The 72,089-nt window shown below is 44.0% G+C and overlaps 1 protein-coding gene across 1 annotated transcript; it reads right to left on the bottom strand.

Annotated features, from left to right (window-relative positions):
* Positions 1–35,845: 35,845 nt before the first annotated feature.
* SEM1 (SEM1 26S proteasome subunit) lies at positions 35,846–46,505 on the bottom strand. The gene is made up of 3 exons (XM_075922332.2): positions 46,336–46,505; positions 39,042–39,135; positions 35,846–36,054 (listed from the first exon to the last, which is right to left on the bottom strand). Exons 1-3 carry the CDS (start codon positions 46,409–46,411, stop codon positions 36,012–36,014), a joined length of 213 nt encoding a protein of 70 aa, XP_075778447.1. The 5' UTR covers positions 46,412–46,505; the 3' UTR covers positions 35,846–36,011.
* Between the last annotated feature and the right edge of the window lie 25,584 nt (positions 46,506–72,089).

The following is a 72,089-nucleotide window of genomic DNA, read 5'->3' as shown; positions in this document are numbered from 1 at the left end:
AAGCTATTTCAAAAACCAGCTGGAGAGAGAAGCTGCAGAACTTGGTTTCATTTACAAGTTTGACACCTGGAAACCAAGGTCTGAACAAAGACCTGACCTGGATGGGTTGCGACATTCCACACTCTAATGACATAAAAAGCTAAGCACCAGGTACTTACAGCCCACTCTATTTGCCTCATTTAGCACAATATTATCAGAGTGACAATATTTTTCCATTTTTTCCCTTCTTTTTCCCTTCCATCCCCTCTCTTTCTCTATTTATTTGTACCCTGGACCCCTTAACTCCATTCATCTGAGGAAGTGGGTTATGCCCATGAAAGCTCATGATACCATCTACACATTTTGTTAGTCTCTAAAGTGCTGCAAGACTATTTGTTAAGTTTTTTTTCAATAACAGACTAACACAGCTACCCCGCTAAAACAAAATGCTGAACAGAGATACTAAGGCAGTGGTTTCTATGACAACAGTATCCAGGTGACACCTCTCAGAAGAGCTCCACCCCTCCTCATGTTTCTTTTTCTTTTTAGTGTTTTCCATGGCAGGGGGTAAGCAGAGGAGATGCTTACTGGTCAATTCACACACTAACCTTAGGTTACCCACTCATGTCAGGTGCTTTCTCTGCAAAAGACATAGCCTGATTGCTGTATGCCCCGTGCCTCTAATGCAGGGTTGTGTATTTGGCTGTAAGTCAGGTAACAGGCAAGTGAGTGATCAACAAATATGGCCTCAAGAAATGTCACTCTTTTGTAATTGTTATATCCAACTGACTTTTTAAATTAATACAGAAAATGCTTACCTCAGTCTCTTTCTTTCTTTTGTATAAGATAGGCTCAAATGGACTTGACTCAAATAGCCCTCCAGTAGAAATTCCTGGTTTCTCCCACAAAGTATGGCAAAATAATAATAGGGTGATAGAAAGATAGGCAGGGGGTCTTAAGAACTCCAGCAAGGAAACTCCTAAGAACAAATTCAGTGCAAGGGCTGAGAATGAAGAATGACCGAGAGAACTAAATGAGAGGATTCTATGCCCGTTCCCCTTCAGTTTAACACTCACCTGTATTAAGGTGGTCAATGCAAGGAGATATACTGCATGCACTGATGATTTCACCAAATCTCTTCTAAGCTAAAACCTCCCAGGATATAAAAACTTCTAAAAGCTCACACACTCATTTAGTGAGAAGTCCATGAGCCACACAGCTCCTGAAAATCTTTGAGGTATAATTAGGGACAGGGAATCCCTGTCAAACCCCAATGCAGTGGGAGAATCTTCCTGAAGCAAAGCGCTAAGGGTTGATAACAAGATAGAGCTCTGTGAGCCCTTGGGAGGCCACCCAGGAGAGCTTCAAATACCACCCAGCTGATTAGCAGAGCACCCATACCCTCCCACAGTCAGCGTACATGTTTCTTCTGGTAGTGTACACCTGATCATTCCTCTGTGAACATAACAGAATTTATTCCACACATAGATGGAAAAATTAGAGGGAACATTGACTGTGAGTCGTATTGGAGTCCAGTTCAATTCTTGTTGAAGTCAATAGAAAGATTCTCACTGATTTCAATCCCATAATCATCATTCATTCAGTGACTGAAGGCCAATTTACACTGTGGCTGTGTCTACACTGGCACCCTTTTCTGGAAATGCTTAAAACGGAACAGTTTTCTGTTATAAGTATTTCTGGAAAAAGCGCGTCTACATAGGCAGGATGCTTTTCCGGAAAAGCACTTTTTCCGGAAAAGCGTCCGTGCCAATGTAGACGCGCTTTTCTGCAAAAAAAAGCCCCGATCGTCATTTTCGCGATCGGGGCTTTTTTGCGGAAAAGAAATCTGTGCTGTCTACACTGGCCCTCTTCCGGAACAGTTTTCTGGAAAAGGACTCTTGCCCAAATGGGACCAGCATAGTTTTTCTAGAAAAGCACTGATGATTTTACAGTAGATTGTCAGTGCTTTTCCGGAAAAGCAAGTGGCCAGTGTAGACAGCTGGCAAGTTATTCCAGAAAAGCAGCTGCTTTTCCAGAATAAGTGGCCAGTGTAGACACAGCCTGTGAATCCTACAGCAGCACAGCTGCAGTACTTCATTGTAGACACTCATTACAGTACAGGCAGTCCCCGGGATACGTACAAGATAGGGACTATAGATTTGTTCTTAAGTTGAATTTGTATGTCAGTCGGAACTGGCTCCAGATTCAGCTGCTGCCACTGAAACTGACCAGGGGCTGACTACAGGAAGCCAGAGGCAGAGTTGCTCTGCCCCCAGCTTCCTGGAATCAGCCTGATCAGTTTCAACAGCTGCTGAATCTGGAGCCTGGGACAGAACAGCTGGGGCGGTGCCCGGTAGGTTCCCACAGGACCAACCCGGCAGCACCCCAGCTGCTCTACCCAAGGCGTCACACAACAAAAGCCTGGTCTGCTGGGGGGGGCGCACTAGCTGCGCCCCCTCCCCCCCAGCAGACCAGGGAGACCCGAGCAAAGCTGCACAGGCGGAGGGACCCCGCCACCCGTGTGGCTTTGCTCCTGTCCCCCTGGTCTGCTGGGGGGGTCCAGCAAAGCCGCTGGACCCCCCCCAGCAGACCAGGGACACCTGAGCAAAGCCGCTGCCTGGGCGGCTTTGCTCATAAAGCCGCCCAGGCGGCGGCTTTGCTCGGGTGTCCCTGGTCTGCTGGGGGGGGGGGGGTCCAGCGGCTTTGCTGGACCCCCCCCAGCAGACCAGGGAGACCGGGAGAAGCTTTTATCGCCCCGGAGGACACGGGTGGCGACCCGCCGCCCGTGAGCTCCGGGGCGAGAAAAGCCCCTTCGTAAGTGCGGATCCGACACAAGTCGGATCCGCGTAAGTCAGGGACTGCCTGTATTGGGAATGGTTCTTCTGTCACTTCCCCAAGAGGCATGAGCTAGTTGAACAGGTGGAATTCTTCCATCATCTGTTTACAATGGATGTTAGGTTCAGAAGGGGGCAACAAAAATGATGAGGGGTGGGCAATAGCTGCCGTATGAGAAGAGATTAATAAGACTGGGACTTTTCCACTTGGAAAAGAGATGACACAGTGGAAGCGATGTTAGAGATCTATAAAACAATGACAGGTATGGAAAAAGTGATAAGGAAAAGTCATTTACTCCTTCCCCTAACACAAGAATCCCTAGGGGTCACCAAATGATATTAATAGACATCAGGTTTAAAACAAACAAAATGAAGTATTTCTTTACACAATGCACAGTCAACTTGTGGAGCTCTCTGCCAGACGATGTTGAAAAGGCCAAGACTTTAACAGCATTAAAAAAAAACAAATAAATTAATGGCATTTAGAACCATCAATGGTTATTAGTCAGGATGGATAGGGATGGGGTTCCTAGCCTTTGTTTGTCAGGGCTGGGAATGGGCAACAGGGGATGGATCACTTGATGATTACCTGCTCTGTTCATTCTTCTGAGGCACTTGGTATTGACTGCTTGTTGCAAGACTGGACTAACTGCATCTTTGGTGTGACCCAGTATTGCTGTTCTCATTATTTGCTTCCAGACCTTTCAGGAACAAGGAGACATGCTGGGACCTATTAAAGAGTTTCTTTAAATGTAGAGAAGCTGGGATTGGGAAAGGAAGAGACTGATGGCGCCAAATAGCCTCAGCAATCCATTTCCTACCAAGTTTGTATAGTACAGTATTAATTATAGTTAGTATTTCGTATATGGTTTCATGCACAAACCTGGCTGAAGACCTGTTTGCTTTTGAGATTTGGTTATGTGCACAAACTGATTTTCATAGCACGCTGCAACACTTCCTTTGGTAATGTCCCCCAAAAGATTTTTCTATTTACAGCTCTTTTGGCTAAACAAACAATGATTGTGTCAAAAGCTTCTCATTGTTTCAGCATTATTCGGCTTTCCAAGGCCTTCCCAAATTCCCTCTCTTATTGCCTTCTGGCTTTCCTTTTGCCATCACACTTTTAATTCCAGATTTATTCTCCAGACCACCCATTTTATCTTTAAAATGATCAGAACCAAAATCAACAAGTTCTTCATTCTAACTTCATCATTAACTCTGAGAAACAGTCTTTTCTTTCTTGTGGCCCATGTTGTATCTCTTGTGCATTACATTCATGCAGTTTGCATGGAACAGTTAAAGATGAGAAGTCCTGCCTGCTAGTCTGAAATGTTAGAGAAGACATGGAGTGATTCTTTTACTCCCCCCTGAGATTATTACAGGGGAAAAAGAACCCTTTAATTAGAGTATTAAACAAGGAAATTTGCTAATAAGTATTAAAAAATATCTGAAGATAGTTCTCAGTCTCTATTGATATGAACTGAGCACTTGTGTAAGTAAGGGAAGTTGCAGTCTTAGGCTATGTCTACACAGCAGTGTTATTTCGGAATAATATTAGTGCACATCTACACAGGCAAGCCTGTTGTTTCAAAATAAACTCAAAATAACGGGCTTCTTACTCTGACTTCTGTAAACTTTGTTATATGAGGAGTAAGGGAAGTTGGGGGAAGAGTGATCTATTTTGAAAAAAAGAGCTATGTAGACACTGCCAAAAGTCAAAATAAGCTATTTGGACTTAAGCTACTCAATTATTGTGTCTCTCAAGTTGCGTATCTTATTTTGTGTTTAGCCCTGCTGTGTAGATGTGCCCTCGATCATTACTATATGTGACACATTTCATGATATGCATCAGGACAGGATGGTCAGAGCCAGAGACACAAGAAGTAGCAGGCAAAGAGGAAAAACAAGGAGATTTCCACAACTCAGTGTATGTCTACACTGCAGAGTTTTTCTGAAAACTTCAATTACGTCCACACTGCAATTGTGTTCTTTTGAAAGAAAATCGAAAGAACAGGGAGGTTTTTCTGACAGCGGAAAGAGCTCTTTCGGAAAAAGGTGTGCGTGGACGGGGAAGAGGGTTTTCTTTCGAAAGGAGAGGCCTCCAGGAAATAACACAGGTGCTCTGATCCAAAATAATCACAACTCTATAGTTCCTGTCTCCTGGCCCCTCTTAAAGCTGCAGGCACCCTGGACAAGTCTTTTGGTAGGAAGCTGGTCTTGGAGCAGCACCCTGATTGCACGGCTCTCCCTGCAACAGGCCTGACTGACTGCATCTCTCTCTTTGTGTTGTCCACAGCCGGACCAGTCAGGACTGAGAGGCGAGCCACACTATCTGAGCCAGCTGCCAGAGCCCAGGGTTCCCAAAAGCATGCCAGGGTCCACGAAGACCTGATGTGGCAGCATGTCAGCATCCTGCATGATATGCAGCCAGGGGTTGCCCATGACTATAGGCCGACTTGGCCGTTGCCTAGGGCGCCGCCTTCAATGGGGCATGCGGGGCACCTGATGATGACATCACTCCATTCACGGTCATGCAGGCGGGGACGCCAATCGTGCATTCCGCCTGGGGCGCCAGCTGCTGTAGCTCGCCTCAAGCTGCTCCTGCATGCAGCAGACCCTGGCGCAGAAGATCTGGGAGAATGCAGGGTGGCAGAACTACACGTGGGACCAGCTCATTTCAAGAAAGATGTGGAGAAATTGGAGAGGGTCCAGAGAAGAGCAAGAAGAATGATTAAAGGTCTAGAGAACATGAGCTATGAAGGAAGGCTGAAAGCATTGGGTTTATTTAGTTTGGAAAAGAGAAGATTGAAAGGGGACATGATGGCAGTTTTCAGGTATCTAAAGGGTGCCATAAGGAGGAGGGAGAAAACTTGTTCATCTTGGCCTCTGAGGATAGAACAAGAAGCAATGGGCTTAAACTACAGCAAGGGAGGTTTAGGTTGGACATTAGGAAAAAGTGGTTAAACACTGGAATAAATTGCCCATGGAGGTTGTGGAATCTCCATCTGTGGAGATATTTAAGAGCACGTTAGATAAATGTCTATCAGGGATGGTCTAGACCATGGGTTCCCAAACTGGGGGGCATGCCCCAATTCCAGGGGGAGGGACATGAGGTGACCCAGCCCCTCCCCTCCCTGCCCCCATATCAAGTTTTGCTGCCCCACTCAGGTTTGGTTTTTTTTTTTTTTTTTGCTCACGTTTTTTTTTTTTTGGGGGGGTGGGTGAGGTTTTTCAAAAATCAGAAGGGGGGGTGATGCTGAAAAGTTTGGGAGCCGTTGGTCTAGACAGTACTGGGTCTTGCCATGAGGGCAGGGGACTGGACTCGATGATCTCTTGAGGTCCCTTCCAGTCCTAGTATTCTATGCAGCGGCGCAATAGCACGAGATGATGGCTCACCCAGCTGCTGTTGCTGCTCCTGCCTACCACCCTCCTGCTCTCCTTGCTATGCCAATTCCCACTCCTCTTGCCCCCCAAAATGATGCCTATGCCCCCTCCCCATGCCCCCCACCATCACTGACCCTGCTCCAGCCCCCCCCTTCCCATCTCCCTGTGGTCCCAGGACCCACCCAACCCCAAGTCCAACAAGGTCCCTGCACTCAAGGTGGCACATCCAGCTGCCCCCCATGCCCCACTCTCCCTCCAGGTGTCCGCGGCTGCTTAAAGGGTCCCTACTTGTGGCCTCCCCCTTCCTCTCCACAATGTTGTAGAAGACACAACATGCTGACACCACCTCAGGGATGTTGTGCTCCCCCACATCCAGACGGGTCAAGAGGCATCTGAACTGTATCTTGAGGAGGCCGAAGGCGTAGTCCACTTGAATCCAGGCCCAGTTTAGGCAGACATTAAATCGGTCCCTGCTGGGATCCAGGTGGCCATTATAAGGCTTCATTAGCCATGGCATGAGGGGGTAGGCTGCACAATGGCATCTGCATGTCCCCAACCAAAAAGCCCCAGCAGGGGAAGAATGTGCCTGCCTCCAGCTTCCTGTAGAGGCTGGAGTTCTGAGAAATCCAGGCATCGTGTGCCCTGCCTGACTACCTGACAAAAATATCCGTGAAGTGTCCACGGGTGGTAGACCAGGGCTTGCAGCACCATAGAACAGTAGCCCTCGCAGCTGATATACTGGGCCACTCCATGTTAAGGTGCGTGGATCAAGATGTGGGTCCCATCAATCACTCCCCCGCAGTTTGAGAACCCCAGAGCAGCGGATCCAGGTCTCCCAGGCAGATGACCCTGCGCAACAGGATGGAGTTGATGGCCCTCACCACCTGCAGGAGACAAGCAAACACACAAAACAGAGAATGAGAGAGGGAGTGCCTGAGCCCTTGGGAGGTTCCTGCCCCCTTCTCATCCCGTACCCCCTCAAATACCTCAGGAGCCACCCCCTATGAGGGCTGTGTGAGGGTGGGATGGCACAACCCCCTGGAGACAGGGCTTCCCCCAACCCCCCTTTTCCCAAGGGTTGCCCTTTTCCAGGACTCCCCCCACACACACACCCCTCCCACCCCCACCCCCCCCAGGGACTGCAGCTCGAGAGTGCCTTACCTCCATGAGGAGGGCCCTGACGGTGGACTTCCCCAGACAGAACTGGTTGCCCCCAACCGGTAACTGTCAGGGGTGGAGAGCTTCTAGACGGTGATTGTGACCCACTTCTCTAGGAGGATGGCAGGCCGCAGGTGGGTGTTGTGTCATTGGAGGGAAGTGGCAAGTCAGGCACACAGCTCCAAAAAGGTGGCCTTCCACATGCAGAAGTTTTGGAGCCACTACTGGTTGTCCCACCACTCCACGACCAGCCACTCCCCCCAGCCAGAACTGGTGTCCCGCCTCCAGAAATACGTGTCCACTGAGGGTTGCAGTGGCAAGGGTGTTGCTCCTGCACCCAGAGAGAGGGTACTCAGAATGAGCTTGGGGGTCCAACTTGGTCAGGATCAGGAAGGCAGCTGGCACGAAGTGCTGCAGAAACTGCAGTATGGTCGTGTGGGGCCATCGCATGCCCAGAGGCAGCTCCAGCTCCATGGCACAAAGGAAAAAGAGCTGGAGAACCACAGCACGCACTGCAAGAGCTTAGCAGTCGCTCGAAGAGGAATGCAAGCAGGCAGCAGAAGCAGAGAAACAGCTGTCCGGGGGAGGGAGGGCTCCTGCACCAGCACTCGAAAGCAACTGGTGACCTAAAGCCCTGCCAGAAATGGTTCTGGGAGGCCTTTTATGCAAGAGAGCAACCAATCAATCTGGACGATCTCTTTTGAAAAAACAGATCACTTTTTCGATGCACTCGTGTGTGAACGCTCTCTTTTGGAAGAAGGTTTTTTTGGAGGATCTCTCCTGGAAAAGCTTCTTCTGAAAGAAGCCTGCAGTCTAGACGTAGCCTCATTTTAGGTCAATTCTACATGATTTTTCCAGATCATTTTTGTCATTAAAAAACCCCCAGAATAAATGAAGCAGAACTTCTCTTCCATAGCTATTTCCTGATGTTTATGTGTGTCAGCCTGAAGTGGTGATCTCTCTGTGCTGAGTCATTATAACTGTTTCTGGCTACATTGTTTCATATTTAAATATTTTTACAGAGGGCATTTTGAGAAAACAGTTAGTGATTTCATCCCAGTTTAAGGCCAGGTCTTCACTGCCGCAGAGATCAATGCTGCGGCATTCAATCTTCCCGGGTTCGATTTAGCGGGTCTTATAAGACTCGCTAAATCAAACACTGATGGCACCCTCATCAACCATGGTACTCCTCACAGTTGCAAAGAGTAAGGGACATTGATGGGGGTGTTTCTCCTATCGAACATCTGCTGTGGGGATAACGCAGAAACTTGGCTTAAGGTACGTCGACTCAAGCTACATTATTTACATAGCTGTTGTTGCATATCTTAAGCTGACCTTCTGGCTTTAATATAGACAAGACCTCAGATTGGATCAGGGGACTGAAAATTATTTGATACTCCCTTCTAATTTTCATTTGATCATTTACATCTAGCAATGGAGACATTTTTGCTGTAGCTATGTACCTGTCGGCATGACAAAGTACATGAGATCTTTCTGTGTTGGTATTTCTAGAAGTCAGTAAACACCAAGAACTCCTAATATCAGTTCCAGGAACATATAACTAAGAGAGAGAAGCAACATCCTGGAATAGCATGAAAATGACATGGTGGCAGGGAGGTGGAGTGAGAACCCAAATTTGTCTGTTATAACCATTGTATATCCCTAAAGCCTGATGGCTTTCATGTCAGCTAAATGTACTGCTGCCACAGGAGAAATCCATGCAATTTTGTCCTCCTGTGTGAATCACATAGTGCGAGGTTTCTGTGTAATAGAGATCAGAAACTCTCCACTTTCTGTTGTCAGAATAAGTGACTTGAGACGATAGAGCAAGAAGGGCAGTTTTTTCTACCAGGGAGTTCCTAGCTGCATTACATACTGGCTAATAATGGAAATATAGTTCTTTGGTAAGAAATGCAGTATTTACATTCTGATGTTTGCCCAGCCTTACTGGAGATTTGAGAGTATCCTATTGAAACCCCTAGTTAGGGGTAACATAGATGATTGGTTGCGGTTCCAGGCTGTTTTCCCCTTTGCCCTTTTTGGGTTGGGGCCTGCACACCAGTGAGAAGCAAAAAAAAAAAAAAAAAAAATGCCACACCTCACTGGCTCCTGAATGAGGAGAAAGACACTTCCCACATTTCCCTCGCACACTAGAGCCTAGGGGAACCCAGCCTAGTGTTGGCAGTGGGGGGCTGGAGTGCCAGCTGGGCTCCCCAATGCTGGGACGGGGACCCTGAGCTTCAAGGGATGGATCAAGTAAAGCCAGGGGCCACATCCAGCTCCCGAGCCCGAGGCTCCCTACCCCTGCCCCACCCCATTAAACACACACATGCCATGTCTAAGATAACCCTAATGTAAGGCTTTCAAGAGATCACCTCTCCAGTGACTTTTTCTCTCCAGAAAAAAAGTCAATAAAGCATTGCACCATTTTCTTTTCCATTTATTTGATGGTGATCAAGGAAAAGTATGGGATAAAGGACAAAGGACTGCATTTGAGAAATGGGATGAAAGGAGGTGTACTTTCTTGTCTGAACTAAGCAAGTAAAGTAAGTAAATATGATTTAGAGATGCCCTATTTTGCCAAAAAAGCTCCCAATTTTGTCTAAAACAAGTTCACAGAGCACTAGTTAGAATGACAATGGATATCTTAGTGTTGATAAGTTCTCAGCTCCTGAACAAACAGCAAGTGTAAAGTGGTCCCAAAAGAGTGTGGGTTGAATTCTGATCACTTGCAACTTCATGAATTATCTTCTTTGGGTCTCAGGAGACCTTCTATGTAACTAAAAAAGGGAAGCTCTTCCCATTTACATGTATTCCTTTTGCACGATAAATGTGAATCAAGTATTCTGTGTTCTTATTTATTTATGTTAAGGCCCCTTTATTCCACCTTGGCAGTGTAAAGGGGCAGTAATGTGGAAGAAGCTTACTTAGTGCAAATGACAGTATTATCCATTTACTTTGAAGACGGACATTTATAACTTCCCACCTCCTCACCAACAAGCAATTGTTTGACAATTAAATAATTCATAGAAGCATGTAAATTTTTTTTCAGAATTTCCAAAATTTCACAGTTTTGCATTTCATTACAAATGTTCATAAAATACGCCCCCAAGACAAAAAGCAAAAATAAAACAAAAGAAAAACACTAGAAGTGCTATTATCATAGAACTGGAAAGAACCTTGAAAGGTCATCAAGTCCTCATGGCAGGACCCTAACCCTCATCACTCATGGCAGGACCAAGCACCAACTGGACCATCCCATCCCTTTTTATTATGCCTATAAATAAATTCCACACAGCATTACAGTGGCTGTCAAATAACCTTACATCACTAAGAAGGAATAATCTGAACATTTAATAAAACACAGAATACTTGATTCACATTTATTGTGCAGAAGGAGTACATGTAAATGGGAAGAGCTTCCCTTTTTTAGTTACATAGAAGGTCTGCTGAGACCCAAAGAAGATAATTCATGAAGTTACAAGTGATCAGAATTCAACCCACACTCTTTTGGGGCCACTTTACACTTGCTGTTTGTTCAGGAGCTGAGAACTTATCAACACTAAGATATCCATTGTCATTCTAACTAGTGCTCTGTGAACTTGTTTTAGACAAAATTGGGAGCTTTTTTGGGCAAAATATTTTTTGTTCAAAAAATGCAGATTTAGGTGGGTCAGCTGAAATATTTCATGAATGTGTGTCAAATTTCTTGAATTTATTCAGTAAAAAACTGTAATTAGTGAAGTTTTGGGGGCAGGGGACCCTGAAACATTTATATTTTTCAATTGGAAATGACTTCTTGTTTAAAAGCTTACTTCAATTTAATTTTTTTAAAAAGGTTAAAAAAATCTCCCCCCACAAAACCAAGAATACATTTTTCATTTTTTTCAGAGTTAAATAAAATATTTTTTTCCACCCAAAATGATTTCTTTTCTAATGTTTCAGTTTGCTGAAAATTCAAAAAGTTCTCATGTTGGGGGTTGATCTGAAGTAATTTTTCCCCCTTGCTAAATTTGAACTGAAAAATTAGTTATCCACATAGCTGTAAGCCTAACATTTGCTCATTCTGAATGACTTATTGGTTGGACGCAAACTCCTCCTTTACTTTTAGAGGCTGAACTTCCAAAATCCGGGACTCTCTGGTCTGGCAACTTCTGTGGTATGGCAGGATCGTGGATGTTGCTGGATCAGGGAGCCCCGGCACCTGGAAGTGCAAGCCAGTTGGGAGTCCTGTGGCAAGGAGCCCCACCATTGGGACTGGTGATCCCCATCCTCGGAGAACCCTAGCCAGGTGGGGCAGCAGCAGGATCAGTGAGTCCTGTGCCCGGTGATCCCCATCTCAGTGCACCAGCAGTGGGGCAGTCATGGAGCTTTATCCCCGGAAACCCCTAGTGGGGCTTGGCAGCACCAGGGCCACCAACAGTCGATGAATCCCATCCCTGGGAAACCCCAGCTAGGCGAGACAGAAGCGGGGTTCAGAGACCCCTAGATAGCTGGTGGCAGCAGGCCGGAGCCAAGCCTAAGCCCAAGGCCTGTAGTAGCAGGGCTGGAGCCCAGTGGTAGTGGGGCCGGATCAGAGCCAGCCAGGAGCAGGAGGCAGTATCCTGGGAGGCTGGTGGCAAAGGAACTTCCCTGATCTGGCAAATCCCCTCATTCGGGACAGGTTAGGTCTTGAGGATGCCAGACCAGGGAGGTCCAACCTATAGTAGTTGGCAAATTGGGATTTTTCCAAAAAGCATAAGTGACTTAGGAGCACCAGCCCCATTGATTTTCAAGACAGGATTTATGTCATGAGATACATCAAATAGATTCACAGTAAGGCTACAGATTCCACAATGGACTCAAAGTCACTGTTCTCTAGGAATTCTTAATATGCCTGTTATTTGATTGACTAGTTCTACTGTGGAACAGAGACAATCTTGTACAAAGTGACATGACTATTTATTTTAATCTCCCATGTGTCTTTTAACATCATTTTCTCTGTTTTCTCTGTTTAATGTTCTTTCTTCAGATTTACCTGCACTGAATTGATTTTTCTCTGAAGCACACACTTGCAAACACCTGCAGAAGAGACACTGAGAAAGGCTGAGACTAAAATAGCTGACAAGAGACCAGCATTTAACCATATAAAAATGAATGAGTCAAAAATTTGTTTGATTTTCCTCCCTGCTGGCCCTGACTGTAAAAGAATGATTTCCATTCTGACATGGCTCAGATCCTTGTCAGTTTCATAACATAGGCTGTAACTAATGGGGAGCTACATGTAATGGTCCATATGGCCTGGATAATTTGCATCCTTGGCTCAAACTAAATCAAGGAATTAGCATGGTTCTTCTTCAGAACAAATGTTCATTCCACAATACAGGTACAACCATTATGGAAGATGGAGGGGGACATATATACTTTTTTCATTTACATGAAAACCACAATTTCCCATGAACCAAACAAAACAAATATCTTGTATATATGTGTTCCTAAAATCTTCCTTTCTTTCTCTGAGCAGTAGTTACAATATTACTCAGTTACAATATTACTCAGTCTGTGGATAAATTTTTTAAAAAACTGCTCAAATTTTGAATCTTGAGATTCAAGAATGCATGGTTTAGTTTTTAAATGTTTCATTTGTATTCTCCATGGCTCAAGGAAAAGTGCCAAAATACCATGAGATACTGTTCTTTAAAACATATTACTAACCCAGCGAGCAACAGGAAGTGCTGGAAAAATTGTTAGAAAAACTGTTCTGGTGAGATTTACAGCCCAACATCACCTCTTATTTACAAACAAGAATCCCCTATTCAAAGATTTATCTTTTACAGTATAATGATCCTGCTTTCAGATGTTAGTTTTCCTGGCTGGAGATGTTAACTTGACTTCAACTCCTTATCTTCCTTGCCTCAGAGTTTAAAGAGTCATATTTAAAATGTATATTATTCTTTCAGCATTAGCTCTAGATCAAATACGAATTATTCACAAATCAATGACATGTCACAGTACATTTTTATTAACAGTAAAATGGATCTCTTTAATTCCTAACACTTTACAGGACTGGACACGTTAGTCCCTGTAGCAAGGTGGTCACCCCACTCTAGGCATAAAAAGGGTTAAAAGACTGGTAGCTAGGGGGTCAATCATAAGAGGCCTTGCAGCAGCCAATCGGGGGGCTATATAAAAGAGACGGCTGGCCAGGCTGAGCACTCCTATACTTTCACTCTAGCCCTGGAGGGAGAAGGATCTAGCTGCCTGCTAAGCAGGGTACCCCAAACAGAGCAGTGCTGGCGAAAGGCAGGGTAAGCCAGGGAGCTCCAGCCTGAGTAGACCCAAAGGCCTGAGGGGCACAAGGGCTGCCGGAAGGCAGCAAGGGCAGGTGAAAGGCAGCAGATCCACACTCTTTGATTGGCTATTTCAGACTGCAGTTTGCCCCTCACTCTACACAGGTCACTCTACACAGGTTTCCTCTTCCAGGTTAGGAAAGCCCCACTGGACTGTCTGCCCTTGTGTCTTCTCTGGCAGTCTTCAGTAACTGCTAATCTGTGTCACTTTGCCAGTGGCAAGTAGGGGAACCCAGGTCCACTGGCTAATCCATGTTCCAGCCCACCAACCCTATCAGGGGCAGCCAAGAACTTCACAGTCTCAATCCTTGCTACTCTTTCACTGGGCTTTTTCTACTCTGTTGTACACAGACTTTCTTCCTTGCAACACTTCTGAGTAAACGCCTTACAGAAGGGGCAGGATCCTGGGTGCTTGCTCCTTCCTCAGGTTCCTCCTACCCACCCCTCTGTTCCTAGAACGCAACTGCAGATTCTATCACTGCAACCTCCTTCTGCTGTCTCCTTCCTGCCTTTATACAAGCCCCGCCTGATCTTGCCCTTTCTTCAGTTAGCCTGATTCCCCAAAATGCTGCCTATGAGATTAATTGTCTCCTTCTGAGCCTCCTTAACCCCTTTACACTAAAGTGATCAACTATTTTATTAAACTAGAGCCCAAAGACCCCCATCAATAATGGGACTCCACTGTACTAGGCACTCATATTTATATCATTTTTTTCCAACTTATTCTTCAACTCAAAAGTTGTAGCAATCAAATTTTCTTTTATACAAAATCACTATCTATACACAGAGCCCACAAAGACTCAGCCTCCGTTTATGAGAGTAAATAAGTCATATTGTACAAAATACATGTTTTGTATAAAACATGTGTGATAAATATTTATGTTCAATGGTAATTGGTTCCTTTCACTAAAAACTTTGAAGTGACCGACAGCCCAGACTAGTGCAGATGGTACTGGTTCTGAAATTTGTATGTCTAACTATAGCATTTTTTATGATGTGCAGAGCGAAAACAGGGAATCACAGTTGTATTGGAAGCCTCTTGCTTAGAACAAGATGTTTTATTCTGTCAAAGGGACTTTAGTATTTCCCCCTTCCAATTATAACAAATTAAAAGAAACAGAAAATACTCTCCTACCAACTGCCATCATATTTCATGACTGTTACAAAGTCAATCCGGTGTGCTTTTCAATAAATAATAATAGTAATTGTGTGAATTATAAAGATGCCTCTAAGTCTAAATGGAGTACCTGCAATTTGTACCTTAAACTGAATTGCAAATGGTTGATAAGTATAGCACAAGGCACATATTTCCCCATTCTTTCTCCCAAAATAGAAAAGCTGTTTAGCTCTTTATAAAACATGCTACATGAAGTTTCCCATAGGCAGATATATTTTCTTAGTTTTGCACTGCTGAAATGTTTGAAAATTGCATGAGCAGAGCAATTTTTGGCACTTCAGCTGGGAGCACAAAATGTTAGCAAATCATTCTGAAAGGATCTTAAGTGTAACATTGGAATAATGTTCTGTGTGACAGCGGATGTACCTTCATTTTACCCTATTTACATATTCACAGGAAAAATGTGTCGTAGTTATCGTCTAAAGGGGCCTATTTAGGAAGAAATTGCATACACAATTTTTTGAATGCATTAGTGAGGGAACATATTCTAAGCACAGTTCATAAAGAAGAGCATAATATCATTTAACTAAAGGACTTGCACGAGAATGTAGAAAAGCTTAAGGCAAATGCAAATGGCTGACTTGGGGGAAATGGAAAGATGGTTAGGTCTTCTTCGGGGATTTGGAGTTCTTCCTTTTTCTCAATAAAACAGAAAAACGTCCATCAAATAGCAGTGTATTTAATCTCTGAACTAGTACACATGGCATTTATAAAGGTAGAGGAATTACTCTGATTAGTGAGCATAAAGCATGCTATATTTTTAATGCACACATTCATCCATCTCCTTATGCCACTCCTCAACCAACATAATATCTGAAGCCCATTAGGTTTGCACATGCATTACAGTTGCTTGGATGCTATAATTTATACAACTAATGGACTCGTATTTTAATTGCCTATTTTTAAATTTTCATTTGTATTTTCATCCTGTTCTCCCACCCCTGATATTACTTTGTTGCTTTTGGGATTTTGCATATTACTTAGTACAACTGAGTGGTGGCCAATTACCATATTGATAAAGGATACTTGATGAATCATACACAAGCTAATCAACAATGAAAATAGCAGCATTTGGGCCTAATTCTGCTGTCTCATACCAGTAGAATATTAATAATGTCAAAGGAGTTACTCCAGATTTACAGCAAGATACATGAAAACAGGATCAGATATGTTAAGTCCAGGAATACTTTTGATAGTATAGGTGATAATACAGAAATTGTTTTCCATTAGCAGTTGCAGCAAACTCTACCAAAGGTTTTAGCAACAGTAATTTTTAGTCGTACTAAGTGATTATCATTATACAGTACTTTTTATTTTCATCAGATATAGGGCACAGTTCTGTAGATTTTACTCATATGATTCATCCTGTTCCTTGCAGAATTAGGCTCATAAATTTTAATAAATAATTTCCCTTTTGGAAGGATTTTATACTTTTCCTCTAGAAGTGCCCTTTATAAAATCACTGTTTAACAGTAAATATATTTTAAGGTCCTGATCAAAATCACAGATGTTAACTCTTGATTGGAAAAAGCTAATGCTTAAACCAGTTCCCAGGTATTTCTATGAAGGCTACATTTAAAATTCTGAGCACCAAAAACAATGATTTTGTTTAGGCTTTGAAGAAAAAAGCCAATTGAGTCCAAGTTAAAAGATACTGCTTTAAAAAACAAGGCTTTCTGTTCATATATAGAGCAACATCTGTGATAAGCAGAGTGGAAAGGAAAGTTTTAACCCCAGGGCTGATGGGATCTAAATGATGAAAAGATTTTTTTTAAATGTGAAAGGTAGATCAAGTGTTTCACTGGAGCTTGGGTCTAAGAGGAGTTTGAAAACTGCCTTTGCTCTGACTATCGCAAGGTTCAGCATGAAGTAAATTCATATCTTGGACATTTTACAGGATTCCATTTTTCATTCTAAGTTTTTTAACCCTAGGATTTATTTTATTTTTGCTATGGAAGAATATGACTGAGAAATAAAGCTGAGCTCTAGAACTTGTCTGATTTAAAGAACTGATCAACTGACTTGGTGCTCATGGTGATTAAGTCTTGACTAAGTAGCTAGTTTTAGAGCTTGAGCCTGCAACATTAGAGCATGTAACTCAAATTACTCCCAGATACATAAAGTTATTTGCATATGTTTACAAGCTCAAACCTTTCATATACTATTTCCAAAACCAAATCTCCTGATGTTTAAAATTTAAATAACTGCATTTAATTCCTATTGAAGTGAAAACAGAAAGAAGTATTATGATGAAGAATTGACCTTGCTGCTAAAACGGAAAGAATCAAGGAATTTATAAAATTGTAACAGACTTAATTCTTATTCATTACAATTAATTAATAATGTGGGGCCACAGTGGTGCTATTTTAGCTAAGGGGTTTCTCTAGCATCCATCACTGTAGCGTTTAGCTATGTATCACTAGAAGAAATGACAAAGGAATTCAAAATGAATTCTTCACCCTCTTGCCCATTGTCTGAGACAGAGTAAGCCTACTCCTCTGATGGCATCTGTCTATGCACAGACATCTTCATGGAAACATTTCAGAGCAACATCAAGCATTACAAACATTGCACTGATCTTGGTTTGGCAAGCACAAACACAGCAACTTCTTTTTATAGTGCTTGTAAGGAGGACCAAATAGGCAAGCACCAGGTCTGTCACAGGACACACTGAATGGAAAGTCAACATGATGATCATAATATATAGTCCACAACTCATGGCCAAACTCAAGAATTCCTTTTGAATTCTTTTGGGGGAAGTCTCAGCTGGTTTGTATACCACAAAGGTGAGGATTTAATTGGTAATTCTCTGTTTCAGAAAAGCTAAGTAACAAAGTCACAGTGTCTTGGTATTTCACACAAAGAAGGAAGTAAAGCCACACAAAGAAGCTTCCTGCTGAAAATTCTTCAGGGGCATCAAGTGCAGCTCATTAATTGATGGCCCGGTTGAGGTTAAAGAGATGCAATTCTTCTGGTGTGGTTCCCTATGTTAGTAATGGCAGTACTCCTCTTTGTGCACTCTGAATGGATCTCTGCTGAGAGGCCTGAGTAGCCCCTGACTTCCTTTGTGGAGTGGGCAGGTCTGGGCAGGACAGTCATCCAGCAGCACTCAGCAACCACATGCTGGCAACATCATTCTGTCCTATAAGCGACTCCAGGGGAAAAATGCCATCCTTTTACAGCAAAAAGTATTCACTGCTTTTAGCAAGTGATGGCCACCCTTCATGATTTCCAAGAAAGGAAATGAACCTCTAATCAGTTATGGCACTTGATTAGGTTACTTAAATTGCCAAATGTCCAGCAAAATCAGTTAATGCCAACTCTCACACACTTTACATGTAACTCAATGGCCCTTACAATTATGGAGCTCCTGTTTTATGAGTTATTTTCTTTGCTGCTATTCAGTCAATCGCATTAATAGAAATCACAGGATCACGATGTAATTTTACAGTAAGAATCCTATTTGAACATGGCTTGAGTCAATTCATGCTTATTTTTACCCAGGCTATTTGCTTAATAAACACCAAAGTTAAAAATAACTATCCCATACGGCCTTGAGTTATTACAACAGTGGCTATATTTTTAATGTGACCCAATAGTTTGAAGTTGAAACTAGACAATTTCAGACTGGAAATAAGGAAATGGTGAAGTAATTAGCCATTGCAACAGCTTTCCAAGAGTTGTGGTGGATACTCTGTTGATGACAGTTTTGAAAGTCAAAATTGAACATTTTTGTGAAAGATCGGCTCTTGGAATTATTTTGCGAAGGCCTATAGCCTGGGTCCTACAGGATGTCAGATGATCACAATGGTCCCTTTTGGCCTTAGAATCTATGAATATTGTGCATTCGTTTTTCATATTAGAAGGAAACAGAGGTTCAAAGCTACTGTAGTTACTAGTGAGTACAAGAGAATTTTGGTATCTGATAACAGGATAGATCATTTCCACAATAAACACTCATGTAGGATTTCTAATCACTGTTCATAGTATATAACTCACCTTTCCTTTTTTTTTAAACTCTTCTCAGCATTGTATTACCAGAGTGTCATTGCTAGTAAGCATATTAAAAATGACCCCGCATCATACTGGCACTTTGAATGCACTGTATTCTAATTTTTCTCCTCTTTTGGCCTTCTCCCCACCACATCCCCCAATTCAGCTATGGCAGTGGAAAGAATCCCCTCCCCACTCCTGCCTCCTTTCCCTCTGAGCAGGCAGAGATTCTCTGCCATTTTGAGGTCTTAACTCCAAGCCACATAGTTTTGCCCCCTGAGACTCTGCTGTTGCTCTCAGTCACTGCCTCTGTTGTTTCCAAGTTCCTAGGTGAAGGGAAGGATTGAAGCTCAGCAGTATGCAGGAAATGAGACAGAGAAAAAGGAGGGGGTAGTCAGGACTTACTACTAGCCACAATCGTAACCTGGATTTAACACCCAGCATCTACAAACTCATCCCTCCTACTAATCCTAGAGCTCCCAAACAACCTTAGTCCAACTCAGGAAAGCTGTTTGTTCCTACCACTTGATAGCTGGCCAGGTTCCTGAGGGTTCATTTTTTTTAAAAAATACATACAGGTTCTGCTAATGGAGACACAAACTGTTACTGCATTATCTTGTAGTCATTAAAGCAGCCCAACTGTACTGCTTGTGGGTTGCTGAGTGAAATGCAACATTGACAAATCAGCAGCAGCCACAGGATTGGACGCTCCCCATAGTTACAGTGAGCCTGCACGGCTGTGACTAAGGGGAGGAATTGACTTAAGGCTTTCAAATGTCAAAGCCTTCAGAAAATACACAGTAATAATTCCAGAATCAATATGAAGAGACTTTTTTTACCTACTGTGTTTTCTTAAGACCACACACTGCAAAAGTGTGGGGAGGACCTGTTGATAATCACATCTACTAAATCCCCTGATTCAGGTGTATTGACAGATGGCAGAGAGGAAAATAGAGCATACAAGAGGCAGGTAAACCAAGGGAGGTGTAATAAAATACAAAACCAGCTGGGTCTAGTCCCAGTGAGAGATATTGTTTGTATTTAGGCTGAACCTTTTGTTCAGTTGGTCTGACAGATGAAAGACAGCACTTCCAATCTGAAGCAGAGTCTTTGGGCAAGGCAAAGAGTGAAGTATCTTTTGCGAAAACTACACACTGCAGCTAAGCAAGAATCAAGTAAATGAAAATAGTTAAAAATAAGAAATGAGTAAGTCAGCCATGCTACCCATGGCCATGGCCATGCCCATGTAAGCTGAATGAGAGAATCTCATTCGCCTAGACTATATCCATCTTTCGAAAGAGGGATGTAAATGAGCCGGATTGAAAGTGCAAATGAAGCAGGGATTTAAATATCCAGCAGTCTTTCAAAAAAGGGTATTTCGGAAATGAAAGCTCAGTCTAGATGCAGTTCTTTCAGGAAAAAAAAATCCTTTTTCGAAAGATCCCGTACTCCTGAAAAAATTAGGAGTATGGGATCTTTTGAAAAAAGGTGGGTTTTTTTTTCCAAAAGAACTGCGTCTAGACTGCAGTGTCACTTTCAAAATATCCTTTTTCGAAATGGTGATTGGACACGAATATGCAAATGAAGCCTGGGATATTTGAATCGGTGCTTCATTTGCACTTTCAATCTGCCTAATTTACATCCCTCTTTTCAAAAGAGGAATGTAGTCTAGACATAGCCTCGTGTGGACCACATAGCATGGGGCAGCTCATTAAAGGGCTGAGGAGGTGCTGAGTGCCAATGTGAGAGCACTCCTCACTTTGCAGACTCAGGAGTTCCTTGATTCAGCCCTGGCTAACACACTCCTTTGCTTTCTGGGGATTGATTCACTGATTTCAAGCTCACGTTAGATTTGCACCTGTGTCATTCTAGTAACTTCATTGAAATTACACTAGAATACGTGAGATCAGAATTATGTCCTGGAATGGCGACTGTCACATTGCTGCCAGATCCAGGGGAAATACTGTCTCTTACTCACATTTCCTTGTAGTAAAACATTGCCCTGATATTCAAATTTCAAACTGGCTAAGAACCAATATATTCCAGCAATGATTTGGTTAATGCACTTGCAGTTTATAGTTTTTGACATATTTTCAGTATGTCCGAGTGTGACATACTAGATGACACACCAGGGATTGAACTGGGGGGATCTCCAGAGATGAAAGTATAATCCTGGGATTAAGAGCCAGGCTCTTAAATGCTGGAAGTTGTAACAGACTCATATCTTCTGTTGAGTGTGCACAAAGGATACATACACCCTGACCTGTTGAGACTGATTACACAAGCCAATAGGCCTCACATTCTTTAGGGCAGTGGTCCCCAAAGTTTTCACATCACATCCTCCCCTTTGCCCCTCTCCCCTGTTCTTGCTCTCTCCCCAGGATACACAGTCAGGAACTGAGGTTGGGAACTGGGCCGAGGTTCCTGGGAAGGAGGGGGAGGGACACACACAAAGGTAAGGAGGCAGAGGCTGGGACCAAAGCTATGTCTGGGCTGAAATCGAGGGACTGAGGCCTGGGCCGCAGTTGGGGAAGGGTGTGGGACAAGGAGAAGGGCTGGGTTGGGAGTAGAGTAGGAGTGGGCAATAATTTTTGCCTGGGGGCCACTTAAAATTTTTTTGAAGTAGCCCTGGGCCACCCCAGAAGGGGAGGGGCCTAAACAGAAAGGGGCAGAGCTACCCCACCTCCAGACCCTTTGTCCCCCCTTCCCACTAGGCACCCATTCCCTGGAAGAGGCTTGGCATGCTCCCACACCCTCAGGCCAATGAGGGTCTGGGGGCAGGGGAGCACCCGAAGCCTCCTCCCGCCCTGTGAGGAGCACGTGGCACTCTGAAGTGCCGTGGGCTACTCGCAGGGCTGGGGCAGGGTGAAGAAAGCTTCACGAAGCTCCACCTGCCCCCAAGCCCTGATTGGCCTGGGGGTGGGGGAATGCGTGAAGCCTCCTCTGCTCTCCTCTCCTGCCCTGCGAGCAGCGCACAGCGCTTCAAAGTGCCACTTCAAAGCAGAGCGGGGAGGGTTCGCACGCTCCCCCCCCCACCAGCCAATTAAGGCCTGGGGGCAGGAGAGCACCTGAAGCCTTCTCCGCTCTGCCCCCGCCCTGCACTTCCGGCGCGCTCCTGCCCCCAGACCCTAATTAGCTTGGGGGCAGGGGAGCAGCAGGGCCTCCGTGGGCCGGATCCACCCGCTTGGCAGGCCGAATCCGGCCCATGGAGGCCCTTTTACTCACCCCTGGAGTAGAGTCACAGCTGGGAGACAGACAAAGTTGCAGCCAGGGGCGGGACATTGGCCAGGCTGGGAGCCAGGACCCAAGGCCTGAACTACAGATAGGGGGTTGGGCAAGACTAGAGCTGGAGGCAGAGCAGGGCTGGATGATGCTCCCTCCTCATCCTCTGTGGGGCTGGCCTGGGCTCCTCAGTGTCCCCATGAATGTTGCTCTGTGCCTCCCTGGGGGTGCACCCCACATCCTAGGTACCACTGCTTTAGAGTAGTGACAATCTCTCACTGACTTCAAAGATAAAGGAATGGGTGGAGGTCATGTGTTCTCCCCAAGCCCTGTCATGCAAGTCTGGCCTCACTGAGCCCTGCCTCCTAGCCCTGTGGTTGACCTGGGCCAGCCATATGGCCTTGTAACCTGAGCGGTTCCCTCCCTTGCCCCACCCTGGTTATGACACTGTCCTGAGCTGGTTTGGGTTGGTTTGTGCCCAGCACTCAGGCCCAGTGGTAACTCCTACAGATTCTGTGCTGTGGGGCTGGTTGGGCTCAGCTCTCAGCTCCAAGCATTGCAACTTCTGGGGTTGTAGCACTGCTCCCCCCCCTCTGAGTGGACCAAATTTGTGTGAGTGAAGCTGTGACCAGGCTTGTGGGGTTGCAGTACCACTCACGCAAATTTGGCCTCCCTGGGCTCCTGTCATTATGGCAACTGGCCCCAACCTGAGTGCCACTGGCAGCCCAGAGTTTGCAGTGCCTGGAGCAGAGAGGTGAGCCCAGCCAGCCCTGCATGCCTGGAGCCACAGGAACTGCTACACAACTCTTTGAAACATTCTGGTGACCCAATTTGGGGTCCAAACCCCTGGATTGAGAAACCGTGATTGAATGTACACCACACGCACAGGCACACTTCTCTCACACACACTGACTAAACAACTGAGGGTGCAATCCCAAAATGTCTACAGACTATCAAAGCTGTTTGTAAAAGAAAACCAATTTCTAAGAGTATCACTGCAACTACAAAAAGCAGCCTATTTATAACCATGAATACGGTGTATACTCACTTTAAGATGAGTCACGTTGTCTCTGAAGTTTCATAGAATCATAGGATTAGATGGGCCCTCGAGAGGTCATGTAGTCCAGTCCCCTGCTCTCATGGCAGGACTAAGTATTATCGCTGACAGATGTCTGTCTAACCTGCTCTTAAAAATCTCCAGTGACGGTGGTTCCACAATCTCCCTAGTAATTTATTCCGGTGCTTAACCACGCTGACAGCTGGAAGTTTTTCCTGATGTCCAACCTATTCTGCCCTTGCTGGTTTCATTATTATTATTAATTATTTCTATTTCCATAGCACTTAGGAAACCCAGTCATTGATTAATGTCGCATTGGTGCTCTACAAACACTGAACAAAAAAGACAGTCCCTGCCCGAAAGAGCTTCTAATCTAAACATACAATCCACAGATTGATACAGCAAGAAGGGGAGTACAAGGAAATAATGAGAGAAGATTGGTCATCTTGGTAGTCAGTGGTCTCAGTCTACCATCAGCCAACTGTCAAGTTTTGCAGGTAGCATGGCAAAGAACAGTTTGGCGAGAGATTTAAAGGTGGCTAGAAGGTAGCTTTGTGAATGTCTATAGGGAATGAATCACAAAAGTATGGGGCAGTCCCTGGTGCTGAAGAGTTGACAGTCTAAATAGATATCAGCCTTAACATCTCTTACCACTAAGACCACTGAAGTCCAGCTTTTCAAGATGGTGATGTACCTTTCATTTTACGGGTGTTTGAGGGTTAAGCAAAGTGATTTTTCCCTCTCACCTCATGCTTAGTGCAGCTCTTTACCTTTAATCAGACCTACATTATAATCCAACGCCTACTTTCATATTGTGCACTCAGACATTTGTGATAAATCCAAAAGGGAAAAACACCAAAAGAGACGATGGCTTTGCAATGCAATTGAATTTTTGCTGCTTTTTACATTATAGCTTTTCTGATGGGGATGGGAGGAGGGCAACAAAATTGCTATGCACCATCTAAGTCTCAGCTACGCTACCATAAAAAGGTTAAGTGATTCACAGTCCTTGTGTTGGCCCTCTGCTTAAAGATTAATTTTATCATTTCACAATATTTAAACAAGGTTTATTCATAGTAGTTATATATACACATTTTCCATAGGAGACATACTGCATGGTACTCTAGGACCAAAATGTAGGCTTTATATAGTAAAAAAGTGATTTTATAATAATCAAATACCACAGGATATGATGTGGAAACATTTCAACAAAAGCCATTTACTTGGATCTAAATTCTCCCCTACAATGCTTTCAACTCAAATACAGCAGCATGGGATTAGTGTGCGAGAAGCAGAAAACAGAAAAGACAAAAAGCAAAAGTAAACTGATTATTTTATTTTCACCATTCATCTGAAGAGCAAAATGTAACCCAATAGCAAACATGTAAAATGTACATTCATTTTGCCAAATTCTTTGTTTTAATCATGTTTTATTAGTGGCACGGGTTTTTGTAGTTTGATTCTCCATTTGTAGACACTATTGTTAATCAGTATCTCCACTGAAATGAGTGGATTTACATCATCATAAATCTGATGACATAAGAATAAGACCCATGAATTTTATTTAACCTTGCTGACCTTTTCAATGGGAAATGGACCTCTAAAAAAAAAAGTGCCACTCAAAGTGCAAAGCCACAGGGGCAGAAAAATGATGAAAATAAATAGTAGGGGGCACAAATATGCTTGCTTGCCCTGAGCACTAAAATGCCTAGTTATGGCTCTGTCAGCATAACAATAGCAGGCAAACACTGTTCAGCTCCTGCCAGCTTTCACATAGGCATTACCAGTCTTGGAACATTTTCAGTACGAGAAGAAATTTAGGTGTGTCTGCTTTGCTCATTTCAGGTCTAAGTCAAATCCCTTTAAAGAAATGGAAAACACCTCCACTGAGTTCAGTGGAAGATGCATTATTGCTGAAGTCCACAGAGATACCAGTCTTTAAACCCAGGAGAAGTGGCTGCATGTCAGTGGGTTGGTACACATATAGCTCTCAAAGCACATCAGCTTCCCCAAAATATTCTCAATTCTTCAACTCCACTGAGTCTACCAAGTTAGAATAGCCAGAATGACTTCCAAAGAAATGAGAGGCATTCTCCTCCTTATAGACTGTTTCCTGAACAAAGCTGATTTACTAATTAGCAGAGGAAAAAGGTGAGGTGCTTAAAATAGCACACACACAGGCTTATCATTTTTTTCACTACTGAGCCACAAGGAGAGGGCCATGGAAGGGGTCAATTTAGCAAAAAGAAATGCACACTACAACAAACTAATTCATGTCTTTCCAAAGGATTTATGTCTGTGAGCTGAAAATAAAGCACAGTACAATTCTTAGGGGTCCACAAGGTCTGGAATAACCTCCCCTCTGCCCAAGCCCTGCTCTGCCCCATCTCTTCTTTCCCTTCTCTGCTCCTTCACATCCCCATTGTACCCTTTCTCCTAAGCCCCCTCCCGAGTCATGCAACCCAGGAGTCTACCGGGGGAAGGCGATAGCAGCAGCAGCGTCTGGTTATGAGACGGTAGGATGGATTTATGGGGAAAGCACATTTTAAGGAGGAATAAAGAAGCTGGCAAGCAAGATGGCTTCAAATCTGGGGACAGTCTGCAAGAAGGTGAGAGGAAAGGAGCAGTAGGGACAAATTTGCAAGAGCACAGGATGAAAAGCATCCCTAGGCAAAGCCCTTCCCTACCATCAGAGTACTGCTTCAACTCTTTAAAAAAGGAAGGTCAAATGTCTTTATTTATTAGCACTAGTAAGACATGTGGCAGTTGGTCTCTAGTCTCCTGGGCTTGCAAATGACCAAATCAATTGTTGAAATTAGTTTTACATCACAATTACTTTGTGAAACATAAATCCATTGTCTTTGCCCCTCTGCTGACAAAGGGGGCAGTTGAGACTGGACTATTTTAATGTGTTTGTTTGCTATAACACGTCTACCTTTATATCACACATTTCACCCCGAAGGATCATAAAGTGCTTGAAACATTACAAACATTCAGCTTTCAGTAAATTTTCACCACACAAACTGTGTTGCCACCAGTCTGTTCATTTTCTTTTCCCCTGTATATTCCTGAGCTAAATCTAATTTATTTTGATAATTATACACACATGCACAAATAAAACTATCTTTAAAACATTATGGAGGTTGCAGAGTCAAATAATCAAAACATGCCAGACTTACAGTTCCCTGTGCAACCTTAATTCACCCCCCTTTGTGCATTTCCATTTGGTCCAGTCTTTTAATTATATGACCACAGACTATTTTTTCCAGAAAGCACTGCCTCGTTTAGTGCATGGACTGGATTGTGCTCATTTGGTGACTAGCCATTCAATAGCTTGTTTACTGTTCACTGATCATTGTGTGTGGCTCCATATATTAATTACTGTACTGCTTTGAAAATAGAATTATTAATTTCCTCATGATCTTTTTATGACATTCATCACTATCATGTGAGTGCTTCATTAATATTAATTAATCTTCATAACCACCCTGTAAAGTGGGGGATATTATTATCCCCAATTTACAGATGGAAAACTGAGGCATGGCAAGATGAAGGTCAAATGTATATGCTATTTTGAGTGTCAAATCTGAGGTGCCCTGGGCCTGATTTTTTTCTAGGGACTTTAGCATTATATAGTGCTTCATGTGCTCAGAGCACAGCTCCCAATGTCTTCTGTGCAGCTGTGAGTGCTCAGGACTTCTGCAAATCTAATCCCAGAGTCTCAAGACAGGTGACCAGAAAATGAGGCACATACTATTAGTGCACCTGTGAAAAGTTTGGTTTAGTGTCACTTGTGGCAAAGGCAGGGTGATAAACCAATTATCCAGGGTAGCATTAACGCTAAAATCACCCTTTGTCTTTCTGCAATTCCCAGCCTCATTCACTGCATACCTTTCAACCTCTGTAGTAAATAAAAAAGAGGTTGTAAAGGTAACAGTCTTCCAGACACAACCCTGCTGCATCTCCAGAGCAGATCCACCCTGTGCACTGAATAAAGCAGAGATTCTGTAGGAAATAAGAAATAGCATGATACATAATAGAAGACTGTGTCGTAATACATGTATGCAAGGGAGCTGAATTAAAATTGCATAGAAACTTTAATTCTGACATTTTTTAACTTTTGAATGTTTACTGTGCAGTCTTAAGAATGTTCTTTTTACAGTTTTTGTGTGTAATTATCAAGGTTGGGTTTTTTTAAGCAAATGGAAAAAGCACAATTCCATCATGTGGCATTATACTGACAGCTACATAATTTATCAAGGATGGTTGGAACCTTTTAGACCCACCAAACAGACTTCTGCTGCTTGAGCTAATAGAATAACATAGCAGTAGTAGACTGTTATCCACTATGCAAACTAGCATTAGACAGAGATGATGCACAGACATTGTCAATAGATTTCAGTTATTTGTCAGCAGCATATGAATGGAGAATGTGAAGGAAATATTCTTTAGTGGGCACAGATCTCTGTCCAGTCCACCCAAATCTTGATCACCTCTGCACAGAACCCTCCAACTTGTCTCTGTCCAGTCCTGGAACATCAACAGTCTTGAGTCCCAGTTCCATTCTGTACACCTAGCCAGCCCCAATCTCTCTTCTTCAGGCTTCTCTTCTCAGTTCTAGTCATTCTTAGTTTCTCCTCCTTGTGTTCAGGCCCTGCCCACCTGCCACAGGAAGGCCCATCCTGGGGGTGGTACTTGTGGGGTCAAGATGGACACATGACTGGAAGTAAAGGGTGTCATGTGACCACTCTAAGAACTCCTCCCACCATCCTCTACCAATTGGGTTGGGTTTGGACACTATAGGAGCCCCCCATGCAACTATACTGCAATTGCATTAACCCGGGTCCCAGACCTAGAGTCCCATGACACTGCAGCACTAGGGGGTCCAACTTCAATTCAAGATGAAATCCAGGATCCGAGACCTATTACTTTGCAATGTAGACTCAGCCCCATTTAACTTGGAGCCTGGGAATCATCTAGAACTATCCCACAATTTCATGGGACAACCTCCTTAGTCCTCTTAATGGATGATGTTACCAGTTCCAATTAACTGGTAATTAGAGGGGGCTGGAGCAGCTCCCCATCTGCTGTGGGCAGAGGGCTGCCCCAGCCCTGCAGAGGGCCTGCTGCAGACAGGAGTTGCTCTTGTCCAGAGCAACCTCTGTCTGAGGAGAACCCGGGGCCCCCACAGGCAGGGAGTACACCACTGTCCAGGCAGCCTCTCTCCACGGGGAGTCCAGCTTGCTGTGGGTAGGGGCTGCTCTGGAGGGGGTTGGGAGCCAGCGGCAGCCTCAGTGTGACCTAATGTTAACTGGTTAACTGATGAATGGGAATTTATATCCCTAATGAGATGTATTACAACTGCATTTTTTTGAAGTTACTGCAAAACTATCAACTGTCCTTCGTTTCAACAAGGCAGAATGACAATACTGAACGAACCATGACAATTACATGTCACTAACCCTCCCCACCACTGCTTGAAAGGTACATTCCCCATGGAAGTCAATGGGGCTGGACTATTTTAAATGTAAACCTACTGAGAAATGTATATGTCAATACCATGATGGCAATGCCTATATTATGTAAAGAAAACCTAATAATAATTGCCAAATGATACCACTTCCCAGCCTGCTTACAATGGGCTTGATCCAATTTAAATTTTAAGTTAGGACTAGGCCCAAAGCAACCTGTTGATATTACCCATGAAGATCCAGTTATATTTTTGAAGGATGACTAAATGTTAAGGGACAGATCAGTCAAAGCCCCACTGCCTGGTAGAGGTGATCTTTGAAGAAAGTTGGAGAGACTTTGAATTGACTTCTTCTGACAGCAGTGCTCTCTCTCACTGGACGTTGGATCTTTAGCACAGGTTTCACTTTGTGTGTCAGAATAACTCAGAAATGCGTTGTCACAGCTAACTCCATTTAGGTCTAGACAACGTGCAGCCCAAAGACAGAAGAACAAATCCCTTGAAACTGGAAGTCAAAACATCTCACCTCTTCACAGAGCTCACAAAGGGCTTGTTCACCCAGAGACGCAAATCATGACAACCCTCTCTGTAGAGAGACAATACATCCTTCCTTTCTGTGGATGCGCCAAATGTTTCACGTGGCATCTTAACACGCTGTTTAAATCATCAACTGCTTGGATGAGGAGACTCACAAAGAGTCTGTCCATCATCCACACTGGAGTGACACAGTGATTTCACTGCCACGGTAATAGACCCGATCTCTCTGTGGGCTCTTCTGGAGCAGCATGGAGCCTGCGGTGGTCTCACAGAGGGAGAGGCTGGGGGTGCCTCTGTTTCAGTGGGTCTCAACTTTTTGGGCCCCTGGACTATCTGGCTCAGTGTAAACCTTTCTGCGGACCACCAGTTGCTAATGAAAACTCACTATTAATTACATAATTACACCTGAGCCATTTTGCTAGTGCTGCAGCTAGGGATAACAGTTTAATTTAAATTATTAAACAAATTAAGCATTTTAACTCTCATGTTAATTTATCAACCTTCATTTTAAGTAAAGTAAAATATGAATATATGTCCACCAACACAAAAGGTTTCAATGTTTTCATATCTATGGCAAGGGTCAGCAACGTTTTTTGGATCCGGGACCACTGACACACAGAAAAATCATTTGTGGATTATACACGTGAGAAACAAAAAAACTCCTCCCAAAACCTCCAACCCTCACTGACGTGGCCCCCAACTCAGACACCTCATTCCTTTGGTACACCATGGGGCAAGAGGAAAGGACAGGGAAGACTGAGGTTCAGGTCTTCCCATAGGTCAGATTTACTTTTCTGGTAATTTTTATGGACACCCCCCCCCCTTAGGTTCTGAGGTGGGGACAAAAATGAGGGGTTCAGTGCATGGGACAGGGCTGCCAGTGAGTGGGATAGGGATGGGGGTGCAGGACATGGGAGGGAGGCGGAGTGCAGAAGGGGGCGAGGTAGTGCAGAGAGGCTGGTTGTAGGGATTGATCCTATTGCACAGACACCCACATTCACACTTTTATATAGACACACACTTAACAGAGTTAAGGCAGTACACAGTTTGAAATGGGGTTTCAATTACAACAGGGGTGAAGAGTCTATGGCCCGGGGCCGGATCCAGCCCCTGAGGCTTGGGGTTCTTTCTCCAATATTGGGGAGACCACAAAGGTGCTCTAGTCTGCCCCCCTCCACAGCTGCAACACACAAAAATGTACTAGTCTAGGACCCCCCAGGCTCTGGTGTATGAGGGGAATGTCTTTCTGCTTCTCATTTGGGAGTCACGTCAATGAGTGTTTGTTTGAGGGTTTTTTGCTCCTCACTTGTGTGCAGCCTCCAACCCAAAAAGGTTCCCCACCCCAAATTACAATATGGAGTCACTGCAGTTACAATGTATTAACAATTTAAATGGAGTTTTGGCTACAATATATTAAAAAAGTTTCAAATAAAGTACAACAGATTATTCAAAGGCAATTCTTAACAAGTTACTAATAAATTAATCCAAAAATCCCATTTCATAAAAATTGGGCTACAATTCATGAGGTTACATAATGTCACATTGGTAGATATAATTTATTAAAAGGGCGATTTCATTCTTCAGCCCTACAGCAAGAGAACCAGACAGATCCACCTGAGACCTCTAGATCTGCAGAACCACTGATTTGGCCAGGAGGCAGCTCCCCTTACCGATCTATTGTCTCTAGACCAACATGCTGAGTCTTGTTTGGGCAGCACCAGATAGATGACTGAAACAAGTCTGTCCTAATGTGACCCTAGCAACTGACATTGCTAAGTTTATCCAGTTATGATATGGAATATTCAAAGTGATTGAGACAAAGTAAAGGAAATTGCTTTTAATACTAACAATGAGACAATCTAATTTATTACCTTTCTAGCCCTGGAACCTCTATTGCAAGAGTGGGCAAAAGGGCCTCCGTGGGCTGGATCTGGCCCAACGAGTGGGTAGATCCGGCCCATGGAAGCTCTGCTGCTCCCCTGCCCCAAAGCCAATTACGGCCTGGGGGCGGGAAAGTGCCAGAAGCCTTCTCCACTCTGCCCCCTCCCTGCAAGCAACATGTGCTGCTCGCACGGCGGGGGGAGAGCAGAGGAGGCTTTGCACACTCCCCTGCCCCCAGGCCAAATACAGCCTGGGGGCGGGGAAGCTGCGTGATGCTTCCTTTGCCCCGCCCTAGCCCTGCGAGGAGCCTGCAGCACTTCAAAGCACCGTGCATAGGGCAGGGGGAGGCTTCCCACACTCCCCCAACTCCACGCCCTGATTGGCCTGAGGGTGGGGGAGCGTGCCAAGCCTCTTCCAGGGCATGGGTACCTAGTGGGAAAGGAGGGGGGTAAGGGGATCCCCCGCTCCTTCTGGGGTGGCCCGGGGCTACTTCAAATATTTTTGAAGTGGCCCCCAGGCAAAAATTACTGCCCAACCCTGCTCTATTGCCAAGAAGGCCAACATTAGTAGATTTTGCACCATACAATGTTTTGAACTCATAAAACAAATTTTACATATAGTACCCTAGATTTACCCAGGATTGATCAGATTATCAACTGAAATAATTGTTTTTCTTCATTTAAATCGTTGCTCAAGGATGGGGATAATAGGTTCAACGTGCAGGCAACAAGGAGACCGGACAAGCCAGCCTTTTGTCACTGCAGCAACATCACGCCAGGTGAAAAGTGCCTCTGCATGGCCATAGCAGCTGCAACAGGGACAACTGTGGCAGGAGTGGATGTCCCCTGGCTGGGAGACAGGCAGACAGACAAATTTTTTCACATACATAGTAGATAGCTATCACTTTCTCTATTCCTGATGCCTGAATGGGGTTATAGCAGTGGTCATCAAGCAGTCAATTGGGATCTACTGGTAGAGCTTGGAGCCTCTGACACATGATCCTGACTGGTTTGGCCAAGAGGCTTTCAAGCGCCAGCACTTCAGCTACCCCTCCACTGCTCATCTCCTGCCCTTTGCTTTGGAGCTGCCCCTCCCATAGGGAGTCTCCTGCTTTCAGTGCAGGGCAGGGGAGGAAGAGAAGGGGCATTGATGTCAGGGTGCCCCCTCTCTCACCCTGTATTCTATCTCCACAGAGAAGAGAGGGGGCACAACAGGACTTGGGATTAAGTTTGCTGGCTGCTTTTGGGAGTGGTGCAGGGCCAGGGCAGGGGTGAGCCTGCCTTAGCCCCACTGCATCACTAACCAGGAGCCACCTGAGGTAAGCAGCATCTAGCTGGAGCTCCTATCCCAGTCATGAACCTCCTTCTATACCCCAAGCCATGAGCACCCCTGCATCCAAATGCTATTCCAGAGCCTGCACCTAGAACCCCTCCTACATCCCAATTCCCTGCCCCAAGAGCAGCTCAGAGCCCCTCTCACACTCCAGATCACTTAATCCAAGACCAGAGTCTGCACCCCAATCCTCTGCCCCAGCCTGATGAAAGTGAGGATGGAGTGAGCAGGGGTGGGGCCTCAGAGAAGGGGAAGGAAGGAGGAGGGACAAGGGTATTTATATTTGAGGTAGGTCTTGGATTGCACTTAAATTAAAAATTGATCATGTGCTTAAAAAGGTTGGAGACCACTGGGTTATAGCTATCCTGGTCCACATCATTGACCACTTCCTGCCCCCATGTGGTAATTATAGATTATAACTGTTCCTGCTAGCAGAGCCCTCCCTTTCCATATTATGAAAAACAATCAAATTCCAGGCACATCCCTTTGTCCTGGCACAGCCAAACTCCTACCTTGCTCTAAGTTATAAGATGCAGCTTCAAGCCAAATGTGGTTGTCCTAGCTCTTACTATTTAAGAGGAGTTCTTGAACAAAAACTCAATTTTGATGTCAAGTTATTATTGATGCCAACAGTTCAAATAAGTACTGTAATTACATATTGGTCTTCATGTATGAAAACAAAAAACAGGATTTTTAAAAGGAATCTCAGCATTGCAGCACCCAGCAATGCAATGCCTAACTGATTTAGAAGCATGACTCATTTCCAAAAGCGATTTAAAGACACTTTGGAACCTAAGTCCCATTGACTGTCAGTGGAGCCTGATTCCTTTTGGAAATGAGAATTATGTTCTTCAGTCAGCCCACAAACTAAGTGCTACTACATTTGTAATCTTGACCCTTGCAGTTTCCAGTACACTATACATACACTACAATGAGATACCATCAAGTGGCCATACAGAGATGACCCGTGGGATTACTAATTGATTATGAAATTTCCACCTTCACATTTATGGTTTAAGTATGAAACAGATCAGTAGTTCCCACTATTTGTTGGCCTAAGTCAAGTGAGTTGGTAGTTTCATTTCAGTTCTCGATAGGTGTGTGTGTGTGTGTGTATGATGTCAGCAAACGACCATAACTGCAAACCACCAAATTCAACAAGGATGCCCAAAAATTAACACAAAAACTGAACTTCCCTCTTACTATTAGATGAATAGTCATAGATTCCAAGACCAGAAAGCACCATTGTTCATTTACACTGATATCCTGTATGAAACAGGCCAGACACCCTCCTCTAAACAGTTCCTAGAGAATATTTTTTAGAAAAACATCAAATCTTGATTTACAATGTCAGTGATCCATGACCCAGTAGACAACAGTTGTATTTTTTTTAATAGTTAATTGTCCTTATTTAGGGTTTGTCTACACTACCAAGTTTTCTCCTTGAGAACACCCAGAATGTGATTTATTGCTTTGCACATTTGCAGCAGTACAGCCCTAATGGCAGACTTCTCCACTCCAGATTGTTATGGGTCAGCTGCAAATCAATCAGGAGTTGCCAACTCCCACACAGCAATTGCCACATGCTTCTCTGTTCAGAGACAGCTCTTATTCTGGTATCCACGTGTCACTGTTCAGGGGCCAGCTCAGCACACAGCTGTAGAGTTTGCTTTACACATCCTAAAGTTCTGTAGCCACTGCTCTTCATCCCACACCTGCATGATGATGTGATCCCACCACTCACATTCTACCCTCTACAGGTGCTCTGAGAGGGACAAATGCAATGCCAAGCTGTTGCTGTGCGTATCATGCAGAACATTAGGTGCTGTGAGTCTTCTTCCGTAATCTCAAGATTAACTGTGTTGCCATGCAGGATATCCTTACTTAACAGAACATAGGAGAGAAGTGAGGGATCCATTCTCTCTCATTGCAGATGTTCGAGTATACAGCAAAGAATGGCAGTTGGAAAAGTGGTGCAAAAAGCCAGAAACCCCTGGATGTCTGGGAAACAAAGCAGTACCTAACTAGTTTTTTTTCGCATGGTCCCAAGATGTGCTGCGCTCCCTTCTGCATTCTTCCAACACTTAGTGATACATACATGGAATGCCTACCCACAGTGCATGGCTCTGTCAACAAGGGAACTAAAAATTTGGACACAATTTACAAAGGGAGCATGTGAACACACCTTGCTGATTTTTCTTTTGTCTACGATATTTTCGTCAACAAAACCTTGGGTATGTTTAAACTGCTACACGTATGCCTTATTCCCAAATCAGAATTTGCTTAGCTTCAATTTCCAACCACTAGGTCATGCTAAACTTGTTTGCTACACTGAAGATGCCAATATCAAATATTTGTTTCTCATGCAGGTACTTATACATTGTGATCAAGATATCCATTTACTTTCTCTTTGTTAAACTAAACTACATAGATTGAGCTTCTTGAGACTATCGCTATAAGGCAGATTTTCTAATCCTTTGATCATTCTCTCAGCTCTTTTCTGAACCCTCTCCAATTTATCAACATCCTTCTTAATGTTTGCATCAAATCTGGACACAATATTTTAGCAACAGGTCTCAGAGCCAAATACAGAGGTAAAAATAGCTTCACTACTAGTCAAGATTCCTCCAGTTTATGCATCCAAGAGTCACAGTCTTTTTGGCTATAGTATTACATTTAGAGTTCATGTTTCATTGATTATCCATCATGATCCCAAATTTTTTTCAGTGATTGCTTCCTGGATCTCCGGATGAGTCCTCTCTCTAACAGGGTTAGGGGAGCATGCACTTTCGCATCCTGCATTGTTCTTACCTCTAGATTAACAGAGGCCCAGCCCAGTGACAGGGGAGGGGGCAAAAGCAGCAGTCTCGGGCCTTTTAAATTGCCACCAAACCCCTGCAGTGTGCATTCCAAGCAGTGCTGACAACTGTCTTGGGAAGGGGCAGTGCATCCCAGGCTGCCCTGAGGCTGCCTGAGGGAAGCTAGCCACAGCCCTGCCCCCTTCTGCCTGAAACCCACCCTTCCAGGGACACAGACCCAGGCCCACCCCCACATCTTGCCCAGGGGCCCAGCAAATCTGTTGGCCCTACTGGCAGAGGCCTTTATCTTGCAGGGCTCTCAAATTAGTTTATATGCTTGCAAAAGCTAAAGAAAAATTAAGTGTTTTAAGTTAATTTTAGTATATTTTACCAGATTAATATTTGTTAATCTATCCTACATTCCAATTTGTGAATTTCTCTACCCACACACATTGCTTTCAGATATTTATTCCAACAAAACATGGCTAACAGAAATTGCAAAGCGTCTGCTATTTTTCAATTCTGCTCTGACTCATGCTCCTTTTGTTCCTATTGATTTTAAGGAGATAGACTTCTGCTATTTGAAGGTCATCAGAAACATTATATAAGAAACCTTGAACATAGCTGCTCAAGTCACATAATGATTAATTTTTAAAGAATTTCATCAGTAAAGTAGAAGTTGAAAAATGCTGAATAAGAGGATTTCAATTAATTTTTTATTCTTTATACAAAACCAAAATAAATCATTGCAAACTGATAATGGACTGAAGTATCATCTCATGTCCCAGGCTGTATTCTTTTGTCAACAATGCAATCTATAGTCCAATTTTATTCCAAGATTATTCCATCTTCCTTTAAAACTATGAGGTCTCCATCTTATATCCATGTTTCTCTAGTTCAGCTCTATATTATAAAAAAAAAAAAAAAAAAAAAAAAAAAAAAAAAAAAAAAAAAAAAAAAAGAGAGAACCAGAAGTATGAGTGAGACAATAAAATACTGACAGATATTTGCAAAGCCCTTTAGACTACGACAAGAGGCAATCAATAACCTAATGTGCTACTGTCACTTTTGATACAAATAAAAAAAATGTAATACTGCACATTTTGGCCTCACCTGCTTAACATTCCTATAAGATTTCAGCTCAATCATGCTTTTCCAACTTTTTTTTTTTTTTTTAAATCTGGAGTTCGTATCCAAAAGGCTTGTTTAATTATAATCCTTGCATCTTATTAAGTCAGGCAGGTGCTTTTTTTCACCCCATGTTTAAGACAATAAAACTTCATTAGAAATGACAATACAGAACATAGGTTTCTCCTGGTAACTCTTCACAAGAGCTCATTATGAACAATTAAATCTGTTACTAGCACAGATTTTTTTTAAAGAAGGCCAACAATCTAGGAACAAAGCTAAAATTCTTTTTAGAAAGCCAAACACACATTTTTACATTGCAGTCATCAGTACAGTATCTTTGATCCTCTTAATATACAGAAGGTCCTTAATCTTGTAAGCAGACCCACTGACTTCAATAGCACTATACATGCTTAAAATTAGATATGTATTGAATCAGAGCCCAAAATGAATAAAGGTCCTGTTTCTGCAGTTCTTACACCGGCATAACTTCCACTCAACTTGTTTTGACTGATTAAGGGCTTCTCTTCAAAGAGCTTTACAGATGGATAACTGTGATAGTTTAGATAAGGAAGTGATCTGAACACACACAGAATCAATCTTTGTAAAGACAAAAACAAAAAGCAGTCATGTAGCACTTTAAAAACTAATAAAATACAGTAATTCCTCATTTAACACTATAGATATGTTTCAGAAAATGATTGTGTTAAGTGAAAACATGTTATGCAGGGTCAATTTTCTCACTGAAAATAATGGAAAAGGTGGGGGTTGTGTTTCAAGCAGTGGTGTCTGTTGGGACCAAGACATAAGGTTGGGGGAGAAAGGGGATTGGGTTACAGCAGGGAGGGGAGGTGTTTGGCTCTGGGGAAGGAAAGGGGAGGGGAGGAGGATTGGGTTGGGACTATGCTCCTGTGGTCCGCCAGGACCCGCACTGTGTCTGGCAAGGGGGGAGGGGGGGGCAGTTGCCGGGAAATGGCGTGGTGAGCAGCGAACCCTCTGCCGCTTTGCAGGGAAAGCCCTGCGCAGCTGCCGGCAACAGGCCAGCTGGAGAAATCGTGTTATTCCGGGGATGGTCGTGTAATTCAAAAAATGTTCTCCCCAAAAAAATCGTGTTATTGCAAAAATGTGTTAAGCGGGCACGTGTTAAATGAGGAATTACTGTAGTTTATTAGGTGATGAGCTTTCGTGGGGCACACCCACTTCTTCAGATCATATTCTGAAAGTGAATTGGCATGACCATTATATAACAGAGGGATACAATGAAAAAAGTAAACAAATTACAAACTAACAAATCAGCTACATAGAACAGAAGGTGGGGGTTAGGGAACAAGGAAGAGATAAGAAAGGAGGAAATTGCTTATTGTAAAAGTCAATTAAGTGGAGTTCCAACAAATCTTTGTTGACCCAATCTAGAAGCAAGGTTGAAGTTCCATTACTAAAATGTAAGATTTACTTTTAGGACACTAGTCAGTTGTGTTTCAGGATGGCTGAAACATAACAGGGATACCCAGCAGATTGTGGTAGAGGAATACTGTTCCTCCCTAAGACTTGAGTCTTTAATTTTAATAGAGATGAGGACAGATTATAAATACTTTACTACAAGATTTAATTAAGGTTAGTTTTCACAGTTGTACGTACCATATATTGAAACTTCTCAGACAGCTTTTTCTGACACACTTTGAGGATTCCTGCTACATTATTGATAAACACTGTCCTTAGAGCAGGGTTTCCCAACCTATGGGTCAGGACCCAAATATGGGTCGCCATTACATTTCCAAAGGGTTACCAAGTGTCTCCCCAAGTGGCTCTGCCCTCCTTACTCCCTCCATTTTTGAATTGCCTTGGGTCACCAAGTCTTCCTGAATTGTCAAAATGGGTCCCCATCTGGAAAAGGTTGGGAACTGCTGCTTTAGAGTGATAATATATTTAAGACCTGCAATTAACTTGAAACTGACAACAAGCAATTACGCCAACAGGATTTACTTTGATACCCTCTACCAGAGGGTCACCTTAACCTTGTTTCTAAAACAAGGGAGTCAGTCCAGTAACTATCTCAATCAAACTACAGCACAGATATTTTGTTATGTTTACAACCTAAGGAGGGGTGAGTTTTAAAACACAAGTTTGTATTGATGAGTCAAACTCCTTAAATTATAGTTAAGCATCAGTAAAAGGTTAACATAGAAAGTAGAATTAAACAACTGGATTAGAAGTGTTCCTGTCCATAGACATTTAAAAAAGTGTTTTGGTAATTTTTCCTCCCTGTAACAAAGTCTAAAACTGCCACTCAAACTTTCTGGGAATTACTTTGCTAAATGGCTTTTTGCTGCCAGATGACGACTTATCATAAGAAAACTTTTTGTGAGAACACAGTAGTACTGACAAGTCTTTTGTCTGGAAAGGATTCTCTGTTCAGGATGGAAAGTTTTTGAAATCCTGAAAAACTGTACAGGATGAGAAAGTTTGATTAAAGCAGAGCAGGAAAAGACACACAGGTGACTGAGGGTTACTTCATTGTTATAGCATGACACTAAAGTACAAGGGCTGGTCACAAGTAGTAAGGCTAGCTTGCTTATGACGGCAAACGTTGCTTTTAAAAAACTCTTTGGACCACTTAAGTAGTTATTTGCTCTGGTTTTTCTTTCAAAATTTTTTTCAAAAAACTGAACATTTTTTAAAAAAGTCCAAGATTTCACCCAACTAAAAACTACAGGTTAAGTTTTCTGTTCAACTTCTAAGTGTAAATTAAACTCCAAGATTACCTTAACTGATTGGAGAAATCATCTTCTACATTGTCATCATCCCAATTGTCTTCCCAGACATGTGCATCTTCATCTTCATCTAAACCAGCCCAGTCTAAAGGACAGAACACACACAAAGTCTAAATATTTTACACAAAGTCTGGTATCGGCAAATAGGTCTGGCCATTGGATATGCTGAAATGTCTTCAACACCAAACACTTCCTCTATGTTTATAAAAAAGTTCTGCTCATGTTAAAGTGATTACAAGAATAATAGAATCTTATAATGGTTTCAAACACCATAACTTCTTGAATTATAATCAAAATACAACTTTAAACACTTACAATCTTAGTATTCTGGATTCTATGATTATTTGTCCATAAAAAGAATATTAACTAAACTATTAACTAATTAGAGGATCTATAACAAGATGGCAAAGATAAAATATAACATTAAGGGAAACCAGGTAACAAGTCTATAAAGACTTTTAGATAGTCTGCAATTCCTTAGGGCTGCATGGAAATATTAACTTTAAATGTTGAGTGCTTTTATTGCTAAGAATCCTCAAAAAAACCCTCTTTTACTCAATCCATTTAGACCTTCCACTTCTAACACAAAATACTGAAATTACAAGTAACTTTTCTAGTTAAAAAAAAAAACTAGAACAAGAAGGGTACGCATCTATAATTATACAATAAGTAGCTTTACATTATTTTTAATGCTTCCCCCTCACCTTTAAAGCTACCAGTTCTATTTTTCATATAGGGAGAGTTGTGTTTTTCTATTGCTGCAAAAATAAAGATAACTTGCAATTTTACTTTTCTGGTTTTGTCCCAGTACTACAATACTGATAATAGGCAGAAGTGTCAGCTAACCTTGCACCTGGAAACTCTTCTTGGGCTTCTTATTAATATAGAAGAGTAGCAAAGCACTGCATCTGAAGTAAGTTCTCCTGGAGTACCAAAAAGGTTAATGGTACAGTACATATTTTTGACATTTGATGTCCATGGAACAGATTTATTTTATTAAATTAATATTTTAAAGGTAATATTGCCAGGTAAGTTTCAGAATTGCAGTGTTCATCTCCGATCTCCAAATGGCTGTGCAAATTTCCTCTTAGCTGTGTGGCCGCACAGCAGCCTACAAAGCACCGAACAGGTGCTTAGTGCTGCAGTGGGGAAGAGGTGCTTTGCCCCCAGCCCCAAATCTGCCACTGACAGAGAAGAGGTGCCCCTCCTCCTGAGGAAATTCTGGTGTTACATCCCATCATAATTTACAATCCGCTTTCTACCAACCGATAAAAATCAAAGCTTTCCAGCAACCACCAGAGTAGCATTGCACAACAAACGGAAACTGACTGGGAAGGGCCACAAACAGATCCTGAGGGATTGCAACTATGCTTCCTCTCTTTGGGAATATAGGGAAAAGAGGTCCTACAACTTTCCTACTGTAACATGTGGTTACAGTATTAAAAAACTGAGATCAGCAGGAACAGATACCACACACGATCTTAGAAGTAGCCATTCCTAGCCAACCACACATGTAAAGGATTTGATGGAGAAGTGACTAAGGTTTAGTTTCACAATCCATATAAAGTATCCCTTTTATGTGGAGGGGCTGAGCTGGAGCCCTGAAGAAACCAAAGGAAGGAAAAAAGGGGTGGAAAGAGACGAGACAAACCCCTTGAGGCAGGGACTCTCTCTTTACTGTATTTGTAGAGTGCCTAGAAGGATACAGTCCTGGTCCGTTAATAGGGCTCTTAGGGACTACAGTAATATGAATACTAATAATGCAAAAGAAATAACTAATTACTCTACTGTCCTTTTCAACAGGATAGTCACATGCAATTCGCAAACAATAAAACTGAATTACAAAGAAGATAAGGGCATTAATCAGCACTACTTACAATAAGCTTCGTGTTTATTTACACACAGTGCATTTAACTTTCAAATGTAATGTTCCTACAAAGACTATGAACAGTGTTGTATTATGTATTTCAAAGACAGTCCTTCACAACAGATAAAAAATTAGCTTAGGTCAGTTTTTACCCTACAAAAAATTCAGCCATTACATTAATTGGCAACAAAAGTCTCAAATGATTTGAGGTGATACAATCAGGCACAATGGCTCAGAGAGGTTCAAAGTGATAGCTGTAAGACAGACTGACGCATTTTTAATTCACGAAAAATTGTATCGTGCTTCAAGGAGCTGGGCTAAGATGTCTTCCACATTAAAGAGGGCGAAAAATCAGACGAAAGCAATAAAAAGAGCCTAAATTATGCTCTTATTCCTGTAGCTACAAGACTTTAAACTAGCTGTATGTTGACACTATACACTAAGCTTGTGTACGGAAATTATTATTCCAGTTACATTATATGCCTGTGACTGGGTAAAAGTAAAAAATGATATAGCATTATCTGGGATTTGGAAGTATCAAAAATGTTTTTCAAAGTCTGCTACCATTAAGTGTTATTACTATAAACTAAGGTTATAAAATCTATTTTGACAAACTAGTCGTGATGGGAGTCTTAGAAAAGTATTTTAATATTCTGATCACTGTGTGGTGTATTCTAAGTTTCAAAAATGAAGACAAAATAGATTTTTGTACTCAGCTCTACAATACCAAAAACCATATGATTTTATACCACTGAAAAGGATCACACAAGACAAAAATGACCAAATCGTATTATACCAGAAAGTACATCATACTCAACTTGAAATGAAATACTCCATAAATATAGAAAACATCTGTTTCAGATATTTCAGAATTTGGTATGATGATAATTATTTCTTGAAACAGAGTTAAAGGAGGAATTATAGAAGTTAAGAAAGCTTATGTAATGTATTAGTTATGCTTTAACACAAGTTTGCATTACCTAATTTCCCTAGGTCAGAAAAAGGGAATACCGGACATAACAGAACTCTAACAACATGTACTGCTGCACAGGTAACTTGTGAGAGACTCACAATTTGAGATATTAGTGAATGTTTTTATAATCAAATATTTATCCAATTATTTTTGCTTAAGCAATAAAAATATTTTACTGGTGGTATAATGACTAATAGCAGTGGTGTTTTTGTAAGCTATATCAAGAAGCATTTAGTGCTGAATCATCAGGCATACAATATACAAAGAATTATTTTTAATATAGTTAACATCTATATCAAATTTCAATCAAACTGTAGGACAGTCTGGAATTACTTTTCAGATAAAAATAGAATGTCCTCTATGAAACATTTTCAGACTCTCTTAGAACTCAGGGCATTTAACTTAAATAGACTATCCATGTCACCTCATTTAGTTGAACTTCTCCAATCTGGGACTCTGGTACTACAGGACTACAGATGTTGCTGGATCAGAGAGCCCTATCAGCTGGGAACAGGGGCTGGCATCTGGGAGCCTGGGTATGGCCTGGGGCTAGAGGCACCCCAGAAGAGCTTGGCAACAGACCTCCCCTTGTCCAGCAAACTCCCCGACTGAGAACCGGTCAGGTCTCAAGGGTGTTGGATCAGGGAGGTCCAATCATATTATCATAATATAAGGACAGTGTGTGCCCAAATAACTATCCACATTTTGACATTGGTGACATTTTGATTTTTCCATTATATTTGTTCTTCAAATTTATCAGAACAAGGTTATGGTACACGGTTCTTTTTCTACTATAGCAGTTACAAGAGAATTTCAACAAAGGTCACTTGAATTTATTGAAGAGATAAAGACTCAAGTATTTAGAAAACTAGGATTTGGGAGGACCTCTCTCCCCGTGAGAGGGTTTGGTTTGAGACATTTAGAAGTAATGTATTATTCATTTTTAGTGACCACATTTATCCAATTCAGTATTTATATTGTATAGATCCCCCACCATCCTCATGGCAAACTGAATGTATACATTTGCTACTATAACAAATACAGGCAGTCCCCGGGTTACATGGATCCGACTTACATCGGATCCCTACTTACAAACGGGGTGAGACAACCCCGCACTAGCTGCTTCCCCCCAGCAGACCAGGGAGACGTGAAGCTAGCGCCCCCACTCCCCGCCCAGCAGACCAGGGAGACACGGAGCGGCTTTTCTCAGCAGACACCTCAGCTTGAGAATAAAGGACTGAGGGAAGTGAGGTGTGGGAGAATAAAACTGAGCTCTGGAGAAATGTTTGGCTAGAGTTTCCCCTACAATATGTACCGGTTCCGACTTACATACAAATTCAACTTAAGAACAAACCTACAGTCCCTATCTTGTACATAACCCGGGGACTGCCTGTAGTAGGAAGTGTTCTTCCTTACTGCCTTTTCTAAACAAGCCTATCTTCTCAGTCCATCTAACCAGTTAATGTAACAATTGCAATAACCTGTTTCTCTCTCTAACTGGAAATATTATCAGAGGGATAGCCGAGTTAGTCTGTAACAGGAAAAACTTAACAAATAGTGTGGTAGCACTTTAAAGACTAACAAAACATGTAGATGGTATTATGAGTTTTCGTGGGCACAGCCCCTTTCTTCAGAAGACCAGCTGTGCTCACAAAAGCTCACAATACCACCTACATGTTTTGAAGCAAAATACAGGACTATGTAGCACTTTAAAGACTAACAAGATGGTTTATTAGATGATGAGCTTTCGTGGGCCAGACCCACTTCCTCAGATCAAGTAGTGGAAGAAAATAGTCACAACCATATATACCAAAGGATACAATTAAAAAAAATGAACACATATGAAAAGGACAAGTCACATTTCAGAACAGGAGGGGATGCGGGGGGGGGAGGGGGGAGGATAAAGTCTTTAAAGTGCTACATAGTCCTGTATTTTGCTTCAGCTACACCAGACTAACACGGCTACATTTCTATTACTAACCTACATGTTTTGTTATTCTTTAAAGTGCTACCACACTATTTGTTGTTTTTAAAGATTTTCCTGGAAATATTATATTTGATAAAACCTATTTGATAACTTTATGGCTTCCAAATGTACACCAAGTATGAGGAAGACAGCATAACAAAAATTGTGAACACCTCCCTACCCAACATGACCTACACCAGTAGTTTTCAACCACGAGTCTGGGGCCTGCAAGTTGGTTTCAGGGAAACCATTAAGCAGGGCCAACATTACATTCACGGAGGCCCAAGAAAGTGAAAGCCTCAACAAAGCGGGTCAAATCCCAGACCCCACGCCCTACTACCCGGGGCTGAACCCTGAACAACTAAGCTTCATGGGACAATCTGTGGCACGGAGCCCCATGCAACTGCTCTGCTTGCTACCCCATAACACTGGCCCTGGATTTTATATGCAGAAAAAACAGTTGTTGCCACACCGGTGGGCCATGGAGTTTTTAACAGTACGTTGGAGGTGTGGGGGTACTCAAAGAAAAAGGTTAAGAATCCCTGATCTACATGTGAGCAATTCCCTTCATTAACCAATATAAGCCATCCCTTTAATCAGCAGAACTTTTAAAGACTTGAGGAAAATGGACAATCATGCATTATTCTGAAGTCTATTCTGAAGTCTTCCAAGATGAAATCTAGGATTGGGGATGTGAAAGCATAAATGTGTACATGGTTAATTGAGAAGCCAGGGCTCAGAGTTACACACAGCCGCCTGGGCTCACAGAAAGCTAGCACATACCAGCTCCTGCAAAGCTGCCTCTCCCCGCCCTTCCCTGTACTGCTGCCTCTGTATCAGAGGCAGCAGCACCAGAGTCGGTAGGAGCAGTGAGCAGCCTCCCCCCTCATTCACCCTGCTGCCTCTGTCTGGATAGCAGTCCCTCCTCTCCCTCCGGTGTGTAAACGTGTAACTGCTGGAACTTTCAGCAGTCACATATTCACCAAAATAAACACATTAACATCCCTAAGACAACATTTTTATTTACAAGACTGAAAGAGAAAGTTCCTTATTAATAACACTGTTTTTCTGCACATATGAAGGGTTGTAGTAAAATCCAGGTAAGACTTATTCACTAGCTTTTTATCAAAATGCAGTGGAATTTGTGTGTCAAGATTTAGACGTCATAAAGAAAGCTGCTATCCACTACTGTAATTGAATCCTTTTATTACTCTCACATGACCTCATTTTACATCCATCATTATTCCTTTTCCTTCCCCTTATTAATCTTGTCATCTAGACAAAATGTTTGTTTGTATTTGTTCTTAGCCATTGTGTATGATGGCAAAAATCAAGCAATCCTAATGAAGTCCAGCAACATGAAACACATTAGTTCTAAGGGATGTAAAATCATGTTTAATCAATTAACTGATTAAACATTATGTTTAAGCAGTTAACTGCTTAAAGTGAGATAGGCTTCAGCCAGGCTCTTGCTCCCCACTTCTTCGGATGAGTGTTGTGCCCACGAAAGCTCTTGATACAATATACAATTTTTGTTAGTCTCTAAGGTACAACAGGACCACTTTTTTTTTAAGTTACAGATTAACATTGCTACCCCTCTGAGACTTTACTACAGACTGAATTTCTCTGGTGTCACAACATGTTGGACCTGCAGCTGTGCCACAGAGTCCTGGCAGCCCCCTAGAGCAGGGGAGCCCAGGCAATCTGCTGACAGACCCCAAAGTCTGTCAGCAAAGGGGACTGACCACCTCTAGTCCAAGGAAGTGAAATCAGGGGTCCAAGCTGTCCCTTTCCCTATGTTCTTCAGATCTGTCGAAGCTCTGAGGTTCTCTGAGTACATGGAATGCTGATGCATTTCCTGAACACATTTTATTTCTGATTAGGAAAAAAATGCTAGTCTAGGCTTAGGAATGCCTTTCACAAAACAACACTGTATGCATGACAAATGTGTCTGCATTATTCCCTAATACATTTAAAACGTTAATGAGAATAGATTCGTTTTTCAGAGTTCGACACACACGGACAAGACACATTGTTAGGATTTGGCAGAATGGGACTGTGAGCATGGCAGGCAGACGGGCCCGAGCTCACAGAAAGTTACTCGGGCTAAGTGAGCCAGTAACAAGCATGGGTTTCTGCAACGGGAAATCTCCACGTGGTGTGGAAAGCCGCCGGCTGGGGAAAGGCTGCAGAGAAGCCAGCGGCTCGACCCGCGCTTGGGGGTGCAGGGCTCCAGGGGGCTCGCTTCGACGAATGGGGCAGCCCACAGGAAAGGCGAGCAACGCCAGCCCGGTCCCTAGGCCCGGCGCAGGGAGGCGAGCCAGCCCCACCGCGCGCTGACTAAGCCCGGGCAGCTGTGCGCGGAACGGAGCCAAGTGCCCGAGCAGGGAGCCGAGGCCCAACCCCACCGGCACCGGCACCCCCCTTCCGCGCCCCCCCCCATCGGGCCCCGGCCCCACGGCAAACCCCCAGCCGTCACCTTCAGCCGGGAACTCCTCGAACTCGTCATCCTCCTCCAGGAGCCCCAGATCCACAGGCTGCTTCTTCTCGGACATGATCCGCCTGGGCCACTGCCGCTCTAGCGTCCGAGCCGGCCGCGGGGTTACGTCTCGACTGCCCCGCGGGGCATGACGGGATGCTGGCGGACTCAGCGCTTGAAACGGCGCATGCGTCGTAACGGAGTCTCTCGGTTGGTCAGTCGGCGATAGCGTCTTGCCTCTCCCCGCATTCACTGCTCCCTCAATCGCTCCAGCCCCGCCCGCTCTTTCCCTTCTCGCGCACAGCGAGCCCCGCCCCTCCCTCTCCTCTTGCGCACAGCTAGTCCCTCCCCCTTCTTCGTGTGCCCTCCCACTCCTCCCCTGCCGCCCCTCAGCCACTGTCACCTCCCCCTGCTCCCTCCTCTCAGCCACTGTCACCTCCCCCTGCTCCCTCCCTCTTCCCACCCCCACTGTCACCTCCCCCTGCTCCCTCCCCTCCCACCCCCACTGTCACCTCCCCCCCCTCCCTCTCCCACCCCCACCCTCCCCCTTCCCTCCCTCCCACTGTCACCTCCCCCTGCTCCCTCCCCTCACCCCCCCACTGTCACCTCCCCCTGCTCCCACCCCCCTCTCCCCCACCCCCAGCCACTGTCACCTCCCCCTGCTCCCTCCTCTCAGCCACTGTCACCTCCCCCTGCTCCCTCCCCCCCTCACCCCCCCTTCCCACCCCCCCCCCCCACTGTCACCTCCCCCTGCTCCCTCCCCTCCCACCCCCACTGTCACCTCCCCCTGCTCCCTCCCTCTTCCCACCCCCACTGTCACCTCCCCCTGCTCCCTCCTCTCAGCCACAGTCACCTCCCCCTGCTCCCTCCCTCTTCCCACCCCCCACTGTCACCTCCCCCTGCTCCCTCCCTCTTCCCACCCCCACTGTCACCTCCCCCCCCCCTGCTCCCTCCCCCACCCACAGTCACCTCCCCCTGCTCCCTCCCTCCCACCCCCAGTCACCTCCCCCTGCTCCCTCCCTCTTCCCACCCCCCCACTGTCACCTCCCCCCCTGCTCCCCTCCCTCTTCCCACCCCCACTGTCACCTCCCCCTGCTCCCTCCCTCTTCCCACCCCCACTGTCACCTCCCCCTGCTCCCTCCCTCTTCCCACCCCCCCACCTCCCCTGTCCCCCCTCCCACTGTCACCTCCCCCTGCTCCCTCCTCTCAGCCACTGTCACCTCCCCCTGCTCCCACCCTCTTCCCACCCCCACTGTCACCTCCCCCTGCTCCCTCCTCTCAGCCACAGTCACCTCCCCCTGCTCCCTCCCTCTTCCCACCCCCCCACTGTCACCTCCCCCTGCTCCCTCCCTCTTCCCACCCCCACTGTCACCTCCCCCTGCTCCCTCCCTCTTCCCACCCCCACTGTCACCTCCCCCTGCTCCCACCCTCTTCCCACCCCCACCCCTCCCACTGTCACCTCCCCCTGCTCCCTCCCTCTTCCCACCCCCCCACTGTCACCTCCCCCTGCTCCCTCCTCTCAGCCACAGTCACCTCCCCCTGCTCCCTCCCTCTTCCTACCCCCATTGCTGCCTCCCGCTGCTGCCTCCCCTCAGCCACAGTCACCTCTCCCTGCTCCCACCCTCTTCCCACCCCCACTGTCACCTCCCCCTGCTCCCTCCCTCTTCCCACCCCCACCTCCCCCTGCTCCCTCCCCTCAGCCTGCCCCCTGCTCCCTCCCCTCAGCCCCTCCCCTCAGCCCTCCCCCTGCTCCCACCCTCTTCCCACCCCCACTGTCACCTCCCCCTGCTCCCTCTCCTCAGCCACAGTCACTTCCCCCTGCTCCCACCCTCTTCCCACCCCTGCTGCCGCCTCCCCCTGCTCCCTCCCCTCAGCCACAGTCACTTCCCCCTGCTCCCACCCTCTTCCCACCCCCACTGCCGCCTCCCGCTGCTGCCTCCCCTCAGCCACTGCTGCCTCCCCTTGCTCCCTCCCCTGAGCCATTGCCACTTCCCCCCACTTCCACCTGTTTCCTACCACCACTGCTCCTTCCCCTCTGCCACTGCCGCCTTCCCCCTACACCACTGCTCCTTCCCCTCTGCCACTGCCGCCTTCCCCCTACACCACTGCTCCTTCCCCTCTGCCACTGCCGCCTTCTCCCTACACCACTGCCACCTTCCCCTCTGCCACTGCCACCTTCTCCCTACACCACTGCTCCTTCCCCTCTGCCACTTCCACCTCTCCCCTACTCCCTCTTCCCAGCCCAACTGCTGCATTCCTTTAGCCACTGCTTCCTCTCCCTGCTCCCTCCCCTCAGCTACTGCCACTTCCCCCGTTCCCTCCCCTCAGCCACTGCTGCCTCCCTCTGCTTCTCCCCTCAGCAACTGCCACCTCCCCATTGCTCCCTCCCCTTAGCTACTGCTGCCTCTCCCTGCTCCCTTCCCTCAGTCATGCCGCCTCCCCTCTGCTCCTACCCCCGCTGTTCCCTCCCCTCAGCCATTGCTACCTCCCCCCTGCTCCCACCACTGTTCCTTCCCGTCTGCCACTGCCGCCTTGCCCCTACCCCACTGCTCCTTCCTCTCTGTCACTGCCACCTCCCACTGCTCCCTCCTTTCCCCCACTGCTCCCTCCCCATAGCCACTGCCACCCCCGCTTCCTCCTTCCCTCCCACTGCTCCCTTCCTTCAGCCACTGCTGCCTCTCTCTGCTCCCACCTCTTCCCACCCCCACTTCTTCCTCCCCATAGCCATCGCTGCTCCCTGCTCCCTTCTTCCCTCCTAGTGCTGCCTTTCCCTTTCTTGCACCCCCCTTCCCACCTGCACTACTCCCTCCTCTCAGCCACTGCTGCCTTGCCTTCCCTCCATTTTGCATCTTCCCCTTTCCATTCCCACTGCCACCTCCCACCCTGCATCAACATTTTCCTTCCACCCCACACTGCTCCTTCCCCTTGGCTACTGCTGCCTCCCCACCAGTCCCACATTCTCCTTCCAGCCCGCACTTGATTCCTCACCTCTGCCACTGCCGCCTCCCACACTGCTCCCACCATCCCTCATTCCAGCCTTTCCATTTACCTCTCCCCAACAGCCATCTCTCACCATCATTTCCTTTCCTCTTCCCACTCTCTTCAGCTACATTGTCTGATGATTTTCTTTGCCATTCTTTCCTCTTCCATTTTTTAATGCCATCCCCATCACCCATCCCTCTCTTCCTAGTACAGGAACTCCCCAGCTTATGAACAGCTTGAATTCCAAAAGTTTGTTTATAAGTCAGTTGTTTGGAATTCGGAACACATTTTCCCATAGAAACAATGTCAGGTGGTTAGGTTCCCAGGCTAGCCCATGAAAGCCTATTTAATCCATAATGTAGCTGAAATACAGTATATTTTTAATGAAATACGGTCAAAATATTTTTTTTATTTAACCTTGAATGTTGGTGCTTGAGGAAAGGCAGGTTTAGTTAGAGAAAGATGAGGAAGTAGGTGGAGATTCTGAAGGGGACTTCTGCGCATCCCCCAGCTGCCACACATGAACACAATGGGCACTGCACTGGCTCTTGTGACCAGCCCCACCCCTGTCAGCCCCTCTTACTGGGCTGCACCCAGCCTCTGCTCATCAGGAGGTGGCAAGTGGTGCAAGCAAGGACTGGAGAACTGGTGGAGCCAGGGGCAGATGACCATTTTGTGGGGGCCCCCCTTTGCCATGGCGCATGCACGGGGCTTCTTGAAGCGCGGGGCCCGGGGCACCCACCCCGCTTACCCTGCCGTATATCCGCCCTTCGGTGGAGCAGACAGCAGTGGTGTAGCTGAAGAGAAGCCACAATGTCCCCTTCAGAGGGCTGCTCCTCTCCAGCCACTGGGTATGTGACTGACTTCTGCCCCTCAGCAGTCCTCCAGCCAGCACTTGTGCTGCTCACCACCACTTGTGCCTCTTGCCTGCTCCCTGCAGCTGCAGGGCAAGTTTTTGTTTGCACATAAGAATGACCATACTGGATAAGACAAAAGGTCCATCTAGCCCAGTATCCTGTCTGCCAATAGTGGCCAAATCCACATGCCCCAGAGGGAGGAAACACAACAGGTAATCCTCACGTGATCCCTCCCCTGTCACCCATTTCCAGACAAACAGAGGCTAGGGACACCATTCCTACCCATCCTGGCTAATAACCTCCAGGAATCTATCTTGCTCTTTTTTGAACCCCGTTGAAGTCCTAGTCTTCACCACATCGTCTGGCAAGGAGTTCCACAGGTTGACTGTGCACTGAGCGAAGAAAAAAATCCTTTTGTTTGTTTTAAATCTGTATGTACAGATGTTTGTAAGTCAGAAGTTTGTAACTTGAGGAGTGCCTATATTTCTACTCCCAGCATCCCTTTCTCTCCTGACGTCTTTGTTATTACTGTTCCCTCCAGCTCTGCCATTATTACCTTTTCTCCTCCCTCACTGCCATCCCATCTCTTCCTCCCTTCCTTCCCTTCCATCTTTATTGCATCCAATCCTGTCAACTCTACCATCCCCATTCCTCCCTTCCATTTATTTATTTATTTATTTATTTATTTATTTATATCTCTGTCTCTCTAGCTGCAACCTATGTCATTTGTGCTTAAGTGTTGGAGGAGCAGGAGCCTCCAAACAATGCCTGTATTGCAGATCTTATTCTGTGCTGTAATGCCTGTACACAAATTGGTGGAGTTGAGTCATGACTTTGTTTTCAGCTCAGCTTCTGAGAACAAATTACTAGTGGTTGAGACTTAGCTGAATCCTTGCAAAGTGTAGTAAGAGAGGAGGTCATAAAATGTCATCTGTGAATAACTGTATTGCTCTCGTCTTTCCATAAATGTATTCTGCTATAGTTGCAGAACCAGAGGGTAGCTGATTGGATTTGGTGAACTACCCAATGCAGCTGCTGGCAGGGAATAAGATTTATCACTTTAACATGAAGTTGGATGCCACAGGAGTGAGTTGAAATGTAGCATTGACTGCAACAGAGAGGGAGAAAATGAATGGAAAAAGTCAAACATCTTTCCAGTAGTGTAGGTAAAATGTAATTGCTGCTGCAGCCACAATAACATATAAAAAAAAGTGTTCAAGCCTCCTCCTATAGCTCAATGAAAATACATACTTTCTCTCTACAGTCACTGATTTCCCATACTACCTATCCCTAATTTTTTCCAGCATTTTAACAGTATTTCAAAACCCATGACTATTTTTTATTATTAACTTCCTTTGTGTTTCCAAGCATAGGCAAAGGAACAGCTTGAAAAGGAGGATGAATTTAAAATCTAAAATGTGTTAAGCTGCTATGTGACAAATAAGTGATATATATATATATAGGGTACCATAAAGTAAGACTCATTTGACATAGCAGTGGATTCTGCTGCTGATTTAGAGCAAGGCAAAGTTCAGTGCCTACTGGTAAGGGCAAGTTTGTACATGTGGTGGCTCTGATGTCTTCTCTCTAGGCAATCACTTCACTTGCCTTATAACAGTATTGCCAGGTTGTTGATTTTTTCCTTGAACACTGAGAGGCTGATTCATAAGACAATGATTTGCACAGCTGGGTTATTTACACTGTGTCCTACATTTAGAAAAATATGAACAAGAAATGAGGTGGGAACGTATATGTAGTTCAGTTTCAAACCTGTGTGAGCATGTTCTGGTATGTGATCAGAGTTTGGGGAAAAGTAAAAAAATCAAATATGAGCACAAGCCCTTAGCTTTTGTTGTTGTTGTTAGATGGAAGGTCTGATTGCACAGTTAAATTTTATTTGTATGTGATGGAAGGACTGACTGTATGATGAAATTTGTGGGAGCTCCTGTTTAATAAAATAACATGAAGAACTGATTCAAATAATTACTGAAATCTTATTTTATCATTCCCCAATCCCTTTCTGCAGATGGAAAAATAAAGTCCTATTCTATTCCAAAAAGTGCAAGGTAAAGTCATTTAAAGCACTTAGGTTCCAATAAGACAGGAACCTTACAAATATCTATGATTATATTATTGAAGGCCAAATTCAAGCGACTCAGAGTACTAAACATATATAGGGCTAGACTCTGGCTTTTGCAGCTGAGAAGGGTACGTGGAGATGTCACACTGCCTCCAAGAAGAAATACAGCTGACCCAGCCAAAATCAGTCCTGGGGGCTCTTAGGGAACACACTGGACTCAATCAACCTAAGGAAAAGGGCAGCATGTACTGTGACAGGCCAGCTCCATTGTTTAGTGTGGAGATAAGTGAATTTATAGCCTAGCTTTGTTTCATTTTGTCCTTTAGCTGCTTGCCATTGAGGCAATAGCAATGAACAGACCTGTGCTTCCCAACAGGATGGTGGCCAGGTCCTGCATAGGAGCACAAGAAGAATGGCAGGCTGTGGAGCCATATCTCAAGTGGCTAACTACAGCCTGTCCGATAATTATGTAATATGCTGTCCTATTCTATGCTCTATTAAAGAATTGGACTTCCTGGTTAGAAGTGTCCATATTAAACCAAATTTTTGTCTCATATGACTACATTAATCTTTGGCACTAATAAATCTTTGTGATTTTATTGCAAGTCTTGGGAGATTTGATGGTGTTCTTAAAGCTGCAGATCCTGGAGTTGTGTGACAGCACAAAAATGTCAGCTTCTGTTTAAAAAAAAGGAACCTAAGTGTCTCTGGTGATGAGATTAAGAGAGGTGATGAGCTCAGCCCAAGTTTCCTTGTGTTTCACATCTCTGGGAGTTGAGTGATTCTTCCTTGGATTATTGATGTCAGTCTTTGAAGATTCTAGGTATATAAGGAATTTAAGTGTCTTATTCCCACTGAAATCAGTAAGAGGTTCCCAGTTCCTTTGCTGATCATGGCCTATGTGAGCAGAAGTGATCTTTCCCAGCTTTATATAGGGAGAAGAGTGAGTAGGACCCATGAGGCAGAAGATTTCTTTTCACTGGTGATCACAGGATCATAAAGAATGGAAGAAAGAGGAAAGAGATATCCTTTCCTAATTATGATGAGGGATTTGGAGTCTTACCCCCTGCAAATGGACAACTGAAGAAAAGAGCCTCGCTCCAGGTTCCATCATGCATGATTAGAGCAGGAGAGGTCACTAACTCCCAATCACAGTTTTGTATAGACATTGTTTTTAATTTTATCCCCTCTGTGCTGCAACTCCATAACTTCAGAAGGACAAAAGGACATAAAGACTAGGGGGGAGTGCTGCTTGGGAAAGGGCAAGGAACTTCACAGCTCCCCAACATAGAGTAGGTGAGCTGATTTATTTCTTATTTAGCTCCTGCATGGCAACTTACATATATCTTGGATAACTTGAACGGGGGTGGAAGTGCCTTCTTAGGCACTCCTTTATTTATGTCCAAATTCTATCCTCCCTGAAATCACTGGAAAAATTCTTGTTGAATCTCATTGGGATCATGATTTGGCCATGACTGTGTAAGTGAGACCCTTACCCTAAATATAGCTTAGGTAGTAAAATGTTTAATAGAATAAAGACAATCCTGAGAAACTCATCATCAGATCCTGTATTATTCTCTCCTGAGATGTACAATAATGATTTACTCAATATGATTTTCATGTGTTATTATTTATTAATCAGTATGTTTTATGCATTGGTACCAGCAAAAGCTGTATCTTCCTCTGAGGAAGTGAACTGCATGTTGTTGAGCAGGGAGGGGAGATTATGTAGATTTATTTATTCATAATATGATTTGCATAAATGAAGAATGAAAATAGAACACTTCTGAACTGGAGCCTACTTTTTTTTCTCTTCAGGATGAAAAATAAAAATTGCTTGTAGTTTATGAATTCAGTTTTTTCGTAGGTAGACTGGAAATTTGGATGCCTGGACTTATTTGAATTGAATGGAATATCTTGGCTCTAAAATGAACACATTAATGGCTAAAACCACATTCTGAAGTAATGATTAAAGGGAGGTGAGAGACAGCAGAAAGAATGAATGGTGTGGTATAAAGTGCAAATTGCCATTCATTTATAGATAACCTTTGTTTAGGGTGCAGGTCTGTGGAAAAAATAACAATTATAATATCAAAGGTTTGATGCAGTTACACCTTTGTGAATTAAAGTGGAAAAAATCCAGATCCTTTATACTTTGCTTCTGGAAGTTGGGAATGAATTTATTTCAGACTTTATTTATTTCTTGCATCCTAACTTTTCTGTAACGCAGACCTGATGGTTACTGGAGTCTGGAATTGTTTACAATTTGTGGGAGTGGAGGAGAGTTCCCCCACATTTATTTGTCCACAGAATATCTCCTTTTTCTCGCCATTTGTTCATTCTGTGTTACATTTGTTTGATTTAAAACAAATAGTATATCTTTCCTCCCCATCTACATCGAATTGCTTTTCTGTTGTTCATAATTTATTTCATTTATCCTCCATTGCTGCTTTAATTCTGACTTGTTCCTATGTTAATGATGCATCTGACTTGTTAAATGTGCCTTTTTGTGGGACTGTTGTTAAGTGCTTTGCTGGTGATCCTCAGTTCCAGTTTCTTTGCTGCCTAGCAATGTGGAGTGCAACAATAGAATATTGACACTATATATAGTATAAAGAGCAGCACTACCGGGTGTTTTGTCTGTTGAACCTAGCAGATGAGGAACAATTTAAGCGATTGAGGATGTGGTATTATAATGCTACACCTTCTCTGTGCTCCTCTATTTCCATCCACTTTAGCTTTCTCTATTTTTTATCCTGAAATCTTCTCTCTCTGTAAGGGACTTGGGAGTCCTGAAGCACCTACTTCTGTTACAGGACTTCAAACGCCTCCTCGTGGCTGGGTTAGTATGAGACAGATAGTTGCAGATCATAAGGAGCAGGGATGGGCTACTTACAACCTTTACAAGCAATACAGAGCCTGATTCACTTGCTTGTTTTTAATTAATCTACACTATTTGGTGTCCAGGAGGTGGGTGGACGTTAGCCTGCCCACATCTAAAGGACCTCCCCGCAGCCTACGGAGAGGGTCCACAGAGCCCAGAAAACCAACGGATTACGCTGGACAAATAATGAGAAAACAGGGATGGGTGTGAGGGTCAAAGGGCTAAAACAAGGGAACCAGATGGGGATACCGAGCAGAGAACCCCAGACAGCATCCACTGCCCCTCGAAGGTCTCGATTGAGCCAGTGGATGCCGTCCATTGGAACTCTGCCTGGATATGTGAACGGATGCAGGAACGGAAACAGGTCCCACAGTCGCAGCCCTTCCCTCAGCCAACCTCTACTCCCTAGTTTTATAAACTGCCAATTTGGCAATAGCCAGGAGGAGGTTGACAAGGAGGTCCTGCGACTGTGGGGCCACGGATGGCGTGTGCATAAATTAACAGGTAGGGGGAAAAGTGCAGCCAGAACCTCAACAGGAGGTTCTGGAGGAGCCGAAAGAGGGGCTGTAACCTGGCGCATTCAAGGTAAACATGTGCCAGGGTTTCCCTCGTGCCATAGAAGAGGCAAGTGTCGGGAATGGGGGGAACCATGCCAAGTACATACCCGTGCTCACTGCACCATGCAGGATTCTCCTGCTGATGTCCCCAGTAAGTTGTGGAACCAAGGTGGAATAGAGGCTGGCCCACCGGGGGCTCCCCACCTTCTATTGGTGGTAGGAGGTCCTGCCATTTGGTGTCTGGGTGGAACACGAGGGTGGGGAAGTGCAACGTGTGAAGCATGAGCATGTAGAGGTGACTCTTTGGTGGTTTGGAAGGGGACCGGCTGCAACACATGCAGCCGGCTCGGGTGTTTAAGTAGATAATTAGGTAATTAGGAGGTAAGTAGGCAGGATTGCCTCCTCTTCAGGCCTTTCCTTCAGCCCTTCTCATCTTGAATGCTTCCCAGCTCTCCTGGGCTCTTACTCTAGCCCTCCATGGCAAATATTTCCTTCAAATCTTTCTCCATAGAAAACTTGGGATGCTTCTTATATAGCACTTCCACAGTCACCTGCAATCCTCTGGGTTACACATGATTTCTGGACTCCCAACTCTGTCCTAGGAGAAAACCAAATGCAGGTGGGACTTGACTTAAAGGAATAGCTCACCCTGCTTTCAATGTAGTATCTGGTATATATGAAGTTATTACATTGAACTTTATTGCAAAGCTATCACAGGGATACCCCTTTAAGGAAGTCAAATGTCCAGCTTGTATCTGACAGGCTCCACTTAAGGGAATGAGCCAAGGCAGGTCCATCACCACCTGGGGATAGTTAACTGCCTAAGTAGCTGGAAGTTAGTTAGTTAATTAAGGTGCACCTGGGCCTAATAAAATGTGTAGGAGCGGTCACTTGAAAAAAGGGCTCTAGAGAAGGGGAGTGTCTAGGGAGTCTAAATTAAGTAAAAACTTTCCAGGCAGTGAGAGCCTGAGCACACAGGGATAGACTGCAGAGCTTTCTACGTTGTGAGATCTTACAGAACCTGGAACTGCTTCTGGAAACTAGAGATTTTTCTTTTGAGACTTTTAAGTTTTATCTGGGCTCTAAGATAAGAAGAGCCTTTAAACTTGAGTATAAGTGCTCTTTTTGGAAGGCTTTATGAAAGGGGAAGACATTGCTGTAAAATAGGGTGATTAGCTTTTTAGTGGAGTGGTCTCAGTGACCTTGATGTTCTCTTAAGGGGGAAGCTGAGGTAGGGCATAATAGAGCTATGCTGAATTGCAAGGCTATGTCTACACTGGTGGCTTCTTGTGCAAGAGCATCTTATGCAAGGGTTCTTGTGCAAGAGCATCTTGCGTAAGAAAATGTCCACGCTGCTATGTGCTTGCTGTGCTTTTGTGCAAGAGCTCCCATGGTAGTGTGAATGCTCTCTTGTGCAAGAAAGCTCTCATGGCCATTTTAGCCATAGGGATTTCTTGCGCAAGAAATCCCTGCCGAGCATCCACACTGCCCTCTTGTGCAAGAGCACTTGTGCAAGAGGGCTCACACCTGATAAAGAGCATAACTCTTGCACAAAGAGCCCTCTCTTACCACGCCGTACTGTAAATTTCCTTGTGCAAGAGAGGGTGGGCAGTGTGGATGCTCTGCAGATTCTTGCACAAGAACAGCTGTTCTTGTGCAAGAAGCTGCGAGTGTAGACATAGCCCAAGAGTGTGCTTAGAAGTCAGTAGTATTCCTACAAAATTATCAATGTTATGTGAATGTAAGAATGGCATCCTGAAGACAGTGAGCTGCAGGAGTTTGGTGGAGGACAGGTACGTGGGTAGTTGGGTGTGTGGGGTTCCTGTTCCTAGCATAGGCTGCCAGAGACTGCTGTTGCTCAGAAACCAAGACAGGTGGGCACCTGAGACTCATTAAGAACTGGCCTGCAGGAGCAGCTTAATGGAACACCTGCAGCCCGTTAAGGCCTGCTGGTCTGCTATAAAAGGTTTCTCCTCAGGTAAGGAGAAGAGGGATACACTGCAGAGGAGGAAGTACAGAGTAGAGGCAAACTGTAGGTGGCAAGCAGGAGGGGTTTTCTCCAGGATGCTGTGGGAGCAGATGGGGAAGTGGCCTAGGGAGAGGCTGCTATCCTGTGGGGATAAGGACAAGAGCCCCACTACTGGCTGCTACTTAAGGCCCTGGGTTAGAACCCAGAGTAAGTGGGTGGGACTGGGTTTTCCCCAACCCTCCCCATTCCTGTTGGGCCACCACCAGGGAAAAGGGGACATTTGACCTGCAGAAGGGTTTTTCCCTCTAAGCTAGTGACTGGCTTATGATGAAAATGGCTCAGTAAGTGGGGAACACTTGCCTCAGAGAAACAAGGGGCAGTGGGAGGGTTTCTGAGCCTTACTAAAATGAGGCTGGGACAGAGAAATGCAAGTGATAAACAGAAAATATTATTGTCCTATAATATCCCTCCTCTGTTTATCCTTGCAGAGAAAGTCTGGTGGGAGAAGGAAGAGGATATGCCCACTTTCCCCCTTAACTTCAGTCATGCTTTGCTTCAAGACATCCCACCACTGTCATTCATATTCTGAAAATATGGTTAGCCTGCAAGAAGAGAGCAGGAGGTGGTGAGAGGAAGAAGTGTTTGCCATAGCAATGTCAATGGCTAACAGACTACAATTAACAGGTGGGGGCTAGAGCTGCCCTTGCCCACCATGGCAGGGGCCCACTCCAACCCTGCAGGAAGGGGTGCTGCAGCTTGGCCAGAGATAAGCATAGAGGTCTTCACAACTTATAGGTTCTGTTATGACTAAGTTGATAAGACCTCCAACAGCACAACGCTTCTGGCACAACTCTGGGTCACTCATTATCACTTGTCATAAAGTGGTGCTGCTGATTGGATCCTTATTACTCTGTGTCATCCACTGGATATCTGGCTACCCCATACAGATCAAGCCAATGCCTGCTCAACATCCTGTGGTAAATGATACTGTTTCCATGCTGCCCGACACTACTTCAGTGCCCTATATATGTTGCAGTGCAAGTGTTGCACTGAAATACTTGCATTTTAAAAACTTCTGATATTGAGTGGCCAGGCCTGCTGATTGGGGAGAAGGGGAGGGCAAAGGGGGCAGTTGTCCTATGGCCAGATGATTCAAAAGAGCCCAGTGGTCCCAGCCACCAATACTGCAGGTGTGGCAGCAGCCAGGGCTCTGTGCCCTTTAAATCACACTGGAGCCCAGTGTGGGCATGCTCCTGGTGTCTTAGGGCTGGCTGCTTCAGCCCCACCCCTTCTGGAAGCATGGAGTAGGCCCCCAATCTTGCCCAGAAGCCTGGCAAGTCTGTTGGCCCCCCTGTCAATAGCAGAGACCATAGGGGAGAGTGTGAGTGAAGATGTTAACTGACAACAACATACATTATTCCATTTCCTATACTTTGTAAAATATGTTGGTGGGGGGGAGAACCTCCTGTTTCCTCTGTATTCTGTAAAGGGAAGTGGAGACTTCTTCAAAAATCAGCACCAAACACATTTGTGTTTGCAATTAGTTGTTGCTCTGACTGTCCCCTGCCACAGTCAGTGAACTACAGATCTAATCTTCAGCTAGTGTAAATTAAGGTAGTGATGCTAGATTTCGGTGGAGCTATGATGATTTATACTAGCTAAGAATCTTGCCCACTATATTACGATAAAATTTCCTTCTGAAGCAACAATGGATGCGTCCCTGGGTTGTGATCTTGGGTTGGTTCTGTGGCTTTTTACTAGTGTACCCACACTTGTGCTCTCTGTCTACTGCACTCCCAAGTACATTTCAGATATGTTGTCTTTTTGTAAGTGGTGCAGGGCATGTGTATTTGGCTCAAGATTTTTAGACTCCTATAAAAGTTTCCTGCTTACAACATCTTATAATTTGTAACAAAAGCAAACTTGTTGTAGAGAGAAGGTGGGTGAGAATCTCTTATTGTGCCAAGATGAGGTGGATAAGCTTTTGCATTTACACAGAACAGAAGAAGAGTTCTTCCATTCTGTTTAAGCTAGAAAGCATCTCTCTCTCCAACAGAAATTTACCAGTAAAAGATATAATATGCAATTCCACTTTCTTTCTCTTCCTTTCTCTCCAGGAATATGTGAATTGTTCTATGGCAGTTTGCTGATTTGACTGACAGCCATGTAATATACATTGTTTTAAACTATGACAATTAGAACAACATATGGTGTAAAGTGAGAACAAATTATGGCTGTAAACAGACTTGTTAATACATTGGTGATGTGTTCCTAGTATAATTTAGTTGCTCACAACTGTGCTTCCTGTTTGTAGATATATATTTACACACACAGATTATATATAATTTTATGTAACTGTAGTAGAGGGTCCTTTGAAATTTCTTTCTAAACTGGTTTTAGTTTGAAAAGGAGCATATTTGAAACAGGGTAAAATCCCTAAATCATGTATTATAAATGTTTTTAAATGGCATTCTGTAACTTGTTTTAATATGTATGAATTTATATTAAAACACGACTGAATTGGACAATTTTCCAGTAGAATTTACTTTATGCTAATCTATTCATTTGAGGGTAAATGAAGAGTTTAACAGTGAAGTGATGTAACCAGAATGTATTCAAGTGGCACGTTAGGTTTATCAATCAATGAAAATTGTGCACTTGAGTGTAAGAGTACATCTACCCATGTGGTTCTCCCTACCTCACTTAATTGGAAACCTTTTTCCAACATATTAACTTTACTGTGCTACTTTTCAAGTATTGATAATACCTACCTGTTATATAGTACACTTAATCATTAGACCTCAAAGTGCTTTACAAAGCAGATCAGTAGCACTCTCTCTTCTTTGCAGATGGGGAAATGGAGACTGGAGGAGTTGAAGGAGTTTGCCCAAGTCACCCAGAAGTCCAGTGGTAGATCCAGGAATAAAAGCTAGGGTCTCCTGAGTCCCAGGCCAATGTTTTATTGGTTCCAAATGTTAGTAGTATTACCACTAATGTGTGTTGTTACTATCTAGCCAAAGTGCCCATTCTATAGGCTGCAAAAGCTGCTCTGCCAAGGAGGCATGAAATGGGAAGGGCTCAAGCAGCAAGGCATAGATGTATGGACATGCCTCTTGATTTTTTTTTCCTATATAAGAAAGTGCCCTACCCTGAGAGAGTGCTCTCAATTTCCATTTATTTCAGTGGAAGGTGAGAGTGTTCATGATCCTGGGAGGTACTGTGCATAAGAGAGAAGGCTGTGCTTCGTTCTCTTTTTCTAGGAAGACCTCTGATTGATCCAGCTCTAGTCAACAAAACCAAACTTTCTGGAGATACTTATGTGCTGTTTGCTGAGGCCCTTGCCCTTCTTCCAGCCTCTTGCACACCATCCTCTTCTCTCTCTCCTTTATCCTGGGCCTGTTTTAGCACATCGCTTCTCTTCCTGTGGCCTCTCTGCAGTTAAAAGGCTGAGATGGCATGAAACAATGTTTCTGTGAGGGAAGACACACCAAGGGATGTGCCGGAACTAGCCCTACCACTGTCATAATGAACAGTGTTTGGGCAAATCCTACTAGAACTGATTCCACTGAGCTAAGTTTTCACCTAGAACAGGAAGGCTGTGTCTACATTGACGCAGTCTTACGCCAAAGCAGCCGCTTTTGCGCAAAAACATGCTGCCTGTCTACACTGGCGGGGAGTTATTGTGCAAGAACACTGACTTTCTAATGTGTGAAATCAGTGCTTCTTGAGCAAGAACTATGATGCTCCCACTCAGGAATAAGCCCTCTTGCGCAACTGTTCTTGTGCAAGAGGCCAATGTAGACAACATGAATTTCTTGCACAAGAAAGCCCGATGGTTAAAATGGCCATCAGAGCTTTCTTGCGCAAGAGCATCTACACTGGCATGGATGCTCTTGCGCAAAAGCACATGCCAGTGTAAATGCTCTCTTGTGCAAATACTTTAACGCAAGAACTCTTGCATTAGAGTATTTGTGCAAGATCATGCCAATGTAGATGTAGCCAAAGGGAACAGCAAGTACTTAACATCCATGAGCTGCCATAATGAATTGGGTAAGATTGTGCCCTACTGTGTATACCATTTTAAAGAGCATATTTAATTTTTAACAAAAGGGTACATAGGTCTTGCTATAGTGAGAATCTATATTTCTCAATTTGACCAGATGTCAACTATAGTCACCTGATAATTGTCCTACATTTGGTGGGTTTTTTCCTTTTTCACATAGGGTGCATCTATACTCCACTGTTTAGAGAACTAGCATTATTTTGAAATAACAATGCAAGCATCTATACAGTCATTCTGTTTTGAAATAAAGGATGGCTTATTCAGAAATTTATAAACATCATTCTACAAAGAATGATGCCTATTCTGAAATAGCTATTTCAAAATAAGGTGTGTGTAGATGCTCCATTGCTGCTATTTTTAAAAAGCCCCTCACCAGGGCCATTCTAAGTTCTTCCTCTATGGGGGCTCTACATTGAGAGAGCATGTATACGCTACAGGGAGCATGTATACACTTAGTCCAAGGCAGACTTCCCTAAAGGAGAGATGCTATTTTGAAAAACTATTTTGGAATAACTATTCCAGAATAGTCATGACTTGTAGGGGTAGCCGTGTCTTGTCCTGGCCTTTAATTATCTTTTCTATAATCATAGAAGATTAGGGTTGAAAGATATCTCAGGAGGTCATCCAGTCCAACCCCAACTGAATCTTCCTCAGCTAGAGCTTTGTCAAGATAGGCCTTAAACATCTAAGGATGGAGATTCCATCACCTCCCCAGGTAACACATTCTAGTACTTCACCACCTTCCTAGTAATTTTTTTTCCTGACAGTCAACAGACCTTTTTCACTAAAACTTAAGACCTTATTTTATCATCTGCCTCCTCTAAGAACAGACTACCTCAATTATTTTTGGAAACCACCCCACCATCCTGCAGGTTGCTGAAGTCTGCTATAATAACAGAACATTTTATTTGGGAGCTGGTCTATGCTAGGGGTTTAGGTCAAATTAGCTGCATTAGGTCAATTTTCTAAAAAATGAGTGCATACCACCAAGCTTTTTCTGCCAAATAAGGGCTGTTAGTCAGTTTTGTACTTCTGCTTTTTATGAGGAGTAATAGTAAATTTGATCTTGACTGGTCAACTTTAGGGTAGTGCAGACCTAGTGCTATGAAAGTTGATGTTCTTGGCCTCCAGGAGATGTCCCACATTGGCCCTATTTGACTTTCAACTATGCTGCTCTCCAGGTGCATAGACTTTGCTGGGCTTTTTCCTGAATTTCATGTCTTGTTTGCCCAGTGTGGCGAGCAGACCTTAGAGCAGGCAGCAAACCTCAGGAGCATACCTGACCATGAATACCCAGGGTTGCAAATGAGCTCCAGCATGGAATGTGTGGGGAATCCTGGAGCTGATTGTTGTGCAGAGACTATTCTGTTCAGGAAGAACTATGAAGCAGCAATGCTAATATCTATGCCAAATTGCATAGGGCATGATGGGGGGGAAAAAGATATGCCTAGCACTGATATGTGAAAATAAAGGAGCTTGGGCAGGCATACCAGAAGACAAAGGAGGCAAACAAACAGTCTGGGTCATTGCCACAAACATGCTGCTTCTATGAGCAGCTGCATGGGATTTGGAGGATGGTGGGGAGGGGACACCAGTGTCCCAACCCAATCCATGAATTACTCCTAAGACTTTTCAGGCAGCCTCAAGCAACACAAGGAAGACATGGAGGAGGAGAATGATCAGCGGGCACACAGCTCATCTGATCTCATCAACAGCCTTTTATAACTTGGAGACAATGCCCTCCTCCCAGGATGTTTTGTGGCTGGACCCTGATGGCGGGGAGGGCACTTCTGGTGAGTTCACATTTTTAAATCATGCTACAAGTGGTTTAAAGGCAACTGGATATGATCTGTGGCAGCCACTTTGCCTACACAGCGGGGGACTCACTAGAACAGCTTGTAAACATGTCTGGAGATGGAGCAGGAATCCTACCTACACAGCTCCAGAAAGCTCTCCTAGAGGAACTCTTTTAAGAACAAAATCCATGACTGCCGTATCTCTGTCTGGCAATTCACAAAGCTGTTTCTCAAAGCCGCTCTGATTTTCAGTGCCTCTCGTTCTGCTGCCCTTATTGCCCTGGTGGCTGACTGCTCGTAGTTACTGAGTGCAGGGCAATCTGCCTCAGCCCCTGGCATGATCTGTTTCAGTCCTGGCATACAATTTTCATCAGAAAATTCACAGGTATTATGGAGTACACAACAAGCTACCACAATATTGCTTTCCCTGAGATTTAACTTAGTCAATAAACTGAAAAACCTTCCCTTTAAATGTCCAAAACCGTATTCTTCTATCATTCTGCACTTGCTCAGCCTGTAGTTGAACTGGTCCTTACTGCCGTCCAGGCTGCCTGTGTACGGTTTCATGAGCTATAGCAGCAAGGGGTAGGCTGAGTTACTATTGGCGTTTCAACACCTCCAATGGTAATTTTCCAGTCTAGGAAGAAAGTTCCATCTTACAGCTTTCTGAAGAGATTAGAGTTCCTAAAGACATGTGCATCATGCACCTTTCCTGACCATCCCATGTAGATTTTGGTGAAATGACCCTTGTCATCCACCAATGCCTGCCACACCATTGAGAAGTACCCCTTGAAGTTCATGTATTCTTTGGTAAGGTAGTCAGGTACCAAGAGAAGGATCTGTGTTCTGTCCATTACCCTACCACAGTCAGAGAACCCTGTCATGGCAAAGCTCTCCACTATGTCCTACACATTTCCCAAAGTCACTATCCTTTGTAGCAGAAGGGTATTGATTGCCTTGGCTATTTGGATCACAGCAATCCCCACAATAGATTTATCCACTCCAAATTGATTGGCAACTGACCAGTAGCTATCTAGAATTATAAGTTTGCAGAGGGCTATTGCCATTTGCCTCTCAGATACCAGAGCCAGTCTCATTCTGGAATTTCTGCGCTTCAGAGTGGAGGAAAACAATTCGCAAAGTTCCATGAAAATAGCCTTATGCATGTGAAAGTTTTGCAGACAGTGCTGATCATCCCATAGTTATGCAGCTATGTGGTTCCACCAGTCTGTGCTTGTCTCATGGCACCAGAACCAGCATTTCATTGACTTGACAGGATTGAATTCTGCCAGCATCTGCCAATGCTTCACTCAGGTGTTTCATACATGTGTCTGTTCATGGCCTCCTCACATTCTTCTTCACTCCTGGCTAGGTTCTGGACATACTGCAGCAGAAGGTGTGAGTTGTTTGCTATGATTGCCATAGTACTTTGCTACTCAGTGGGGTCCATGCTTGCCCTGTTATGATGTCTGGATGGATAACCAGGGGAAAAAAGGGTGCAAAAAGATTGCTTGCATTTCAATGATTGTTTCAAGAAGAGGTGAAGGGAGGAGATGAATGCATTACAGGACACTAGCAACATGTATCCAGAACCACCCACTGCATTGTTTTGGTCCCATTGGGCACTGGAAGCCTAACTCAGAATGCAAGTGGCAGCAGGAACTGTGGGATAGCTACCCACAGTTCATTACTGTCAAAATCAACACTAGCCTTCTAACCTGGGGAAGCACTACATCAAATGCTTGCACACAGTGGGGACATACCCATTTGATTTTACAAAATCGGGTACTAAAAAATCAACCTTAAGGTCAAATTTATTGTAGTGTAGACAACTCCTAACGGAATGCATGATTTCATTATTATTTATTCTATAATGTGCCAGTGTCTTCCACAGGATTTGCTTTTGGCAAGATTTTGGATTCTATCTGAGTAAGTGTAACTGTCTGTAGTGGAGCAACTATGTTGCTCTGGATTATTTTGTCTTCAGGATTAGCTGCTGGGAGAAGATTAATCCCATCTCCTACTACTAGGTATGTCTGATATTTCAAAAGATTAGTTCTAAAACTCTAGACTGGACAGCTTGGGCTAGGCCAGAAGCCCTTAACAGAGTCTCAAACGTTGCTAGTGATGTAGTTACATCTAAATTATTATGTGCAGTTTACAAGGGAAAGCTAAGTGCATTCTTTTTTGTGTTGCTCATCAGATAGTCCAACAGAGAAATAAATTAATCCCATATATACAAATCTACTCAGATTTTACAGGTGCATAATTACCAATGCAGAGGGACAGGGCAGGGGATCGGTATGATTTGTAACCTTCTGGAACCTCTTTCTTGAAGGACTGAATGGAAAGGTTTGTCTCTCTGCATCTAAGGGTACGTCTAGACTACATGCCTCTGTCGCCAGAGGCATGTAGATTAGGCTACCCAACATAGGAAAATGAAGTGGCGATTTAAATAATCGCCGCTTCATTTAAGTTTACATGGCTGCCGCTCTGTGCCGATCAGCTGTTTGTCGGCACAGCACAGTAGTGTGGACGCACGGGGGTCGACATCAAAGGCATTTGTCGACCTCCCAGATATGCTTCCTGGGATGAGGTTTACCTGGGAGGTCGACAAATGCCTTTGATGTCGACCGCCACGCATCCAGACTACCGCGCTGAGCCAACAAACAGCTGACCGGCACAGCGCGGCAGCCATGTAAATTTAAATGAAGCGGCGATTATTTAAATCGCCACTTCATTTTCCTATGTTGGGTAGCCTAATTTACACGCCTCTGGCGACAGAGGCATGTAGTCGAGACGTACCCTTACTGATGCCATTAATCTCATGAGCAGGAAGGCTGAAGAAATATTCAAGTACCTGTTCTGGCTTTTAACCTAAAAATTTGGCCCAACTTAGTTGAAATCCTGGAAGAGTAATTATGTTTTTTTCCTGTTCCTGACATTTCTTGCAGTCTTAATACAAGGCTCTAGTGTTTTAATATACTATATTTTGTTTACTTTTCATATATGTAGTCCTGGGGGATTTTACCTTTTTGTGTAGCAATTGCTCAAGTGATGTAAACTCTATTTTAAGGCCTGCTGTGATCATGGTGATTTAAGAAAACAGGTGACTTGAGGGCTCAACTCACTAGGCCAAAAGCAACTTATAAGGCATGCCAGAATAAAGCCCCTCTCTCTCAAATATATAAAGCTGCCACATGGGTGTAACTCATACTTTCTCTTGATTTAGGGGCCAAGTCAGATGCTCACTTCAGGGGAGCAGTCCTTTAACTTAGATGTAAGTACTTCTCAACCTTCCTCCAAAAGATTGTTACTATTGGTCAGTCTCATCAGAACAATGAGTTAGAGAGGCAATTCTCAACAGAGAAAGGAAAAAACAACAAATGGTCTGGTAGCACTTTATAGACTAACAAAACGTGTAGATGCTATCATGAGCTTTCATGGGCACAGCCCACTTCTTCAGATGACAGGTCTATAAAGTGCTACCAGACCATTTGTTGTTTTTTTTCCTGTACAGACTAACTCGGCTACCCCCTGAAGCTTCAGAGAAAGGAAGTTACCCTTTATCTGACTAGATTGCTGTTTCAGAAGCAGGACAGCAGAATGTGGATGATCTCAGTTCTTTGGAGCCATTCAGAGTCACTTTGAATAATGGATCCTGAGAGCAGTTTTTTGCACAGCTATAAAGTGGACTCTGACAGTGACTGATCGTGTCCATTAGGTAGTACGCATACCCATTCCTTGGACATAACATTCTATGTGGCTTTGTGCCTTGTGTGGTCAAGATGTTTCCTCTATCACATACAAGGCCAATAGGACAGCTGGTAAGGACAGTCAATGGAGATATGACAATTTTTTTATCATGTTAGGACCTGGTTCTTTATACACAGAGAAGCAATATATTGACAACTCCTATTACAAATGAATAAACCACTTTTGGCATCAAAACATGATTCAGGTGGATTGTGGGGAAAATGAGAAGGCTGGTTTGAGACCACCTATCAGTAGACTTACCAACAATCACACAGTGCAGCTCTCATGTCAGATCTTGTCTCTACAATGGAACATGTACTATAAGCAGCCTTCCATATGAAAAGTCTGTGGGAGTTCACTTGCAGATCAAGCGAAAGCTTTAATCAGTCTAACATATATGCAGGAAATTAGAGCCAAGTGGCTCAATGTTATTCTTTGGTGGAAAAGAGGGTATAAAGGAGATTTGGTGTTTTACAGTATTTGAAAATGTGTGGTTTTTCTAGTGAAGGAAAAAAGTTATAGACACAGTAGAGAGACAGGAAACATCATAGCTGAAATCTACAAAAACTTGGTATTCAGTGAAGAACTTGCCTTTTACAGCTCTTACTTTCTATCTCTGAAAGCAGCTCATTGCCATAAAGAAGATGTATTTACCAATTTTAAAAGGTCTTGGCCCATCACAGCTAGTGTTAGATTTGGAATTTAGCTTTTGTTGCCAAGGTGACAAACACTTATAAATATAGCACATCTTCTAATGTGCTTTTAACTTAGTATTTTATGGCTTTTAAATCAGATACCATTAGCAAATATATTAGGTAATTTAGCTGAAAGACCATTTTCTACTAACACTTTTTGTTACATTTCCCCAGGTATTTCAGTAAATGTCTGTTGTGACATTCTAGTCCTGCTAGGCTTCTAAGGTATAAGGATACATACAGTACATCTGCCACAGATTAATATATTACCTTTTTTGTATTGATGATCCTTACAAATGTATTTTAAAACACTTATGGTCAGATCCTACAGTCTTTGCTCAGGCAAAATCAATAGGAGTTTTGACTGATAAATGATGATAGGACTGACCAGAAGTCTGTTTGTGGATCGCTTTGGGGTTTTTTTTTAACTAAATCCCACTTTTTTTTATACCACAGTGATGTGGTTGAAAACACAAAGAAATGGAGCACTTTTATATTAAGGCCCATTCTACCAACAAACAAACACCACCTAAATGTTTCCCCTCCCGCTCCCCCCCTTACCTATTGAAAGGAAAGCTATGTAGGAAAACAATTACAACAGCCCACTTGAAGGGGTACTATTATACTAATAATATTAGGGAAAACATTCATTGTTTAAGGCAGAAAAGGGATTTTAATCATGTTACTGGCATAGTGGGGATTTTATATGAGATGATTACACAGTGAAGTATTTGTGTGCATATTTGGTAGGAATCCAAGAAACCTCATCAAAATGCAGTCTAATTTCATTTGTTTGAAATGGCTGTAGCTCTTTTACCAGGAGCAACTGGGCTGAAAGCAATATAGCATGGGATTTTTCTTCAGAAGTCGGATTTGGTGGTGAATGTGGAACCAGTCAAGTATAAAACGCCTCATTAAGTAAATACTTAAAAATGTTAAAGCACTAGTGATCGCAAACGTTGTAACAGCAGCACTTTTGAAAGATGGCTGTTGAATCCTTCCGAGTACAACTCTGCAGGAGCAAGTTTACTACGGCCAGGGAACGGTGTCTCTGGTACCTTGGAGAGGCAGTAGTTAGAACAGCCCGAAGCGCCGATAAAATACTTTTGCATTTGGCCCCGAGTACATTTTGCTCCTTTACCCAAGATCTGAAATGTTTGAGCCCCAGACAATTGGAGCAGGCAGAAGTGCCCAGAAACTGGGCTCGTTTTTGTGTCTGCAGATCTGGGCGATGCTATCATCTAAGCGGGCAGCCTCCTTGTAACTCTCAGGCACCTCTCCCTCGCTCTCTGCCGAGCCTGCCAGAGGTGGGAACGAGCTGAAACTGGCTAACATACCTGAGGCAGCTGTCAGAGCGGTGGTGGCGCCTGGATTCTTCTCTCTCAGACACAAGGCTGGCTCCCCTCCCCTTACTCCTCCCTCTCCCTGTCCCACAAATCTTTCCTTTACCTTTCACGGGAGCCTCCTTGCGAGCTTCCCATGCGCCTGGGATCCCAGCCCAGTCCTGCAGTCTGGCATTCCAGCGCTGTCGAGCCGGGTGATGATCGCACGCCGGCCTGGCCTGAAGCTCTGAGAAAAACGCCCGTCAGCGCTCTTATCGTCTCTCGCCCTCCTGTTTTGATCCCTGATTGAGATTAGGCGTAGCATCGTCATGGCAACCGGAGAAAGTGACAGTGGCGAGCCAGGCGTATCTTTCCCTGGTGCCTGGGACTTGATCCCTTCCTTCAGGCTCCATCAACAGGCGCTTGTCAACTTGACCTGCCTGGGGAGCCCAGACTCCAGCGTTAATTAAAACGAGGGCTCCATTGGGAGGCCTGAATCGGTGTCCATTTCCTCTGGGGAAATCCTGGCGCTCCCAGGAGCCACCAGAAATGATGGGGAGGGGGAGAAGCCCTAAAACACAGACACCATCTTGCATTAAGGGTTCTCTGCAAACGCCCACCCACCTTTTTGGTCCCTCTCTCCCATCCCCTTCCAGCTCAAACATCTCTGCTCCTCTAGGGCGGCTACTAGCCAGCTGCCCTCAACAGCCTGGGAGATGGCAAAGCAAACCCTTTTGGAAGGGAAGATGCAGTGCTGAATGTGCTTCTTGAGCTGCTGCTCCTGCAGCCACCAGGAGAAAGAAGGTGGCCAATGCTGGGGAGGGACCTGGTGACAGAACAGAACAATTATTTCTGGTTGCCAATTTTTAATTTTGACAAAGATTGCAGTCACAGAGGATTAGGGGAGGTTAATAAGCCAGTTAGTAACCTGGCTACAATAGTAACTTATCAGCTTTGAGGCCAGAAAATGAACTGTCCAGGAAATGTCTTTCAGGCTTGAATATTAAATTTAATCTGCCACCCCTGCCTGCTAAGGCTTTGTATTCATCTGCTCAAGAAAAATATGCTTATTCTTTCTTGTCTTAATCAGTCTGATTGAGCAGCTTGCTTGGTAAAGTTGATAGGTGGGCAGAGAGCTGAGGAGATATTCATTGTGTGTTTACAAAGAGCTAGTTTTAAGGAAGCACCCCACAAGCAGTATTGTGTGTGTGTTTCTTCTCCCCTCCCCTCTCTGCCCCCATCCCACTGGTCTTTTCATTCAGCGGAGTTATCTGTCATGAAGAATTTAAGTTTCATATTTTCATCTGTCAGTTGTGAAAAGGCCTGTCAGCTGAGGCTTACACTACAGTTTGCCAAAAGGCCTATAGCCCACAATGACAATACAATCTTATATTTGTGCTTCAGGGTCCAGATAATCCCTTCACTTTCCTCCTCAGCAGTCCAGTTATGATCAGGTTTAAATTGCATATTTCGGGGAGGGGGTTAATCCAGATTTTGCTGATAAATGCTATCAGCAGGAATGAAATGAAATATAGCAAGGTTTAGCTCTTATTACCAGCATGCAGCCTGCTATGGGAGTTTTGTGCTTGCTACAGAGACAGTATTCATATTAAACAGTATAATGTCTATAGTCACAGGAACCTAAGACAGAAACACTAATATTGGCTTTTACCTACTTTTTTTTTAAACCATCCCTGAAACTTTTGATGTTTTTGACTTTGTTTCTTTAATTTGATTTTCAAAGCCAAAGCTCATGGCTATAAATCCACACACAATTGTGTTCCTGCTCAGAAATTGTCAAGAAATAGCTGTTTGTTATGAAAGGAAGGAAGTGCTGCTATTGATCCCCAAAGTACCCTGTCAAAAATGTATCCTGCCACATTTCATTTGCAGCCATATACAATTTGTTTTCAGAATTACCTGTACGTACACACACTAAACACTACTCTAATGTATGTTTTATATAGGAGAACCATGGAGAAACGGAGAAGGTTAATCGTAACTCAATATGACTTTCAAACTGAACAATAAGCTTTGATTCTGACACCCAAGAAACATCAGAGTGAAAAACAAAATCACTTCTAAAGGTAGATTGCTTCAACTGAGGACTACAATGATGCAGACAACACTTACCTAGTTTAAACTGGAGCAACCCTATTTGTTAGAAATCATTTGTACACCTGTAATGAAATCATTTGTTTAATTCAGAGGGATTTTAATAGCCTAATTTATAATAGTTATGATTCAATTACACATTTTATGCTAGTAGCAAGATTCTCTGTTATGAAATAACTTTTCAGTTTTTCCTTTTTTGTTTGAAACATCACTTTCCATGGAATATTCTGAATATTTTCTGTGTAATTTGCTAGCATTATAAAATTGTAATTTTTCAGTTTCCCTAATTATCCTTTGCAAATTGATGTTAGAACATTATTTCTATCATGGGGGGGAGGAAGGAGAGGAGGGCACAGAGGCTTTAACTTAAATTGATTCTTATTTGAAGAATAAAAAGAAAACTGCAAGACAACATAGGCAATAAAAGTTCTTAAGACCCCCATCCTGCAAGCATTTGTACATGTGCTTAATGTGGAAGTCCCATTGGCTGACATTGCTCACATGCTTAAAGTTAAACATATGGACAAGTGTTTGGGGAAGAGCAGAGGCTAAATGATGCTACTGAAATGTATCCTTCCTGTTAATAGGCAGAGAACTAGACTGGCCAACTCTCCAGGAATGAACAGTCTGGACACCACTTGAGGCAATGGGGTCTGGCCTGTGTGGTCTGACCAAGTT

The sequence above is a fragment of the Pelodiscus sinensis genome, chromosome 2, assembly GCF_052426305.1.
Source record: "Pelodiscus sinensis isolate ZL-2025 chromosome 2, ASM5242630v1, whole genome shotgun sequence".
Lineage (NCBI taxonomy): Eukaryota > Metazoa > Chordata > Testudines > Trionychidae > Pelodiscus > Pelodiscus sinensis.
The sequence above is the reverse complement of the archived record's forward strand: the minus strand, read 5'-3'. Positions and strand labels throughout refer to the sequence as shown.

What these genes read in the sequence shown, in the direction of transcription:
- SEM1 (XM_075922332.2), bottom strand. Translation starts at nt 46,411, where the DNA reads ATGTCCGAGAAGAAGCAGCCTGTGGATCTGGGGCTCCTGGAGGAGGAT. An exon ending in CGAGGAGTTCCCGGCTGAAG is followed by an intron (nt 39,136 to 46,335) that starts GTGACGGCTGGG and finishes TCTGTCCTTTAG; the next exon opens with ACTGGGCTGGTTTAGATGAA. An exon ending in GATTTCTCCAATCAGTTAAG is followed by an intron (nt 36,055 to 39,041) that starts GTAATCTTGGAG and finishes TTTATAATATAG; the next exon opens with AGCTGAACTAGAGAAACATG.